Raw genomic sequence first — 72,089 nt, 5'->3', positions numbered from 1 at the left:
GGTCAAGTCGTAGCATTCTCGTTTGCTGTGTTTCTTTCAGACTCTGAAAAACTAAAAAAAAAAATAATTCATTAAGTTTTCTTGGCCCCCCCCCCTTTCACTCTACTCAGAGCGATGTTGAATGAACTGCTTACAAAGTGTGTTTTCATGGCCACAGCTGCTCCTGTGTGCGCTCGGGATCGATTTATTAACTTTGGCACGACTTCAGTGCTACAGTTTCCCTCCTCCTATTAAGAAGCATTCTGTCTGGTTTGGTGTAGGCAGACGTCTGAAGTGCTGTACGCTACCTCCTCCCCCAGCAACTGAACACACATACACACACGCAGTGTGGAATGTCCGATGCTGACTGCAGGATGTTTTCATAAATGTGGGTTCCTGTAATTAGCTTTGTGTAAAAGGGGCTCTTTTTCTGAGTAAGAGCTTTAGCTTTGAGCGACGGTGTGAATTGCTGTATTTTAATCCCCTCTCAAATGTTAACGTGGTTAATGACGTATAAAAAGCTTGATCGTGTGTGTGCCACACAAATAAAGACTATAAGCTTTTTTTTTTTCTTCTCTCAAACACTGAATTTTTTTTTTTTTTTTTTTTTTGACCAAAGTCTGTTATAGATTAGAGTGTTGAAATGGAGGGAGAAGGAAAAAGGTAAATAAACAGCATTCTAGGGACGCTCATTTTTTCAAACGCCTCCAAGAAAGGAAGAAAAAACGATTAGATGAATTGTAACCTCAGCAGGTCTTCAGTCCGGGTTTCGATAGTTTTTTCAGATGTGGTTATTCAAGGTCGGGTTGTGTCCTGATTTCTCGGCTGTCTTTTTAGAGCAAAATCACCTCGATTATTTTTAGCACAAGTTTTTCAAAGCTTTTTGTCTAAAACAAAGTCGCTTTAGTTTAAACTCTAAACTTTGGAACGTTTTCGAACACTTTTGTAACCTCTCTTTAAAAAAGTGCAAAAATTAAACTTAGTTGTGTTTAGGTATGCACATTTGGCTCTAGTTTCTGTGTGTAAACAGAAATACATTCTTTTCCACTTTTGTAAACAAGCTAATTTAGAATAATTTTTCCCCCCATAAATGTGACCTGATATAAGGATGGCCCTTCCCCTGTTTTTTTTTTTTGGAGTGGCATTGCTCAGCAGTAGCTAATTTCCATTAAAACTGAAATATGAAAGTGCACTTAAGTCTCAAAGCTTCCCTAGCTTTAATCTTTATGTTAAAGAAATGGTAAAATGTGGGACCCTTAAGTCACTGTTCTAACTGTTTAAAATGCAAGTGCAAATCGAATTAAGTTAAATGGTTTTAGTAACGTTTTGAGAAAAGGTGACGATTCTCAGACTCTGAGAAGCAACCGTTTTTCCTTTTAGGACTTTAGAACGGTGTCGCTCATGTGCATGCTGCAAGACTTAATACAGCCAACGAAGAAAAACTAAAAAGGTAAAATGGTTCATACCCTATCGCTCAAGTATCATAAGAGCACCTGTACGGTCAAAAACCTACCCAAAAAGACGTCCAAAGAGCAGTGTTTAAAAATTTTTTTAATTTTTTTTTTAATCCCCTCCCCCCAGACTTGGAGGCAACCAGGCTTGCTTGAACATATCCTCATGATTGATCTTTGCTGCTGTTTGGCCGTAACACCCATACATGTTTCTTGTCAAAATGTAACGCGGTGTACTTGACACACCACACATTAGTGATAAACAATTTTTTTTTCATCCTGTTTGCTGCGGTAGTGCCGGCAGAAAAATATGGTGAAAAAAAAACACTGATAATGGTGTTAGTCACCAGTTTAATTAATCTCTAATCTCTTCCACGTTAGCTCAAGGGGAATTCAAGGTAGTGCGGCAAGCAGATTTCGGATAAAAATCGACTAACGCAAGCAGCCGGGGCAGCACGAGGTGATTATCCTTCTGCTCAGGAAGCCGTACCTAAAAGGCGGTTTCTGTTGTCCTGGACTAGTCCACATCCTCTCTGTCTCGCACACACATTCTGCAGAAACGTCAAGGCAGCTTCCTGGTTCTAGTGTTGATTTGAAGGTAACATGTTTCTACATGTTTCCTGGTTTAGTCAGCGTATTAGGAACAAAAAGCCAGCATGAAGGACGTTTCGCTTTAAGAAGAAAAAAAGATAGTCGAGATAAATAAACGTGCTCTTGGAGTTTTTTTTTTTTTTTTTTTTTTTTGGTCCTTTTGCCTCGAATATCGTGATCCCAGGTCAGTCTTAATCACCAGCACTTTTAATAAAATTTTTTTTTCAGTTCATTGCAGTATTTGTTTCTCTTGTTCGTCACAGATGGACACGATTTATAACTTTTTTAAAATTTATTTTAAGCCCATCTGTTGCACTCCTACCTCCTTCTGTTGTCTTGCTCGATGACTAAACAGATCCCTGACATCTTGGCCGACTCGAAGTTTTACGTCCCGATGCTGTGTACTTTATTTGTTTTCTATTAAAATATCAAACTACCAGACAGTCCAAGTCAGCTGCACCTCGTTACTAAACCAGTACCAGCGTGACCGCGTGTTCCGAGTGCTTAAGAAACTGTGAGATCTGAAGAGTGTGTTGTGGCTTCTGGAAATCGTGTCTGTAGACTAATTTCAGTTATTTATTTTAGTTTTTCTGTCTTTTATCCCCCCCCCCCTTTTTTTTTACTTTATTTTACAGACCCCGTGTCTGAGTGGTCGGGTGCTTTTGATAGTAGTACTACTAATAATAATAACCATCATAGAAGCTTCTGGTGGAAAACGGCATCTCTCAGTCTCAAGGCTGTTTATTTTCAATTAGCCCTGTTGATCTTCATCACGTTGTTTGGCCCATCTCGATACTCTCATCAAGCGCTGATCGACGACGCTGACTAACCCCCAGGAATGTTTTTATTGCCACTGCCAGGATGACTCAGTGTGTGAGAGAGTGTATGTATTCGAGAGACGCAGCTGCTTGAATGCTGGGAGTTTCCCTAAGAACTCTCTCTCGCGCGCGCACACATTCACGCACAGCTTGAGGCTGTATGACTCGAGCCCCCTTCTCTCACTCACACAGACAGCTGTTGTCTGAAAGGAATGGCGTGTTGATCAGATTTCATTTCGTTTGTAAGAGCCCGTATCGCGTGTCGTCTTCCACGGGTTTGCCAAGTTACACTTCATGCCTGCCTGCGCCGAATTTCCTTCTCCATACTCACGAGCGGCTTTTTTCTTCTTCTTTGTTTTCCCCCTTTACAGATTTGGAAGTAGTTCAGACTGACGGCTCGGCATCACGATGGCTACCCAGTGTAAGTACACGTGTTTTTTTTCTTTTTTTTTTTTTTTTTTTTCTTCCCTTTCTCTTCTGCAAGTCTAATTATAGCCAGGAAGTAAATGAATGGGTTTGCGAGGTAATGAGCGACCTCAAAAGCAAGGCACCCTACCGCACTGCATACACAAGTGCACACCTTAACGATGCCACACACAGCGACCGAATTCTGGGCAGGGCATGTTTAAACATGTGAAAAAGCCTAGAAGCTTGTCGTTGTACTGAAGCAATACAGAAGCGTAGTTGATAAATTAATAGAGCTTAAAAAGAAAAGATCTATTCACCCAACCTATCCATTTGTCAGATTTTGGATAAACACCTCCCAGGATCTACAGTGTTGAGTCAAGTAGATTGTGTACACAACCACTCGGAGTCTCATCCAACAAAAACGAGCATTCTGGACAGGAAATTAGGCTTCCGGGTAGATTTATTTATTTTGCTTTTTTTGTCTCAGCCACACCTATATTGCACAAGGAAGGAATAGAGAGAGTGCACCTTTTAATACACCAGAGCCAGTACACACACAATGCATAAATACAAACTCGCGTAGTGGTTTTGAGTAAAAAAATAAATAAATAAAAAAAAGGTTATATTGGTATACAAGCTGTTGCAGTCATTTTGCTGGGAACTCTCAGTATTTTATGAAATGCTTCCCTTCTGATTAACGTCCGTTCTCGGCCGTGCAGCTGATCTAATGGAGCTGGACATGGCCATGGAGCAGGACCGGAAGGCCGCAGTGAGCCACTGGCAGCAGCAGTCCTACCTGGACTCGGGTATCCACTCCGGAGCCACCACTACAGCGCCCTCGCTTTCGGGAAAGGGCAACCCCGAGGATGAGGAACTGGACAACCAGGTGCTGTACGAGTGGGAGCAGGGATTCGGCCAGCCGTTCACACCAGAACAGGTGGCAGGTATGTGTTGCGTATGTTCTCTGTGATTCAAGACGGAGTAGTTTGTGTTTAAATATCCACGTGCTTTGATGCCCACACGCTCTTTAATTAAAGACATGGACGGGCAGTATGCCATGACCCGGGCCCAGCGCGTGCGCGCCGCCATGTTTCCTGAGACCCTGGACGAGGGCATGCAGATCCCCACGACCCAGTTCGACTCCACCAACCCGACCAATGTACAGCGGCTAGCCGAGCCGTCCCAAATGCTCAAACACGCCGTAGTGAATCTTATCAATTACCAGGACGACGCCGAGCTTGCCACCAGGGCTATTCCAGAGCTCACCAAGCTCCTCAACGATGAAGACCAGGTGAAAATTGCTTCCTTTATTAATTAAATTTTTTTTATTGTAATAAAGATTGTATCCTTTTTTTTTTTTTTTTTTTTTTTTTTTTTTTTTTAAATAAAAGTACGTTTAGTTTTGCACAAGGCGTTTCTGTTGTTGCATTTTCACTTTTAAAAAATAAAGGACACGAGGACTTCAGGGATTTATTTTTTATTTTTTCCCGCTCACAAATCTGGGGCAGCATGTTTTCACTTTGTAACCGTCTACCTTTTTTCTTTGCGGAGGTGGTGGTGAACAAGGCATCCGTCATGGTGCATCAGCTCTCGAAAAAGGAGGCGTCTCGACACGCCATCATGCGCTCCCCTCAGATGGTGTCGGCCATCGTGAGGACCATGCAGAACACAGCCGACGTGGAGACGGCGCGCTGCACCGCCGGCACCCTGCACAACCTCTCGCACCACCGGGAGGGCCTTCTCGCCATCTTCAAGTCCGGCGGCATTCCTGCTCTCGTCAAGATGCTCGGGTAAGAGTCTAGGCTCCAAGGAAAGCTTAATGTTGTTTGCAGCACTTGCATTATACCAATAAATCACTTAATTTATTTATTTTTATTGAATATTGTGTCTTTTATAAACCAGATCTCCAGTAGACAGCGTGCTGTTCTACGCCATTACCACCCTACACAACCTCCTCCTGCACCAGGAAGGAGCCAAGATGGCCGTCCGTCTGGCCGGCGGCCTGCAGAAGATGGTTGCCTTGCTGAACAAGACCAACGTTAAATTCCTGGCCATCACCACTGATTGCCTACAGATCCTCGCTTACGGCAACCAGGAGAGCAAGGTGAGTCCGGGCGGACTATGTTTATTTTTGTTGCTGTTTTTGTTTGGGTGTCTAAGCGAGCGTGGCTGTTTTAGCTGATCATCTTGGCGAGCGGTGGCCCTCAGGCTCTGGTGAACATCATGAGGACCTACACGTACGAGAAGCTGCTGTGGACCACCAGCCGTGTACTCAAAGTGCTCTCTGTTTGCTCCAGTAACAAACCTGCCATCGTGGAGGCTGGTAGGTTTATATAAGCGCACACACACACTTGGGGATCAAAGTGTTCAGGTTTTTATTGGCCTTGACTGGGTGTCTGTGTTTGTTTAAAGGTTTTTATATGTCTGGAATTTGATTATACAAATTAAATTTTAAGGCTTCAAATATAATGCCCACTTTTTCTACTTTTTTTTTATTATTATTTTTAGGAGGCATTTATTTAATAGTTTTACATAAGTTGTATTGTATGTAGCGTTAATCAGATCCTAGAGATTGGAGAGAATTTGTAACTATTTTTAATTGTTGCAAGAAATCTGTTTACAAACTTACAACACTTGGCAAGTTTGTTTTTTATAAAAATAAAAAAAAAACATTGATTTTTCAGGAGGCATGCAGGCTCTTGGCCTTCACCTGACCGACCCCAGTCAGAGACTGGTACAGAATTGCCTCTGGACCCTCAGAAACTTGTCAGATGCTGCTACCAAGCAGGTACACACACATGCACATAACACAACAGCTGGGGTGTTTTATTTTTATTTTATATATTTTTTTCCCCCAAATTTTATTTATTCATTTTTATTCACCCCCTTAGCTATGGTAACTTTGCTGTATTTTTTTATTTTTCGTGCGCTACAGGAGGGTATGGAAGGCCTGCTCGGGACCCTGGTCCAACTCCTCGGCTCAGACGACATCAACGTGGTGACGTGCGCTGCCGGGATCTTGTCTAACCTTACCTGCAACAACTACAAGAACAAAATGATGGTGTGCCAGGTCGGTGGCATAGAGTCTCTCGTGCGCACTGTGCTCCGAGCCGGGGACCGCGAAGACATCACCGAGCCGGCCGTATGCGCCCTCCGCCATCTCACCTCCAGACACCAGGATGCTGAAATGGCCCAAAATGCTGTGCGCCTTCACTACGGTCTTCCCGTGGTGGTCAAACTGCTGCACCCTCCCTCACACTGGCCTCTTATTAAGGTACAGATTTTTCACCATATATTTGCAAGTTCATTAATTATATTCTTTAGTAGCCAGCCAGTTTTGCAATTATAATTGTCTGATCGTTTGGTTTTGGTCGTGCCTCCAGGCCACAGTTGGTCTGATCCGTAACCTGGCGCTTTGTCCAGCTAATCATGCACCACTGCGCGAGCAGGGTGCCATCCCCCGATTAGTCCAGCTGCTCGTGAGGGCCCACCAGGATACCCAGAGACGCACCTCCATGGGAGGCACACAGCAACAGTTTGTGGTGAGCATTTTGGCCAGAGCCTTGAAATTAAAATGACTACTTTGTGGAAGCGAGTTCACTACCAAGCAGAGTCAAGGTTGTGATTAAGTTTTGTATGCACGCTCTACAGGAGGGAGTTCGAATGGAGGAGATTGTCGAGGGCTGCACCGGCGCACTCCACATCCTGGCTAGAGACGTGCACAACAGAATCGTCATCCGAGGCCTCAACACCATCCCTCTGTTTGTTCAGGTACGACATGTGACGCTTAAAGTTGCACATGCTGGTTATATACAGTTGATTTTGTCCTAAATATCTACTAAGATAACTAATCAGACTTGAGGTGGATGTTATAAAATGGGACAATAGTGGCTGTCAGTCCTATTTTAGTTCGGCTGAAGTATATGCATAACTATGCCCAATTTTCCAAATGAGCAATTTGTCAATGACATATATTTATATTGCACAAGACTCAAGTGAAACTGAAGGTTACTGTTCAGCACCAGTATGTAAGAGCTGTCCCTGTGCTCCCTCACCGTGCAGCTGCTGTACTCTCCAATCGAAAACATCCAGCGCGTGGCGGCCGGCGTGCTCTGCGAGCTGGCGCAGGACAAGGAAGCAGCCGAGGCCATCGAAGCGGAGGGAGCCACGGCACCTCTCACTGAACTACTGCACTCCAGGAACGAGGGAGTGGGTGAGTGTTTGAAGGGTCGTTTCAGTGGAACCTGTCAGACAAATGGTCCAGCAAGTTGTTGACATTCCGGCTTTCCTTGTTTTTTTTCCCCCTCTCCCCATTTGTTAGCAACTTGAAGGAATGAAAATTAAGCTCTTAAGAATTTAAAACTCCTGACATTTTTCTCTCCAAAGGCACAAACTGCACTACACTACTCAGGATTCATTTAGTTAATTTTCCATTTTTTTTTTTCCCCTCCACAAATTATTCAGTATGCAACAGCAAATAAGAAGCCAATCAATTCTTCATGCCCCCCCCAAAAAAAAATCAGGTACAGTCTGTTCTGTTTTTTGGAAGGCAGCATAAGGACAGCTGGCTTCTGATGTTTCCTTATTTTGGACCGATTCAATGTAGCACAGTGCGTCCCAGTTTGGCAAAGACAATCCCATAATTTGGGTCATGCGCCCATAAAAGTTTCAGGCACACAGTAATCAGAATTACTGCTCTTGACTTTTTCGGTTAAAATGCTGCATTTTCATTTAAAAACACACGGTGTTGTGGTGTTGGACCATGACGAAGAGTAGGCAGTCATTCTGAGATTAAACAAACATAAAATGTTGCTAACAAACTTCAGTTTGGTAATAACCCTTGATAATCTCTTTCTAGCTACATACGCGGCAGCTGTGCTGTTCCGCATGTCCGAGGACAAACCTCAGGACTACAAGAAGCGTCTGTCTGTGGAGCTGACCAGCTCTCTCTTCAGAACAGAGCCCATGGCCTGGAATGAGGTACGTACACTCTGCAACGGAGTACACACACACACACACACACACACACACACACACACACGTGATTCGATTACATGGCATGTAATTGATATAATTTTTTTTTCCCTGTCCATCTCTTATTAGACTGCTGATATGGGTCTGGATATGGGAGCTCAAGGCGAGCCTGTTGGATACAGAGCAGACGGTAAGAGACCTTCATCAGGTTGACACATTAAAGCGTGGCGTATTAAACAGTGTATATTGTAGAGACGTGAATCACCAGGGAGCAGCTGATGTATCTATGTGATACTTGACTGCGGGTTAGATTCTGTATCATGATTCTATAAGTGTCAGGATTTTATAAATATCCCAGTATATTTATTTAGTTACAATTCTAAAATTTAGCAAGTAGGCTTATAGACGAATTGCTACAATTTAACTACCTCAAACATAAGCTTGTATAAATTACAGAATAATCTATTACGAGTGGTTTGTGGTATCGTGAGCTGATGAACCCCTATATGTACGCATGCAATGCCGTTTGAGTCATTTTTCAGGACGGCAGAATTTTAAATTCATCAAACAAGTTTTGCCTTAATGCACGTGTGTACCTGTATTTTTTTATATATTTTTATTTATTAATTTTTTTTTGCTTTCCTCTCTCCGCCAAAGACCCAAGCTACCGTTCCTTCCACTCGGGCTACGCTCAGGACGGCCTGGGCATGGATGGCATCCTTGAACACGAGCTCGCTGGCCACCATCCTGGAGCAGACTACCCGGTGGACGGGCTCCCTGACCTCGGCCACACCCACGACCTGATGGAAGGCCTCCCTCCTACAGACTCCAATCAGCTGGCCTGGTTCGACACGGACCTCTAAACACATTCTCACACACACAGTCTGCAAGTAGAAAAGGTAAGAGACTCCAAAGGAGAGGGGAGGGGGGGGAACTTAAAGAGCCATTTATACCAGGTTTACATGATTGTTTTAACCTCCATGATTGTCTGTTGCTCGATTTGTTCCTAGAATTCTGATTTTTGTTTTTCTCCCCTTGCAGCGTGAGTGAAACTGCATTGTGATTTTTGCCTGAGGAGTCACGGAAAGGTCGCGGCGGGTGGGAGAGCATATCGGAAAGTGCCTGACACAATGCGTGCACACACACACACACACACACACACACACACACACACACACACACACATGCGTATAAACACTGCACACACATACATATGTACACACCTGATGGAGGTGAGATGGAGTTTTCTATGAGGAACAAGAGGAAGGGAAGCCAACCCCACCCCTTTTTTTTTTATTTTTTACTTTTTTTTTTTTGTCGTTATTATTCTAATTTTTTTTTTCCTCCCGCTTGGCCCTGATGGAGGAAGGAAGGTCGTGAGGGATTTTGGAAGCGGTTGCTCTTTGAAGAGTGGAGAAGAAAGGTCTAATGATGGAACTGTAAAACCTTTTTAGCTTTGTTTTTATGTCACTTTTAACTTTCCTTTTTTTAAAACCTTTTTTTTTTTCTATTATTATTTTAAAGATGATCAGTCCATGGTACTGACCTCCTAGCTTGGTTTTGACCTCTAGTATGTATTCGTTATTATATATAATTTTTTTTCCACTTTTTTTGTTGTTTCAGCAGTAATTTGTATTTCTTTGTCTTCTGTAGTGTTGAGTTGTAGTGGACTTGCCTCATTTTCGGTTTCTCGATCTTTCTCACATAAACGGTGTCGAACACTAATAATCGGTTTCTATGTATTCTGACTGAAAGTGTAACGATGTGTAGCTTTTTTATACGATCAGCTGTTTAAACCTTGGAGTATTGGGGTGGGAGAAATATATGCATTCTTATTAAAAGAAGGAAAAAAAGTATGGCTGGAGCAGCGCTTTTCAGTGTCACAATTGTTCCAAATAAGGTGTGGAGTGAAAGGGGGGGGGGGGGGTGTCACGGGGTTGACAAAGATCTTTTCTTTTCTATGCTATCTCGAGGTAGTCTCTATTGAAGCGACGTCGTTGTTTGTTTTTGTTTTTCTTTTTGTTTGCCTGTGCGGCTTCTTTCGGGAACATGGATAATGACATAGCTAAACAATAAAAGACTTTTATTCCACTCTGCATCCCAAGACTATTTGTTTATTTTTCCCTTTGATAACATTGGGTGATTACATTGGTGTTTTTTTTTTTTTTGTTTGTTTTTTCCCACCCCCTCTGTTTTAACTGGTCAAAAGGTCTTGCTGCCATTGAAGGAGTCAGTTTAAGGTCTAATATAAATGAATACAAGCAGACTGCACACAAAGAACTATTTCACAGGTATTGGCTCCTTTACAAGTAATATATTTTGTGAACCACTGCCCTGAAAGAGAATACTGTTACAAATGCTGTGTAATGTTTTTGTCCCTTGTGGTTTCTTGGTAACATGATGTGCCGGATTCTTTCGAGGGCGGAACTATAAACAGATCAAATGTGTGACGTTTCTTTAAATGAAAAATTGCGTTCAAATGCTGTTCCGGGAACCCGATCAACTTCAGCTTAGTCACAATAGCTCCTCTTTATCACACCATGCTTGGTGCGAATCTCAGTCTCATCCTCAGTCATTATTTTATTTTTTTTCCGTCTGTGTGGTTTTACTCAACGCTTGTTTGCATATTTGTACTGTAGTTCGTTACTTTGGCTCTAAATCGTTTTGTATTGTGAACATGGACGTATCAAGTCATCCTATTTAACGCGTTTAGCATATAACTGGTCCATGTTTGCTTATCTACAAATCAGTTTTTCAGGAAAATAACATGATCCTGTGTGTGTGAACGAGGGGGAGAGAGATCAAAGGGAGGAACATTTGAGTGTGTGCATGCATGTGAGCTGCTCTAACCAGCTAACCCTCTTTTTATAAATAGATACTGAATCTTGTTTATTGGCCAGAGCTTAACCATTTTGTTTGCTGTATTACTACAAATGCAGCCAGTCAGCTGTCACGCCTCTGATGTTGTGCTGCAAGAAATGCAGCAGGTTCACTATTAAACATTAACAGTTATCTTTGTCATATAGTTATGAGCTGAGAACACATTGCCCAGCCAAAAAAAAAAAAGTTACCACCTGGCTTTAACTAGGCGAATAGTCAAGAAATTTCCTTTGGGTAATTACTGCAGTGATTTCATATGGTTCAGCTGGCAGCAAAATTAACCCTAACTGACAGTGAGTAGCTTCTCATTCCGAACAAAACACGTCAGAAGAGACGTCCTGTGGTTGTGGCTATGTAAGTTTGTTTTTTTAAAATTTATAAGTGCATCAAGCAATAAACAACTAGGGATATTACTGATTTCACTAAAATTGGGTTAGGAACTGTCCAAAACATTTAAAACCTGGAAGCATAGTGGTGAACCATCATCTTCCAACTTAACCAACCGTAAGACGTCTTGAATGACGGATCACTTAAAGATCAAATTGGTTAAACTGTAGAACTCAGATAAATTTAACAGCGAAATTAAGTGCATTTCCACATACAGTGTAAAGAGAACTAAGGGTATTGGGACCAAACAGCTGTGTATCTTTAAGAAAACCACTTTCGTTTTCTAGGGATCATAACGAATGCACTGTTGAGCATTCTCTGCTCCCAAAGAAAACAATCCCACTAACTCAAAGGAAATTTGACTGATTCTATGACAGGAAAGGTGTTTAATTCTGTTTGCTCCCTAAGGAATTCAGACCTGTTTTTGAAGGAAATCTGGTCAAACACACTGCCTCAGAAAGGACAACTGTCCAATTATTTTTGTTGCCAAAGGAACGCTGACCAATCCCATGCCCTCTTGGAAGAAATGTGACCAATCCCAAAGCCCTGTAAATAAAAGCTGTCCAATCCTGTCTGGTCAGCATTCCTTTGGGAGCAATCCCATCCATTCTGAAAGGGAATCTAACAGATTCCAGCCACCCTGGGGGAAATCTGACCAGTTTTAAACACTTTTAAAGGTATCTGAACAGCCCTACACCCTTCTACACAAAATCTGATGGAGCAGACACCATTCTGAAGGAAAGGTGTTTAAACCAGTCATCTGTTCCTGAAGGAAATCTTGACCAATCCTGCCTGTCCTCAAAAGAAATCTCATATATCCTGTCTGCTTCCAAAAAAATAAGACCAATCCTGTAAGCTCCCAAAAGGAATTTAGACCAATCCTACATGTTCTTGCTGTAAATCTGAACAATCCAGCCATTCTAAGGGAAATCTAAACAGTCCCACTGCCTTTTAAAGGACAACTGTCCAATTATTGTTGTTCCCGAAGGATTACTGACGAATTCCATGCCTTCTTGAAGGAAATCTGACCATCCCCACAGCCCTGTGAAGAAAAGCTGTCCAATCCTGTCTGGTCAAAGTTCCTTTCGGAGCAATCCATCCATTCTGAAAGGAAATCTAACCTGATGTACACCCACCTAAAGGTAATCCGACACCCTCCTGAAAGAAGGCTCACCAAAGGAAAAACCAACCAGTTTCACCTGTCCTTGAAGGGAATCTGACCAATCCTGTATGCTCCTGAAGAAAATTCCGACTAATTCCAGGCACCCTGAAGGAAATCTGACCAATTGTACACCCTCCTAAAGGTAATCTGAACAATCCCACACCCTCCTGAACAAAAACCGATGAAGCGAAAAACCCTCCTAAATAAAAGCTCCCCAAAGGAAAACTAACCAGTTTCACCTGATCTTGAAGGAAATCTGACCAATCCTGTCTGCTCACAAAAGAAATCTAACTAATCACAGAGCCTCCTGAAAGAAATCTGACCAATCTCCCAGGCTGGTGAATACCTTGCTTTTCCACCCATCATGACAGGCAACCTGAACACCTCCATAACGTCCTGAAGGTAAACTGATTAACCAAACAGCTTCAGAAAGTAAAAGTTGTCCGAAGGAAAACCGACCAGTTTGCCCAGTCCTTGAAGGACATCTGACCAATCCCACCCATTATTGAAGGACAAATGCACCCTCCTGCAGCGTTCATTTGTTTCGTTGATATTTTCAAATGATTCTAGTTCTGTTTTCTAAAATATAAACACATTTGCAACCTTGAACAGGACATCACACAACAGCAATATATTGATCTCGTCATTTTTTGGCGAAAGATGAAACATTGGTGAAAGAGAAGAAAAACTGGTGAGTGAATTAGCTGGAGCTACAAATGTACCAATGCTAGTAGCTTAGTAGCAGAGCAGAATCGGAATTACTTATATGTTTTCTGCCAAGTAGCATTGCAGAAGTACTAGCTTCAGAAACAAAAGTCGTAGACCAAACCATCTCTGCTCTTTGCCTTATCTCGTTTCTCATAAGCAAATCAATCAAGTTTGTTTGATTGTTAACTTTTCCTTCTAACTCTATTCCGGTTATCCGGTGTTCTAACAATCCATGCTACCTATGTTTTTTTTTTTTGCTACTTAACGTTAACTGAAAAGCTTAAAAACTGTTTTAGTCTTTTTTTTTTTTTCAGAATATGCTACCATATTAACCATGTTGACCATAAACATGTTCTCCAACAAATGTTAAGTGTTCAAAATATGCTCCATTTACTGCTATTGTACATTTGACAATTGGGGTAGCATGAATCGATATCCATTCATGCTATGGTAGCAGTTTTTGACAAGACATCAAAAATTGGCAGAGCATCAACACCAGAAGTTTATTAAATGTTATATTATTTAAAGACATTGTCATTTATCATCGAATCATATATGAAAGGTGTGGTTTGGGATACTTTTATGTTCCCTTTGAAGTGCATGTTCATTGAAAACGTTATTGATCTTAATGCCAATGGTGGAACAGCCTGTGCTTATAACGAGGATAATAACTGCAGCGATGGCATGTGTGTAATTAAAGTAATGGCACCCCACCGAAGAACAGTAATTCGTTCAATAAGATTTACTCCATTTCATAATAGAATCTGAACATTTTCACAGTTCAGAACATAAAAAAAAAAAAAAGATATTTCAAGATCGGCCCATGTATTGGAACGAGAAGAAGAAGAAATCAAAAACACAGAGTGACTTCTTAGTTCTCATTAGCTTGTAATGTAGGTCTGTAGCACATGCTTATACTTGTGAGAGAAGAAAAAGAAAAAAGTTTCTGCCCCATAGCCCCCCCCACCCCCCCCCCCCCCCCCCCCCGCCTTTGTTGTGGCGCGAGGAATTTCACTGAGCCCTTGCCAAAGCGGCCGGCTCCAGTTTGAAGCCGTGCCCCGATGCTTTGGCTCCGCCGGCGACTTCAGAAAGATCACACGCTCGTCCCTCCATCTCCGAGCAAGGAGGAGGAAGAAGGGTTTGTCCGAGTTGGCCCCGAAAGGCAGCTTGTCTGTGTATGTAAAGAGCCTGTGATGTGCCGCATAAAAACTGGGAGGTGTGAGGGTATGAATCTTTTTCCCCCTCAGCTCTCCAGCAGCTCCGCTCTTCCCCCTTAAACACACACACACACACACAAGCCGAAACACACTGGAGTCATATATCAGTGGATCAAAGGAAAGGGGAGCGACGGGAAGGGAGATAAGGGAGATGGCAGGAGATTTTAGACGTGAGAGAAAGAAAGAGGGGGAGGAAATACAACAAGAGAACTCCATGACCTCCACTCCCATACACCCACCCACCCACACATACACACACACACACTTTGCTGGAGGCTACACACTGCACCTGTGTGTGACAGAGAAGCCCACATTAAATGATGACACATGGGTCACAATGTGGTGTTTCTGAGCTCTGTGATTGTCAAACTGACTTACAAAGCAAGAAAGACTTTGGAAACACACGCTCACACACACACACACACTTCCTGAGGCCGAAGGAAAATCAAGCAACGACTGACCAATCAGAATCCAGAATGGGTAATGGAGGAGAAGCAGCACTCCAAATGATCTGATGTGGAGACGGAGGTTCTCACACGGTCATCCGAGCTACATGCTGGGAAAAGAAAAGAAAGAAATCCTGTAGTATAAACTACTACACTAAAGATGATGGTAAAAATGCAAGAAACCAATATCACTGAGAAATTAAATTAGAGAACCAAATAAACGTAATATAAAGACAAAAAACAGCTACAGTACGCAATTTGTAAACAATATTTCTGCAGACATACACAATATATTTGCAAACTTTTTATGCAGTTTTTTTTTATTTGTCCCACACACACACACACACACACACAGTCTGCTTTCACAAGAACAAGAGGACTGTTGCCTGGCAACCGCAGAGGCTCCTGGCTTTGAGAGGTACTTGTCCCCACACACACACACACACACACACACACACGCATATGTGCAGGTGTTCGCTGGTAGCTGGAGCAGGAAGATGAAAGGCAAATGTCAACAGATCAAAGAGATCACCTTTGAGGTATATAAAAAAAAAAATCCAATAAGGATGACTCGCAGCTTGTGTCTAAGCAGGTTAGCACTAAGTGAAATCTCTTTCTCTCTCTCTCACACACACACACACACACACACACTAACTCTGGGTGCTATCCAGCGCAGGAACCAGAATGGAAAGCTCAATGTCCCATGAATTAGTCATGTGATGTGCGTTGTTGTAAATAAATGATGTCAAACCATTAAAGCAGAGACGTCCTCCAGAGAGCGAACGCTGTGTGTGTGAGGAAAAACACACGCCGAGACGTTGCTTGTTTTTTAAAGAACGTCAAATCATGCCTGTAATCAATCATTTAAAGGTAACTGGACTGTTACAAAGTGCTGGCACTGGAGACTCCTTCCAAACACTGACGAAAGCCTGAACATATCAATGATTTCCAAAGGTGGAAGATAACTGAGGGCCTGTCCACACGGAGACGCGTTTCGCTGTATACGTATACATTTTCTATCGTATTGGCGTTTCGTTCACACGGATCCGGCGTTTTAGGAGACTGAAACCGCTATTTTTTGAAACGGGGTCCCAAAGTGGATAAATCTGAAAACAACACCCTTGCGTCTTCGTGTGTACGGCCAATCCGTATATATTTTGTGAAACGATGATGTCATCACATCACGTGTCCGCTGCGTCACACGTAACAGCAACAACAATAATGGTGGACTACGTGATTGTGTTCGTGTTGCTCCAAAGCCTACTAGCTTTATTACAGCAAAATCTATTGCTTCTATGCAACTGTTATGAGCAGCAAGCGATAATGGACAACACCATCTTGGTTCGTATACAGCGCGCAAGGTTATGCGCATGCTCAAAGTCTTCTTCTCCGTGTATAGTGTATCTCTATGGCAGAATTACTGCGCCCCATACTGGTCTGGCATATATGCTACACCGTTTTCAGTGGTTTCGTGTGTACGCAGATATTTCTTGTTCACGAAAAGAAATGATCGGATAGGGAACGCACCGGCTTTGTGTGGACGGAGTCTGAGTATATTTACTGTGTTATTGTACTTAAGTACATCTTTCATATCATCATATCTGTACTTTACTTTAGTAGATTTATTAGAGGACACTTTTTACATTTACTCCACTACATCCTCTATGAAATATCTGTACTTCTACTTAACTACATTTCTGCAATTCAGAAATTGTGCACATTCACAATCGGGAAGCGCGAGGAGTGGGGTTAATAATAATAATAATAATAATAATAATACTTAAGTGTATTTATATTTAAATTTGAAGGTGACTACTTGAAAACAAATCGCGCACTTCTACTTTTACTTGATTAATATGTAATCTGCGCGGGTTACAGAAGCGGTATGTGTTAGCGTGCTGTGACGCAAAAATGAATCGATATTTCCACAACCAATCAGAATCAAGAGGGTATGACAGGGGACACAGGTTCAAGCGAAGCTGGAGTGGTGGTCACATGACCAATCAATATTTCACACATACCGCGTAGTACTACAAAGACTAGAACATACTGTAGTATAGATTGAATTTGCAACATTTTAGTCTTTTTTTTTTCTTATAACCCTGTTTGCCAAGTCATACATCACAAGAGTTGAACATACAGTCTGTGTATTCGCACAAAGCTGTACAACTGTATAGCTCTGACATCCATAATACACTCCATGCACACAGCCATCCTGCGAACCTAATCCACTCGACCCTCGAGCAGCCATAAGGAATCGAGGATCTGTCAATCACGCACCGCCCCTGGGCCGTTGTTCCAGCTCAGCACCAGAAGCGGGTTGAGCCGTAGCTCCTCCCCTTTGACCCCAGACCTCTCCGTGGGAAATGAGACACAATGACCTTGTAACACGATGACCTCTTTAGATCCTGTGGAGGGTTCTAAACATGATATAAATATAGTCCTCACTTCTGGGTAAAGATTAGATACGCTCACATGGTTATGTGTTCGTCTCATTGTTTCCCAAGAAACTGCGAAAAAAACGTGCAACAGAGATGAATAATATTTTTATTATTAAAAAATGACATTTTCTGAAGCATCAAAGTAATTTTAGTGACATGGAGAAGATCAAAGCATACGCATCCCTTATTGTTTTCCGTACACAGGTACATGGTAAAAAAAAAAATCCCGCAGTCTTGTTTTTTTTTTTTTTTTTTTACTTCAATAACGATGATTGTGATGACCCCGTGACTCATTTCAGCCCGTGAGGCAGTCTCACCCTTTCCAACTCAAAACAAGCAAGAAACTGAACAATGTAACCCAAAAGTTGATACAGACGTAGGCACAGCTTCTGGGAGGAAGACTTCAGATCTAAGTATCACATGATTTATTTCAACTACAAAAACTTGCTTGCAATCCTGAAACATCGTCGATCATTTTTATTTATTTTTTTTACTTTAGATTAATGAATTATTGAAAAATAAATAAATAAATAAATAAACAAACCAGTAGAAGTGTGTAACATGTTGATGTATATACACAACTCACCATTCAAGGTTGTCTCTTATTGTCTGTTTGAATTTTTTTTTTATTTTTTTTATTCAAATTCAAATTTTGTTTGTCACATACACACACAGTACGATATGCAGTGAAATGCTTAGACGACTGCCAGTGACTTTAAAATAAAAGTTCATGAATAGTAAATAAATATGTAAAGGAAAATAGAGGGCAAATTTAACGAAGAAATAATAAAATAAAATATAAAATAAAATAACTGTACAGTACAAAATATACAATATCAGAGAAATATATGAAAAAATATGGAAAAATAAGACAAACAGCTGTACAATATAGAAATACTTATTACTAAAATTATTTATGTATTACTTATATATTAAGTATATATATATCACTATATTATTTAATATATTACTAACTATTAAAAACTTGTGAGCAAGGTAAATTTTTTATGCCATGTATGCTATTTAAAAATATTAAAGGCGACATAATTCCTATAATTACTTATAGGCGGCACGGTGGCATAGTTAGCCTTCACCACCACCGCCTCACACCTCCAGGGTCGAGGGTTCGATTTCTGCTTCGAGTCTTGGCCATGCTTGGTGGATTTCCTCTGGCGGCTCCGGTTTCCTCCCACAGTCCAAAGACATACGGATTAGGCTAATTGACCTTGAGTGCGATGGATTGGCAGGCTGGACCCCGCCTTGTGCCCTGGGAGTTATTGCCACATCCCCCGCACAGTCCTGACCTCGCTCCGAGCCATTTCAACATGTTTGTGCCATTGAAAGGGTTCCTGGGAGGCCAGCGTTTCAGATGTGAAAAAGACAGGTGGTCCGATCATGGCTCCAGCGTAATGAGAAAACTTTCTACCTTGATGGTATCCAAGCACTAGTGAAACAAGTACATTAGTGTGGCAGGAGATTATATAGAGAAATAAAGGGTCGTTCTGTTATCCTGCATAATCAAAGTCCCGGTTTGACTTGAACACCCTGTGTAATTTTACCATACACAGCCTTAAGAATATTTTAATGTTAAAATGTCTCATAATAAGGAGTGTGCCATGGTGCCTCGGCAAGAGTCTCAATCCGTGTTGCAAATTTAATACTAGGCATTTTAGAAAACATTTTTCAGGCAAAAAACAGTGTAAGTGAAACCACATGCTCCCATATACATAAGCTCATCCACTGAGGGCAAGCATGATTCATTCCTGCCCGTTCCCCTGACTGTACACATACGCCCACACACACACACACACACACACACACACACACACACATAGAACCAGGGTTACTCAGTCAGCGGTACATCCCTAAATATTCATGGTTGGCCACAGCAAGGCCCAATAGGGGGATAATGAGGACCACTGGGACCTCTCCTGGATTCCCTTGAGACTTTAATCTGTCCCTTTCTCATTCACACACACACACACACACACACACACACACACACACACACACACACATACACACACACTCATTGGACAGTCAATAATAATGAATGTTAGGAGGACTGGGACTGCACACACACACACACTCATGTCAACTTTAAGGAGGGTCAAAGTGCACTGCAGTCTGTAAGTAATTGGACAAGGACTCGGTTCTCATTATTCAGGAGTACCTCTAATTCAAGATTAATTTTAATCTTTATATTTAGTGACCCGCTGCCAGTTTTCTTACACTGTTGGTACATTTTAGCCCAAAACATACGAACTACATTCGAGAAAATTAACACACTTCCTTGCGTGAAAAACAAAAGTTTATTAAGTTACCTTCCAAAAGGTCTAAAGGCAAAATTTTTGCAGTCCATCTGAAAATGTTTAGAAAAGTTTCTAAAGACACAACAATGTTTCTTTCCATAGTAATGAAGTTTTTCTGGTGTCCATGCATGATCAAACCAAACCCGAATACACAAATCCCTAAAGATCTTACCTTTGGAAAAGTCCTGTTTCTCAACGACCTTGTTCTCTCAAGCAGAAGGTTTTCTGAGCTACAAAAACGCTGCAAGAACAGCCAGACAATTAGACTTTCCTTTTGGTCCCCGCAAACCAGCCTACAGCAAAACGTGAAACCAATGTCCGTGGGAATTGCTAGAGATGAACGATCAATGAAAAGCGATGATTCAGATATCGGATGTCAAATTCTGTAAGAAATACAGACAGTTGGAATTAGATTCGGAAAAGAAAACCTTTCTAAAACCTGAAATGTTTACTTACATTTTAAGATGAGATTATTTTATTTGGTTGGGATAAAAAAACGTTGTTATTCCATTCCACAATGTCGAATATTATTATTATTTTTTTTGTTGTGTTTGTTAAGAATTTAAATGTAATTGTTCAGTAAAAAAAAAACTGTTAAAATTTTTTTTAATGAAAACTTAAGTTTCCAGTATCAACATTGATTAAGAACATTATTATTATTATTATTATTATTATTATTATTATTAAGAACATAAATTCCTAGGGTGAGGCTAGTGAAACTGCTTCTCATCCACACTCTTTTCTAAATGTGCGCAATCTATAGCAATCAATTATCTAATTATATACTGTACATAGGTGAAAAATAAAATTACAAAAATCTTTACATAACTTTCAGAATTTTATAGCGTTAGGTTTTGACATAGCTTAATGACATGCACACAACTGTGTGTAAAACCTAACAATCCGTCAGAGTGTCATCTAAATAGATGTTTTAATGAAAAGAATAAAAACGCAGGGAAAACTTGACCTTTTGGACAAACTATTTTACAAAGTTAACCTGAACAATATTTAAATTTAGGCAAAGTAAAGCAGAGAATCTTGTACAACTGGTACCACTGAGTCCTAATGATGAGTAAAAAAGATTTTTTTCTTTTAAAAACAAACATGCAGGTATTTCTGTAACAAGTAACATGCCAAAAAACTAACAAATCATGCATTTTAATAGTTAGAGATGTTCCATAAAAAAATTAAATGGCATTGTCATTTATGCATCTATATCTTTCTTGTACGATAAAAATCATAGTTTAAAAATCAACTATAACTATATATAACATAAAATAATGAAATTGTTTCAAAAGTTAAACCAAATTCCAGATAAATATAACAACAAATAAAACAGAATGATCAATTTATCGTACAGTATAAACCATAAAATCTATTAGTGTGTGTAAGTGTTTTTTTTTGGGGGGGGGGGGGGGATTTTTCCAATTTTCTTCCCTAATTTAGTCGTAGCCAATTCCTTCCCGGCACTAGAGAAGTGGTTTCTTTGTGGGGACCAAATTCAAACTATAGGTATCTTTTATCTGGTCCTTACAATAATTTTTTTAAACATTATAAAAAATAAAAAAAAACGCAATAAAAAACGATTTTATTTAATATATAAATTTTAGATACTGTATGCTAAGGCTTATTTTTGGTTAAATAGTCTAAATTCTAGTGTGACAGCATTAATTAACTGCATTTATACCTGTTTACATGAAAGTCCTCACAACAACTGTACACATGAATTGTGTGTTTCTTTTTTACTGTCAGTGAATGAAGGGCATCTACAAACGGAATGAGCAAAGTGAGTGATGTCATTACACTCACACACACACACACACACACACACACACACACACACACACACCACTGGCACTAGGGAATAAACCCTACAATGGCCAACCAAAGCATTTTTCCTGCTTTTAATCTTGCCTGCCTGCAATGTGTACACACACACACACACACACACACACAGATTTAATATGGATTAAGCTGATTTGCATATAAATCGGTTTGTGGAATATTCATCTGGAGTAATGATGCAGTATTTGCGTGGCTCAGCGACATTATGGTGACTTGGGAAAAAGAAACACCTATTAGTCTAAAGACGTCTATCAGTCACTGAGAACAGGATGGGAGGATGACTGTGTAAAAGTTTGTGCACTCCTCAAAGCTAATATTTATGATTTGTACAGCATTAGGATGTAGTTTGCTATTATCGGTTTTTAACCTTTATTAAATCGTCCTAATAAATGTAGGTCATGTGATTACGTGTATGCATGGAAAACCAGGCCGTGTCCTAGAACCATTCAAGTCTACGCCGTGTGATTTTTAAGTTAAAATGGTGTTAAAATGATACCACCAGGGGAAAGGAGAAAAAAGGCCACAAGTGGAAAATGTAAAGTGGAACATGTGTGTAGAAGGATTAGTTCGCCTGACTAATGATAAAACACTGATGATTGATTAACCGGGACAGGTGTACTCGATGAGGGTTAGACCTAAACACATGTCCTATACACCCACACCAGTTGTGTGTTTTCTTTTCTTCTTCTTTTTTTTTAGATAATGGTGTGTTGTTTGGGCAAGAGATTGACGGATTATATTGTCTTTTATCTCACCGATACCTACAGAACAGTCCGAGCCTAAAAAGTGGTGAGACTGCGATTGAAGGAAAAGGTCTTTTATTTGAAAAGAAGTAGGAGGAGGAGGGATGTGATCAGTCTGGACATGTTGTCTCTTTCTTCGTCTCTTATTTGCTTTGACAGCAAACTCATTCAGTCTCTAAATCATGCTCCCCCCCTCCCCCCCTGTCCTTACATCCTTTTACAGCCGCACAAGTGGGATGAAGACCTGCAGGGACCTGAGTCTCTTTTATGTCAGACAACACCCCCACCTTCCCCCGGCACACGCACTGAGACACGGATATACAGCACGACTGCGAGATAAGAGATGAACTTTCTTGTATATACATGTCAGTAAATCATAATGGTGTTATGGCAGATCAGTTTTGTCAGCGCTTCAGAACAGAAATCTCAGCACCAACACTACTCTTAATACACATTACATATATATATATAAAATATGCATGCAGTAATGAGCTCGTCTAATTATCTGAAGATAGCAGTGGTAATGCTGTAGCCTCCCGCAGCTGGAGAGCCTAGAGCGAGCTGATTGGCCAAGTACTAAGAGTCGATTGATGGGTGTCATTCTAGCGATCTCAAATCAATCGTGATGCTAATCAATCGTGGCTTTAACCAATCATGGGCATCTGTGAGGTCACACAAGCAGAAGGAGTGGATACCACGTCATTTATACCACTCCCTACAGTTCAAGAACATGCTATTGGATGACATCACATTTTTTGGAGAAAACCTGTGATAGCCTTCGCCCTCTCTAATTGGTGGTTATAGACTTGATGTGAAAGTGAATTAATGATGAGTGGGACTTTTTTTGGAAAAATCCAGAGAAACACTAAAAACTAAAATTGCTGATCATTGATTATGTAACTCATCTGCCATAGTGAAGTTGTTAATATGCAAACTCTTGCATGTTAAAACTAGCATGTTAATATAATCCTGCAGTTTAAAGTACAGAACAAAAGTGCTGTTATAGTCTTATATAGGTTAAACAACCGCTATAGTGATGCGAACGGCAATACGTGGTCGTCTTAATCTGGCATTGATTTTTGAAGATCATTAAAAGTCTAAATTAGGACATTAGTGACTTAGACTCCGTCCACACGAAGCCGGTGCGTTCCCTATCCGATCATTTCTTTTCGTGAACACGGCGTCGTCTCAAGAAATATCTGCGTACACACGAAACCACTGAAAACGGTGTAGTATATATGCCAGACCAGTATGGGGCGCTGTAATTCTGCCATAGAGATACACTATACACGGAAAAGAAGACTTTGAGCATGCCCTTACCTGCGCATAACCTTCGCGCTGTATACGAACCAAGATGGTGTTGTCAATTATCGCTTGTTGCTCATAACAGTTGCATAGAAGCAATAGATTTTGCTGTAATAAAGCTAGTAGGTTTTGTAGCAACACGAACACAATCATGTAGTCCGCCATTATTGTTGTTGCTGTTACGTGTGACGCAGCAGATGACATCATCGTTTCACAAAATATACGGATTGGCCGTACACACAAAGACGCATGAGTGTCGTTTTCAGATTTATCCACTTTGGGACCCGGTTTCAAAAAATAGCGGTTTCAGTCTCCTAAAACGCCAGATCTGTGTGAACGAAACGCCAATACGATAAAAAATGTATACGTATACAGCGAAACGCGTCTCCGTGTGGACAGGCCCTTAGTGGTAGGTTTATTATCTTCCATGCAAAAGGGCCCAGATTTGAGTCCCAGCTCATGTCCCACACCCAACCGCTGGGGTCGCCGGACAAGCTAAGTGTCGATCCCAGGGCCAACAACATTTTAAGATGCCTGGGTTTAATTTCCATCCAATCCCCAAACCTCAGCCAGTGGATACAGTGCCAATCGCAAGCATGAATAAAAATAACGGTAGGGGTGAATCGGGAAGGGAAGAGTTGTGAATGGATCGGATGGTACACTGTGGACAACGCCTTGACGAGAGCAGCGGAAAGAGCAACGTTGTATAAATATGTTTATTTGGTGATAATGTAAATCGACACCTTTACCCACCCAGAGTTTGAATCTTACCATTTCAGATTATACAAAACTGGTGCTACAATCCAGTTCCAACTGCCCTCATTAATCTTCCTTCAAGGTTCTGATTTAAGCAGCAAAAATGAAGAATATCTGGGAAATATCCTTATCATTAATCTAGTAGCTCAGATTTAAACACGGTGGTGTTGCAGCATAACCACACACCATGATATGAGGAGGTTAAAGGAGTCATTGCGGAGCAGAAGAAAAGAGCTACTTCACACTATAGACAGATCTATAGATGGACGTCTTTCTTTGTAATAGTAAAGGTAGATTTCAAAAGGAAAAAAAACATTCAGATTGAAACGGAGCTGTATCCAGGTGAGTAAGTATTACGCTGAACAGGAAGGTTGCCAGAACTCTGTGAATCACACTGTTCGTGCGAATAGGACATTCCCTGAGAGTGATGTCACTGAAGCCTGACCTGGAAGGTAATGATGAAGTCATCATAAAGCACATAGTACAGAGCTGAGCAAGAAGAGTCTCAAAAAGGCCATTATTAAAGAAATGAAAAAACAATAAAAATCACAGTGCTGTGAAGGATTTTGTAACTTATATCTTTAATAAATGGTGCAAGTGAGAGGTTCGGTACAATCTCAAGCTGCCTCTTTCGTTTCGTAATTTGATTTTCTTGCAAATGACTTAAACTAATCAGCCATAAAATGATGCGGCAGTATCGTGTAGGATCTTGTGCCATCGGGGCAGTTCTAGTCCCTTATGGTCTAGTCTTTGCCTGCCGAGTCCTGTGCATGGTGGGCTTTTGATCCCCATGGGCATGGTTGAGCTCTAGGCCCGTCTCCAGTTTTCTGGTATATAATTGATAAGTTAGTGGTAAATGTTGTGGCTGATCGGTGTAGATGTTTTTTTATTTCTTTCTCATCATTCAATTTGAAGAGCATGGAAAATTAAAACTTTGCCTTCGGTTATAAAACGAATTGGGAAAGAAATGAGCATACTGACCGTGTCGCAGTGAATACTGACATCTCCATGAATCAGAGAATAAGTTTCATTTTATGTTGTGCATATTTTACTGAAATGCGTGTTCAGACTACTCGCTACAGACGAATGACTAATGCAAACAATAAAAAGCTTCTCAAGGGTTAATTTTCTCCCTCTTTATTTTTCCTCCTTTTGTTTTTTAAAGTGGATTGATGGACAACAGAAATGTGCGTATGGCACAAGTGTCAAGCTTCATTTCTAACCAAACTATCTGAATTACCTTAACGTCACAGAAGGTTTTTTAGGTATGTAGTAATCATTAAGATGCAATGCAGCAGGACGCATATCCACCTCAAAGCTCCTCAAAGCTCAGATTATATTTTACTATAACAAATAATACAATATATACTGTATCTATACAGTAGATGCCAATACATAAGTCTGACCAGATTATTACCAAAAGACCTTTCATTTTCAAGGTGACTGATCATTTCCTCTGGAGCCGTCTCCCATTTTGATTCGTCTTTTTTCAAGAGTCAGAAATCAGATTTTGTCAATTACTCAAAGCATATCCAAATTAGGCATAGAAAATATCCACTTCCCATAATGCATTGCTAAATATTAGCGTCCTAATGGAGATAAAATTACATATAATGCATGAGAATGGAGCAGCATTTCCGACACTGGTTTTCTATGCAGTTCTGCCATCTGGTGGTGATTAGTTTGAGACATGAGCACCTCTTGCACTAATGTAAATCATCATCATTAATACTGTATAATTCTATCTAAATCTAAATGACTTCAGAGATATGTTAGATGTATTGTGTAGGTTCATACAGGAAGTGTTTTAATTACTAAACACCGGTCCAAAGTGCAGAGATCGTCTATACTGCCTGGAGCCGCTCTCGGAAACTTAAGGCACAGGACAAGGCACACCTCGGACAGGGTCACCACATACTCATTCACACACTATGTGCAATTTGGAAACACCAATTAGCCTAATGGACTGTGGGAGGAAACCCACCATGCATTGTAACCTCAACTTAAAATTTCCTCACTAAGGTAAAACCTTATAATTCTAATGTTATGATCAGTGGTGGATTAAGGTGGTTGTGGGCCCCCAGGCTGCTCTATGCGTGGGGCTTTCCTTACTTATAATTTTTTTTACCATAACATAAGTAATTTATTGCCATGTGTACTAGCATGCTACAAATATATCACAGCCTGTTGCTGAAAATATGTGACATATTGCACAACAATACAGTCAATATGTTTCTCACGTTCTGCCCAATAGTGATCAAGGTTTTTTTTTCTTTAAAGCAAATTTAAATACTGGTTGTCTCTGTTCCGTTTCAGGAGCACATTAGTAAGTTTGATTTGTTCTTAAGTCTGACAAAGTGAGTGTTATACAATGTAATATTCGATATAAAGCATAACAATCCATCCATTCATCCATCAATCTTTAACCGCTTATCCAAAGTCAGGTCGTGGGGGTAGCAGTTCCAGCAGGGAAACCCAACTTTCCTTTCCCCAGCCTCCTCAGCTAACACTGACTGGGGAATCCCGAGGCGTTCCCAGGACAGTGTGGAGATATAATCTCTCCATCTAGTCCTTGTTCTGCCCCATGGTCTCCTTCCAGCTGGACGTGCCAAGAACACCTCCCTAGAGGGGCGTCCTGGTGACATACTTACTAGATGCCCCTACCACCTCAACTGACTCCTTTCCACGCAAAGTAGTAGTGGCTCTACTCTGAGTTTCACACGGATGAGTGAGCTTCTTATCTTATCTCTAAGCAAAAAGCCAGCTACCCTTCTGAGAAAACCCATTTCAGCAAGCACTGCAGGTCATAGACTGATGATGATATCAGGACCACATCATCTGAAGCAGCGATGCAATCCTTAGCCCACCAAACTGAATACACACAGCCCCGGCGGAGGCCAACACCCACTGGAAACAAGTCTGACTTACTGCAGAGAATCCGAACACAGCTCTCACTTTGGGCGTTAAGAGGTTTGGATGGCCCTAAAAAATGACCTTCTCACCCCATACTCCCGCAGTACCTCCCACAGAAAATCCAGAGGGAGCTGATCATATGCCTTCTCCAAATCTACAAAACACTCGTAGACTGGACGGGCATATTCCCAAGTCCCCTTCAGGATTCCTGCAAGAGTAAGAAGCAAAAAGAAACTGTTCCTCTTCAGTGGTTCGACAATCGGCCGAACCCTCCTTTCCAGCACCTTAGAGTACACTTTCCCAGGGAGGCTGAGTAGTGTAATGCCCCTATAGTTGGCACACCCCCTCTGGTTCCCCTTTTTGAAAAGGGGAACTTTCACCCCAGTCTGCCACTTCTTAGGCACTGTCCCAATGTTGGAGAGGCATGTCAACCAAGGCAGTCCCTCAACACCCAGATTCCAATTTCACCAATTCCCAGGGCTTTGCCACTGTGGAGATGTTTGACTACCTCAGTGACCTCGTCCAGGGAGATCAAAGCCGCCCCCCCCCCATCATCCTTCAGCTCTGTCTCTGCAACAGTTTGGGGAAGGCTCTTTTCTAATCCAACATTACTGTGTCCCAGTATACAAAGCATCGACTATAAAGACATGGTGTGATGAGTTCAGTGTGGAAGAACTTGACTCGCTCGCACACAGAGTCCAGACCTCAACCCCATCGAGCACCTTTGGGATGACCTTGAATCCTCAACCCTGGAGGTCCAGGACGACAGCGCTAACCACTAAGCCTTGAAATTTTATTCCTTACTCATCAACACAGCGTATAGGAGATAATTAGATAAGTAGAACCCGAAATTTACAAATAAAATAGTCATTTTTAACCATCCAAAATACTTCTGAGAAACACTTTAATAAAGCATGTACACTATATTTTTGAATAATGAAAGAAAAAAAATAACTATACAACTTAATTATACAAATGTTAATTTGTTCTCAGAGAATGAAAGTAAAGAAATTTATTTTATGCTTTTTCATTTTTTGGTTATCTGAGCTATTATACAGATCCACATTTAAAACATGGCTATATTTCGAGATGTAAAGGTCAGTTTGCGGCAACAGTGGGACAAATTGTTTATAAGGCATTCGAAAACTGGATTTAAATGAACAAAACAAATCAGCACCACTATCTGATACCACTAATATATTAAATATTATATGCTATGAAAAATATTGTGACCTCAGCATTAGCGTCTAGGTGAAACTTTCCACACCAGGGTAAAATCTTAGAATTGTTGTGTTACATCATAACTCAATGATCCCAAAAAACTTTTAACTTTACATTAACAAACAAACAAACAAACAACAGACAGGTTAATGAATTTCATGTAAAAAGGGATGGGTTGAAAAAACTGTATATATATATATATAAAACTAATATAATTTATCAAGTCACTCTGGAAGAACACCTCTGCTGCAGCATGACGCAATCTGGGGTGTGACGTCACGGCCGGTGCAGCGGCGGCGGCTGTGGATGTTGCTCTGTCCTTCAGCGTAGAAAGAGGAGAAAGAGAGGGAGATAGAAAGAGAGGGAGAGAGAGAGAGAGGGGGGATGGATGGAAGACGGGACAGGACGAGTGTGTAGAGTGTGTGTGTGTATTGGGAATACCGGAAACGTCGCATTGTCTTTGTGTGGACACGAGTGTGGAATAGTAACACGGCACGCGCTCAGCATCAGCAACATCCATCATCTACTCAGCTGTCAATCATCCATCATCCAGCCCGGGCCCGGGGTCAGGCTTATCTGAGTTTATTTTATCTCGCACCTTAAGGGCTTAAAACACAGCTTTTGTTTTTGTTTCCTAAAAGGAAGCCGTACATCACTGGGACACAGAACTACACGGTGCCGTAAGTGTTTAAAATTAGTCTCTAAAATTAAAATAAGGACATATTACTAATAACAACAACAATAATAATGAACAATTTATTATTATTATTATTATTTTGCTTAGAATGTATGCGTTATTGCTTGAATCGGTTTGTTTACGCAAGGTGAGCCGCATCCTCCCTGCCACGACGTCATGACGTCACAGACACGCGTGTGGTTCCGACGTGGTGACGTCGCGCTGATACCGGAAATGAACTTTCATACACAGTGTACAATTTTTAGCCTAAATAATTCTTAAAATATAGTTTTGGCTAAATTAAGGAAAATATTACGTGATTATAAAAATTAAATGCATTATTTATTTTAGGATTATACATATATACGTAACTATATTTACACAACCCTTTTAAATAAAATTTGTAGTAACCATGGCAACCATTTTTTAATTTCATTCCAATATTATTGAAATATATAGACAAATAAAAGCTTCCATATACTACCTTAAAGGATTTTTAGGTCTGGCATTATAATTTAGGATTATACATTATGATATTATCATATATATGCCCTGACTACACACACACACACACACACACACACACACACACACACACAGTGATTATATATATATATATATATATATATATATATAATCACTGCAGTTTTGGACCACAGTTTGGCCCTTCTTACATAGATTTACATTTTCAATATCTCATTACAATGGTGGGTGGGATATATTAGGTAGCAACTGAACCTTTTTTACTGAGGTTGATGTGTTGGAAGCAGAAAAATGGGCAAGGATTTAAGTGACTTTGACAATAAGGCCCTATCGTGATGGCTAGAGGACAGGGCAACTCCAAAAATGCTGCTCTTGTGGCATGTTCCTAGTCCGCAGTGGTCAGGACATACCAACAGTGATCCAAGGAGGGGAAACTGATGAACTGGCAACAGGGTCTTGGGTGGATAAGGTGCGCATGGGGATTGAATGCTGGCCCGTGTATTCCCAACTAATCGAAGTGCTAGTGTAGGTCAAACTGAGGCAAAAGATTAATGCATCACTGTCGTTGTGGCAAAAGCAGGGACCTACTCAATATTAGGCAGGTGGTCATAATGTTATGGCTGATCAGTGCAATATATAATACATCACAGTGGTGGTGGACGCACATTACGAGTCATCCCACAAGGGTAAGTCAAAAATGATCTGCAGTCCGGTTCTGTCGGCTGCCCTGTCCTATCAGCGCTTGCTATTCAAAGCGACTGTCTCCCCAGTCGCTGCTGTGCAGGTGTGAATGTGTTACATGAGTTCATTTGTAACTGTGGTGTGAGCGAAAATGGATGCTCCACTAGTCATTTTGCAGGAAAGACGTAAGGTGCCGTGTTTCTTTTTTTTTTTGTGGTCTGATGATCCACCTGGTGCAGAAACAAATCACGGAAGAGCAATAACAGAAACTGAAGATGTCCAGACACTCTGCTAAATCTTCATTTTGATAATAAATGTGATAATACATCCTCCCTATAGCCCTGATCTTGCTCTATTAGACGTTCACCTGTTTGGTCCCCAGCAGTGCATTTGTGGCTCACAGCTCAGACTGAAACATTTTTTAAATGAGGGAATATAAAAGCTAGAAAGTGTATTGAAAAGCTGATGTCTTTTCTAAAAGATAATTAAAATACATCTGATGCTGATCATTTTCGACTCACCCTTGTATATATATTTAGCTGGAAGTTGTATCCTTATATTGGGGTGGCTATACTGGAATGCTCAAAACAAGACTTTAAACACGTTTGACCTTCCAAAATGTCCTTTTTTTTTCCACAACAGCGAAGGTGCACTTTTCATACCAATGCTGGACCAAACACACACTTTTTCATAAAAACCCTGCTGACTTTGGACCAAAATACATTTAAAAGAGGAAGAAAAATGCTCAGTCGAGGTCACCAAACAGACTAAATGACAGGGCGCCAACACTTGCGCTCAGTACCGGCCCACTAAAATAGCTGACATTGGTCCGACATTGGCCCAGTTTCAGTTTGCCACTTGGGAGTGATCTCAATGTGAAGCACTGTTTATTTGATCTTAAATTTCCGTAGCCACCAAACATTTTTTCAGATTCGTACCTATATTAAAAATCATAGCTTCAACATGTTTAAGAAGAGTGATTAAATTGTTAGTTTTTAAGAAGAATTAAACGCAGAAGAATTATTGCTTGATGTGTCCGGCACAACTCTATATGCTTAATGTCCATCCCTGAACTGGGAGAGAGAGAGAGAGAGAGAGAGAGACAGGCACACGTACACATAATATGTCTGAAGCTCTCAGTTTATCATCACCAAAGAGAGCATATTTAATTTAGTGGCCAGGTGGTGTGTGCCATGTACATCAAAAAGACAAAGGTCATTAACATCATAGCCATAGAGAGACCCAGAGATGGACAGACGATGGGAAACATATTAGCTTTTCCGGTTAGATCAAAGGGTTCCAGCAGGCACAAGCTATTTGTTTATTGTGTATAATTATTATTATTATTATTATAGGAAGTGGCTTATACTGGCTTGGTGGTTAGCACCTCCAGGTTCTGGGTTCGATTCCCACCTCGGGTCTGTGTGCATGGAGTTTGCATGTTCTCCACATGCTTGGTGGGTTTCCTCTGGGTACTCTGCTTTCCTCCCACTGTTCAAAGACATGTAGATTGGGCTAATTGGTGTTCCCAAATTGCCTGTAGTGTGTAAATGAGCATGCAAGTGGGTGAGTGTGTGTCCTCAATGAATTGGCATGCCGTACCTCGCCTCTCAACTTACAGTACATGTCATTTTTATTATACATTAAAGCAGTTGATGGTTGATGTTAGTGCCTCGCTCAAGGGCCCAACATGCCAACTTGGTGGTAGGGTTTGAACCCGGGACTTTCCGATCAGTATCTCAATGCTTTAACCAGTAAACCACTCCTAGCCCTCTTACTTTTCTTTTTACCTTCTAGCACAGTTGTCCAAAACCACCCCAAATCAAGCAATTTTCAAGCTTAATTTGAAATTAAATCTGAATATTTTCCTCTCTCTGCTTAAGGTCTCTGTCAGAAGGTCCAGTGTCCCATGGCAGACATTCTTGGTCCTCTGTGAGAAGTTGCCAAGCTGGACGAGTTGGGATCTGACCGCTCGGGACCAAGCTCTGACACCCCGCTCCCCCTTGGGTCCGAGCAGGAGGAGCAGTATGTAGGCGACGGAACCGAGGAACCTGCGCCTCTGCTGTCGTACACCGCCTATCGGGACGCGGAGACCATCACAGGTCAGTGTGGGTTAACCCCCGAGAGCACGCTCTTTTAATAAAACCGTAGAGCCACTATCAGAGGGACGCATTATATAATGACTTCACTGGTGTTTGATTTACTTCCCATGAAATGCTTTTTACACTTGGAAGATAAAAAAAAAAAAAAACTTTAGACGGAGAGTTAAATCTTATACTGTAACCCTTCCCGCTACACACTGAGCTCAATCGAACTCCGGTGCTGCCTCAGCTATTTTTTGCATCGCTGTGTGTACAGTCATTTATTTTATTCAATTTGGCTAAAATGCTTTTAGCCAAATCAAAATTCAAATTCAAATTTTATTTGTCACATACACAAACATACACAGTACGAAATGTAGTGAAATGTATTATACGACTGCCATTGACCCTAAAAGAGAGTTAAATTTTACAAATAAGAAATAAATATGAATAAAAGAAATACGATAGAAATTAAATTACAAAATTAAATTAAACTAGGAAAAATAGAACTAAAAATAAAAATAGAAATGTGCTATGAAAAAATAGAACTAAAAATAAAAATAGAAATAGGATGTACAAAATAGAAATATACAGTGCAAATTGAAATATACTTTACGGTGTGTGCAAATATGCATGGAACAAAGTGTCTTAGTGCAGAGGTTATTAAAGTGTCTTTGTGCACTGGTCCAGGATGTAAACGTAAAACTGTAAAATGTAGTGTAGTTGTGAAGGTAGGTGTGCAAAGTTATTAAAGTGTCTTTGTGCAATGGTCCAGGATGTAACGTACGACATGTAGTGTATATATGAAGGATGGTGAGCGTGTAATTGTCCATAGTGTTCATGGATGTAAGATGATTGATGGATTTGACCAATTATGAAAATATTGTGTAGTTCTGCATAGTGGTGTGGTTGTGGTTGAGAGACCTTATCGCCTGCGGGAAGAAGCTCCTCCTCAGTCTCTCTGTGTTGGCCTTCAAGGAGCGGAATCGCTTCCCAGACCGCAACAGAGTAAACAGTCCGTTATTGGGGTGGCTGAGGTCCTTCACGATCTTCCTGGCCTTGGTCAAGCACCGCTTGTTGTAGATCGAGTGCAGGTCAGGGAGCTCGATGCGGATGATGCGCTCAGCTGATCGCACCACCCTCTGTAGAGCTCGTCTGTCCTGCATGGTGCTGTTCCCGAACCAGGTCGTGATATTTCCCGTCAGGATGCTCTCGATGGTGCAGGAGTAGAAATTCCTGAGCACCTTGGAGGGCAGTCTAAAGTCTCTCAAGCGTCTGAGGTGGTAGAGACGCTGCCGGGCCTTTTTTACCACGGTGTTGATGTGACAGGACCATGCCAGGTCCTGCGTGATGTGAACACCGAGGTATCTGAAGCTGTCCACTCTCTCCACTGGGCTCCTGTTGATGACGGGGGTCTGGTAGTTCCTCACCTGCTTTGTACTAAAGTCCACTATCAGCTCCTTTGTCTTACTGACGTTCAGGAGGAGATTGTTCCTCTGGCACCAGTTCTCCAGATTTCCAACCTCCTCCAGGTAGGCCGTCTCATCATTGTTCGTGATCAGGCCCACCACAACAGTGTCGTCAGCAAACTTGATGATGGTGGTGGAGCTGGTAGTGGCCACGCAGTCGTGGGTGTACAGAGAGTACAGCAGGGGGCTCAGAACACAACCCTGGGGGGCTCCAGTGCTGAGAGTGAGAGGGGCTGAGACATGTCCGCCCATCCTTACTGCCTGTGGTCTGCCAGTTAGGAAGTTGGAGATCCACTGACACATAGATGAGCTGAGTCCCAGGTGCTCCAGCTTGGTGGTAAGTGTGGAGGGAATTATGGTATTAAATGCAGAACTGTAGTCGATGAAGAGCATTTTCACATAATTCCCCCTCCGAGTGTCCAGGTGAGTGAGAGATGTATGGAGGAGATGAGAGATTGCATCGTCCGTGGAACGGTTTGGACGATAAGCAAACTGTAGTGGGTCGAGTGTGTCTGGTAGTGAAGAGATGATGAAGTCTCTGACCAGGCGTTCAAAGCACTTCATCACTACTGAAGTGAGGGCTACAGGGCGATAGTCATTGAGGGAAGCAGGATGAGGTTTCTTTGGGACAGGAACAATGATGGACTCTTTGAAGCATGTGGGGATCACCGACTGAGATAAAGAGATGTTGAATATCTCAGTGAACACAGGTGCTAGCTGGTCTGCGCAGGCTCTGAGGAGACGGCCTGAGATGCCGTCTGGTCCTGCTGCTTTCCTGGTGTTCACTCTCTTGAAGGCTCTCCTCACGTCATGCTCGGTGATGATGAACGCGCTTCCGGTGCTGGCAGTGACTTCCTGTCTGCAGCCGTTAGCGCCGCTAGCATTAGCATCGCTAGCGTCCTTAGCTGCAGCCTCGAAGCGAGCATAGAAAGTGTTCAGCTCATCTGCCAGAGACACGTCTGCGTTTATCATACCGGATGTTGGTGCTTTATAATCCGTTATTGTTCTCAATCCCTGCCACAGGCTCCTAGAGTCACTCTGTTGGAGTTGTGACTCTAGTTTTCTCCCGTAGCGCTGCTTCGCCTCTTTCACCGCCTTCCGGACGCTGTATGACGCAGCCTTGTATGGTTCCATGTCCCCCGACGCGAGTCCCGTGTTGTAGGCAGCGGTGCGAGATCTCAGAGCGTCGCGGATGGTTTTATCCACCCACGGCTTCTGGTTGGGAAACGTTTTAATAGTCTTTTTTTCTACGGTATCGTCCGCTAATTTCCCGATGAATCCCACAACCGCTTCCGTAAACACGCTGACGTCACCATCGGAGCTGTTTCTGAACATGTCCCAGTCTGCGTCATCGAGTGCGTCCTGTAACGCGGCCACCGATTGGTCCGTCCAGCGCGCGACCTCCCTCTGAACCGGAACTTCCTGTTTCAGCCTTTGTTTGTATTTTGGCATGAGGAAGATGGCGGCGTGGTCGGATTTACCAAACGGTGGACAAGATTGTGCCTTGTAGCCGTCCTTGACCGTTGTATAGCAGTGGTCCAGTGTCCTTTCGCCCCTGGTGGGGCAAGTGATGTGCTGATAAAAGTTTGGCGCTGCACGTTTGAGGTTGGCACTATTAAAGTCCCCCGCCACAATAAGCGCAGCGTCCCGGTGTTGTGTTTGTTGCTGTGTGAGTGCCTCATGCAGCTCGCATAAGGCAGTGTCCGTGTCCGCTTGTGGTGGAATATAAACGGCGCTGATTATGACCGATGTAAACTCCCGAGGAAGGTAAAAAGGACGACACATGATGGACAGTAGTTCCAGGTTTGGTGTGCAGGAGCGTGTGAGAGGAACAACGCTCGCGCTGTTGCACCAGCTGCTGTTCACCATTAAACACACGCCGCCTCCCCTTGACTTCCCCGAGTCCCGCGTCCTGTCCATGCGGTGAACCGAGAAGAACTCGGCCGGCTGGATGGCGTGGTCCGGCACCGCTGGGTTCAGCCATGTCTCGGTGAAGCAGAGGAGATTGCAGTCCCGTATGTCTCTCTGGAACTTTACCCTGGCCCTGAGGTCATCGAGCTTGTTTTCCAGTGACTGGACGTTGGCGAGCAGGATGCTAGGCAGAGGTGTGCGGTGTGCACGGGCTCTCAGCCTGTTCCTGACACCGGCTCGTTTCCCTCGAGGCCGCCGCTTCGCGTCGCGTCCTTTGTTGTCCCTCAGGATCTCACTCGGCCAGCTCGGATCCGGAGTTAAAAACGTCGAATTGTGAGTACATTGTATACCAATAGAAACAAGAGTGTCTCTATCATAACTAATGTACCCCATGGTGGTGATTTTGCCGGTTTTAAAACGCTGTAAACTAACTTAAAGAACAAAAACAAAGAAAAGGTGGTCGGAGCAGTCGTGACGGCAGCCGACCTCACCGGCGCCATCTTGAATAGTAATTCAAAGTAAATCTACTTACAAAGGATTTACAACCACCTAGACTGAGCCGCTGAGGCTGAAAGTGTATTTCAAATGTTTTGAAAGCCATGATTTCATTCTGTAATCTTCATTCATTTATTTATTTATTTACTTATTTTCACACACAGAGCTTTAAAGCCTGCATGGTGGTTATGCAGTGGATAATGTCTGGGGTCATTCTTCAAAAAAAAAAAAAAAAAAACAACAACAACAACAAATCTTCTTTATTAAATATGGACACATAAATTCTCAGCTTTTAAGTATCCTTTATTACTTCCACATTTTTTTTTCACCATCACTTGGTCTTGGGTTCTTGGTTCTTTTTCTTTTTTTCTGGCCATGTCCTAAATCAGATTAAGGGCCTGTCGTAATTCCTCTCATATTTTCTTCTTTTCTATCTTTTCAGCGACACCTCTACATGGGTGTGACGAGGTGCCATGTCCAATGCTGGCCTTAAATCTCCTGCCAGATGCAGGCAAACCGGGTTAATCACCCAGAGAATTCTGGGTAGCTGAGCTTCCCTGCACAGTCACTCTCATTGTGTTGCTTCCCTCTGCTGCTTGCTGGCGGTGTAGCGCAGCCTCTTACAGTGTCCGTCTAGTTCTGTGACTTTTGTGCATTTTTTTTTTTTTTTTTTAGACCTAGTCCTCTTTCATATGTGTCTTTTTTTATACTTATTTGATTGATTTATTATTCGAACCCACTGTTGGATTTGTACTTCTTGTACAAGAAATAATTATACAGTAGGCTTACATCATGCTCTAAAACAAAACAAGACAAATAAATAAATAAATAAATAAATAAATAAAAAACCCTGATGCACACACACACACATACGTAGGTGTATATATATGTGTGCACATTATGGAAGTATAACAGTGCCAAAACTCCCCAAAGCAAAAAAGCATGTTGAATTACATAAAATGAAAAAATCTTGTTGCAATAATTATTTTTTTCATTTTTCTGCATTGCAATTTGATCTGAATTGAAAAAAATCCTTACAGCATTTACAATATACATATATTAATTTATTGTGTGTGTGTGTAATTTTTTACATTTATTTTTTTTACGAAATAGAGACACATCTGAATGTATACTAATGACAAAAAAAATGATCCCCCTCTAACAAGACAGCTCTATTTAAACCTGACACAGAGCACCACCTGGTGGCCAGTCATGGAGCAACAGCACTGCAAACAGGAGGATTTCAATGTACAGTACTTTAAAACATCAGTACTATACTATACTGTAGATCTATATGTCCATTTAAGAAATTGACATCACCTTAAAATCTTTTTTTTAAACTTTTGCTGTAAGGATGTAAACTCAGGCATCCAGTGTGTGCCAGTATATGTTTTACAGTGCTATCTTTATACGAAATCATCTTATGTTTGTAAGTTGGACTGTTGTTGCTCCATGATTGACCACCAGGTGGTGCTCTGTGTCAGGGTTAAATAGAGCTATAGTCTCAATTAAAGGGGGAACTATCATGCAAAATCACTTTTTAGTTATCATTATACATTCAGATGAGTCTCTAGTGTGAATGTACAGAAAAAAAATATTCCATGTTTTTTTTTTTCTTTTCATTTTTGTACTGCTGGGGCTTAAACAAGCCAGTCCAATTTTTCCCTATTGTGACCTCATACAAGAAAGCCTCTTCTTTTCTTTAGAGGTTTGTGGCTCTGAGATGTATAACAGCTTTAGAATTAACACACACACTTTGGGAAATGTTTGTGACTTGTGTTAACTTGTGTAAAGAAATAGTCAAATATGGGACCTTAAAAAAAGAGCAGTTTGTTCAGTATCTTGCCCTCTTTCTCTCCCGTATCCGTGTGCAGATGTGTGTAACAGCACCGAGCTCCCTGAAGTGGAGATCATCAGCCTGTTGGAGGAGAAGCTCCCGGTGTACAAGCTGAGGGCCGACAGCGTGTACGGCTATGAGCACGACGACTGGCTGCACACTCCTCTCATCTCTCCGGACACACACATCGACCTGACCGCCGAGCAGATCGGGGAGACCCTCAACTACTTCTGTAAGTACAGATGTGTCGATCTATAGGACGACGAGCGCAGCGGCACTGAGGGTGGATTTATTTAAACTTTTAAATGAAAATGTGGACCTTTGGAAGATGCTCTTGTTTGAGCGGAGCGTACAGACTGGAGGACTAAAGTGCTGCTGCATCACCACTCTGTTTGGTCAGGGATGATCTGAGTGCTTTTCCTTTCTTTACTGGTGAGATTGTGCGATGCTGAAATGAGAGCATGTTGATATTTTTGGTGCGAAATCAGGACAGAGGACGGGAAGTACAGATATAGCCAGACTGGTGGATCATACTTTCTCTCTCTCCCTCTCCCTCTCTCTCTCTCCCTCTCTTTCTCTCTCTCTCTGTCTCGGCTCCTTGCGTCACACGGTGCTGTGTGTATCTTGCGTGTTGGGCTTGCAGTACAAACATGACTGTGTTGCTGGAGGAGCTTTAGAGCTGTTTTATAAGAGAAACTGGGAACATTTCTGTTTCAACAGTGTGTGTGTGTGTGTGAGAGAGAGAGAGAGAGAGAGAGAGAGTGGGAGGATGCACAGGAGCATCAGGGATGAGTGCACAGAGCTGGAGTGCTTCAGCAAGGACTGCACCATTGGTAAAGTCGGTGCGTGTGTGTGTGTGTGTGTGTGTGTGTGTGTTTAGACATTTCCTTTGCATGTTATGATGGTACTGTAGGTTTTTCTTGAGTTTCTCCCTTGATCTTGCTATAATCTTTCCTACATCTATCTATCTATCTATCTATCTATCTATCTATCTATCTATCTATCTATCTATCTATCTATCTATCTATCAACCTTCCTTGCTCTCTCATCTTTTGACTCACTGTCTCTGTCATCTTTCTTTCCTCATTGTTATTCTTTTTACTTTCTTTCTTTCTTTCTTTCTTTCTTTCTTTCTTTCTTTCTTTCTTAATTTATTATCTTTTTTTCAGTTTGACTGCTCTTTCTCTCTCTCTCCCTCTCTCTTTCTCATCATCTATTTTCTGTCTTGCTGTCGCTATTATCTCTAATTGTTTTGATGCCTCTTTCTCTCTCTCTTGTTCCTTCTACTGTATTTGTTTTCGTCTTGTTTCCTCTTTCATTCTCTCCCTTCTGTCTTGCCATCTCCCTCTCTCTCTTTCTGTCTCTCTCTCTTTCTCTTTCATGCTACCCATCCTCTCTCTTGCTGTCTCTTTCTCTCTCTGGTTTAAATGGTCCTGAAATGCTGCCTCACTGAACACGAACACACGAACACAGAAGTTTATGTAATGTGACTGAAGGACAGGTATAAAAAATTCCAGAAACCTGTTTCTGATGTTAGAAGACAGAGTAGACAGTTTGCCAAATATGGCGTTGCAAAAGTATAAGCACCCGTTAAGTACTTGACGCAACTGAGCCTGGAGAGGGATTTTGTTCAGATAATATCTTGTACAGTATAACAGCTAACTGGTCAGTTGAAAGGCATCTAAATGATAGGACACGATTTACACATATTTCTCTTTCACTAACTAACTAACTATATTCCATAAATATTATTGTGATGACAGAAACTGCTTTTGCATTATGTGTTTAAAGCTGGGAGGCCATGCCTTCTGGATATGTATTTGTGTGCGTGTGTGTGTGCACGCATGTAGGTGTATGAGAGAGAGAGAAAGAGAGAAGAAGGGAGAGACTGAAACAGAAGAGTTATCCGAGCTAATGCAGAGTACTGTCGGCATGGCAGCGGTTGCCGGGGTAATCATGCTGCGAGGATCACGTCAGGACACACAGGGAATATCGTGCATATGTTCGCAGCCATTTTTATCATAACAACACTGGAAGTTCAGCACTGCTGTTTACACTGCTGATTAATAACCAGTTTTATTTATCGCATGGATAAGCGTAAGAGAAGAACGTCTGCTTTCTGTGAGAGTCTCTCTGTCCTACCCATAGTGCTATGCGCTGAACGAGTGGGCCAGATGACTAAGACCTACAATGACATCGACGCTGTCACCAGGCTTCTGGAGGAGGTGAGCTGAAAGCTTCCTTATTAAAAGATTCACCAATGTTAAATAACAAGACATTTTTATTATTGGTTTATAATTAGTGTCTTAAATTGCTTGTATGCAATCTAATGAATGAGCCGACACAAGGCACACATCCCAAAATGTCATCAGTTTTGGTTCGGATCTACATCACTACAATTATTTTACAAAACTCTACAAATGCACCACCAACAGTTGTGTCAAAATTGGGAAAATCAGCCTGCAGTTGTGTTTGTGACCATGTACATGTACAATTTAGAAACATAAGTAGAAGCCTATCATATACAGTAATTTTTTGAGAGCCAATCAAAATTGAAATTACTTTGAACTTATCTTATATGAGAAGTCTGTGATAAAGTATGCTAAAGCTGTGGCCACTCTTGTTTACAGTAAATACTGTTTAATATACATGTTCTGCAAAAATGCTTGAGTGAATGAAACCCCTGTCTGGCGGTACAGAAAGAACGGGACCTGGAACTGGCTGCTCGGATTGGCCAGTCCCTGTTGAAGAAGAACCAGACGTTATCCGAGCAGAACGAGTACTTAGAGGAACAAGTGGGGAACATCAGGGAAGAGGTGAGATGGGCTGACCAATCAGAATTTGCCACTCTGTCAGACTCTTTTACTTCCAATTCTGTATTATGTTGTTTCTATCTTATTACCTGCCTCGTATATATAGTGTTAATCAGAAGGTACGTTCGTAAAAGTTTTTACATTTTTTAAAATTAAATTAGAATGACTGAGAAAATGTCATGACGTGGCACTTACTGTTGGATACTAGATACTGTTAACACCATGTTAGCTAACTGGCAAATTAGGGGTTTACACAAATAAACAGTATCCTAACTAAATGATCATTTAGTGGTAAGTTGGAAATTCACGGGTTACAAATTACACTGTTTTTGAGCTAACTTGACAAATTAGCAGTGCACACAAACAGTATCCTAGCTAACCTATCCTAGATAGCTGTAAAATTAGCAATGCACACAAAAGGAAAGCATGATAGCTAAATGACAAATTGCCAGTTTACACAAATAGTCGCATAGCTAACTGGAAAATTAGCGGTTTATACAAATAACAAGCATCATAGCTAACTGGAGAATTAGCAGTTCACACAACTACACAGTTGCCTAGCAAGTTAGAAAATTTGTGATTTGCATGAATAGACAGTATCATAACAAACTGGAAAATTGAGATTTACACAAATACACAATATGCTAGCTAACTGGAAAATTAGCAGTTTACACAAATACACAGTATCCTAGCTAACTGGAAAATTAGCAGTTTACACAAATACACAGTATCCTAGCTAACTGGAAAATTAGCAGTTTAAACAAATACACAGTATGCTAGCTAACTGGAAAATTAGCAGTTTAAACAAATACACAGTATGCTAGCTAACTGGAAAATTAGCAGTTTACACAAATACACAATGTGTTAGCTAACTGAAAAATTAGCAGTTTACACAAATACATAGTATGCTAGCTAACTGGAAAATTAGCAGTTTACACAAATACACAGTATCCTAGCTAACTGGAAAATTAGCAGTTTACACAAATACACAATATGCTAGTTAACTGAAAAATTAGCAGTTTACACAAATACACAGTATCCTAGCTAACTGGAAAATTAGCAGTTTACACAAATACACAGTATCCTAGCTAACTGGAAAAGTAGCAGTTTAAAAAAATACACAGTATGCTAGCTAACTGAAAAATTAGCAGTTTACACAAATACACAGTATGCTAGCTAACTGGAAAATTAGCAGTTTACACAAATACACAGTATCCTAGCTAACTGGAAAATTAGCAGTTTAAAAAAATACACAGTATGCTAGCTAACTGGAAAATTAGCAGTTTACACAAATACACAGTATCTTAGCTAACTGGAAAATTAGCAGTTTAAACAAATACACAGTATGCTAGCTAACTGGAAAATTAGCAGTTTAAACAAATACACAGTATGCTAGCTAACTGGAAAATTAGCAGTTTACACAAATACACAGTATCCTAGCTAACTGGAAAATTAGCAGTTTAAACAAATACACAGTATGCTAGCTAACTGAAAAATTAGCAGTTTACACAAATACACAGTATCCTAGCTAACTGGAAAATTAGCAGTTTAAACAAATACACAGTATGCTAGCTAACTAAAAAAATTAGCAGTTTACACATATACACTGGATATATATAAACTGGATATATATATAACAAGCATAGCTAAGTGGCAAATTGCCAGTTTACACAAACAAACAGCATCCTAGCTAACTCATGTATTGGTAGTTTACACAACAAGCATCATAGCTAACTGCAAAATTAGCAGTTTACACAAATACACAGTAGCCTAGCTAACTTAAAAATTAGTGTTTTACTCAAATAAACAGTATGCTAGCAAAATGGTTAGAGGTTTACACAAATAGTGCTAAATATAAAAATACAAGTACTGTAATACTATGGTTTCTGCTCAGCTCTATCCATCTACATCTACAAGATGAATGAATTGATAATAAAAGTAGCATGCTAGGTAACTAGCAAATAGTCACTCTCTGCTACACCAGACAAAACGCCAGTGCTAATACAAAACAAATGCACCATTTAGCTATATGCTTTAAGAAATTTAAGAACTTAATTATGTCATCGAATTAGAGCCATTTCCTGGTGATAAACCTGACGTTTGCTTAGAGCAGAGCGCTTCATTAGTGAAGGAAATTCTAACTATTCTCTGTTTTTAGCTAATGTTTGAGCAAGAACATCTCAGCATTGGTTAATGGATTTGGGGTCTCTCTGTCTCGTTCTCTTTCTGTCTCTCTCTCTCTCTTTCTCTCTCTTTCTCAGGTGGCCCAGCTCCATCATGAGCTAAATCTGAAAGATGAGCTTTTACATTTCTACACCAACGCAGCCGAGGAGAGCGAGGAGGATGCCACGTCTCCATCGTTAGTCTGTTAACTAAAACATTAAAACAACTAACAATTAAAATATCAACTGAAATACATATTCCCTTCAAAATGTCTAGTATCAAGAATAGACCTGGCAATGTAAATAATAAGTGCATCCCTGCCTTTAATGTGCACTGTAGTGCCATAATACAGTAAATGCAAACGAGTTATAGAGGCGTCATGGTAACGAGCTGCTCTGTGTTGTGTTTGTGGGGTCAGAGGTCGGCGTGTCAGGACGCTGTCGCCTTTCCACAGTGGTTCCAGTGTGGATTTGCTTGAGATGAAACTCAGAGACCTCGAAGTGGAGAACCTGTCTCTCCGTTCAGAGGTTTGTACAAATATAGCTTTACCGCTGTCTGTTAGTAAGCATTGAGATCGGAGACTAAGTAATTGCCAAACACTGTAGTTATATACAACTATAATGTATTTTTACATTGGACAATCAAACACCGTTAAGTATAAAATAGTGTGTATGTATGTACGTGTGTGCGTGCGTGCGTGTGTGTATTTGTGTGTGTTCCTCTTTTTAGGCGAGTCATCTAAAGTCAGAGACAGAGACGTATGAGGAGAAAGAGCAGCAGCTGGTGAACGACTGTGTAAAGGAACTCAGTACGTTTAGCCACAATTTGGTGAATTAAGTCCAAGAATTTGGTCAATAATAATTTGCAGAAGAAAGGAGAAACGCATCTGTCTGTGGGAACTGTACACGAAATCATTCACCAACACCACTTGCACATTACAAAAACTCTGAATATCCCCTGCACAGTCCTGACCTTGCTCTAGGCCATTTCCACAGATATGGGTCATTAAAGTGTTCCTGGGAGGCCAGCGTTTCAGACGTAAGGCAGGTAGTCCTATCATGGCTCCGGCATAGTGAGAAAACTTTCTACCTTGATGGTATCCAAGCACTGGTGAAACACTAGGATAAGTGCATTAGTGTAGCAGGAGATTAAATCTACAGTAGAACACCACCGTTAAACACAAGCCCCCAACCCCCACCCCCCGCCACCCCCAAATAATTGGCATAGAGAAGAAAGCCTAAAGAAGAAAAGGGCATTTTTAATTTTTTTTATTCTATATCATATAACATTGCATAACATAAAATGAATCTAAAAATAATAAGAAAAACATAAACATAAATATGGCTAATATGATGATATGTGAATGAGATGATAGTGAGCTTGAAATAAATCGAACTTTTAAAATAGCCCTTGATCCAGAACATCAAATCATTTAGCTGTCAGACAGTGGTGCGTCACGAAGTCCCATTTCTACCTTGGACCAGAAAAATGTGCATTACTCTGACAGAACTTCAATTGAACACCCACATTGAACATTTTGGTATTAAATCCTCTCTTCTGTTTCTGAATCTGATCTTCAGGACAGTCCAGTCTTCAGATCTCCACCATAGCCGAGGAGCTGAGCAGGAAGACGGAGGATGCGGCTCGCCAACAAGAGGAAATCACACACTTGCTCTCGCAGGTCGTCGACTTGCAGAAAAAGGCCAAAACGGTGAGCGTCTGGGTTTACAGAGGAAATATTCTCTCTGATTAAAAAAGTAACTTACTTTTGTTTATTTGTGTGTTGACAGTATGCCCTGGAAAATGAGGAGCTCACTCAGCATCTAGTAGCAGCCAAAGATGCCCAGAGGCAACTCACAGTCGAGGTCTGATCTTATAGCATTTTATTTTATTGAATTTCATTTTTATAATTAAATAACTTTTTTTTTTTTTTGACTAAAACACAGCTTCAGGAGCTGGGCGAAAAGTATTTGGAGTGTATTGAGATGCTGCATGAGGCTCAGGAAGAGCTGAAGTACCTGCGTAACAGGAGTGTGTCTGCTGGAACACCGCGGCGTTGCCATCCTCTTGGACTGTACCCCATGGTGCACAAACACACACACACACACACACACACACACACACACACACACACACACACACACACACACACACACAATAATATATAACATAACAATATTAGAAATTTGCAATTATTAACTGATTTATGCTCATTAGCTGGTCCTAGGGACCATCTTGGAAATACCAGGCGGGAATACAGCTAGATTTATTTCTATTAGTCAATCAGATTAAACCTGAAGGCAAAAATAATTATGATTGGTAAAGCCCATGTGTATAAAGGTTTTATGTCCTTCTGAGGACCAAATGTCCCAACAGGGATTTGAAATACAGTGGAACCTCAGATTACGAGCATAATTCGTTCTGGAAGCGAGCTCGTATTCAAAAACACTTTTCCAAATAAAATTTTCCCATAAGATATAATGGAAACTCAAATTATTCATTCTACAGCCCAAAAAAATAAATACATAAAAATAATTATAAAGAATAAAATATAAAGTAAAAATAAAACAAATAAACCTGCACTTTACCTTTAAAAAAAGGCAAAAATAAATCCTGACAGATAAGTCTCCCCTGCTGTGTCTTAGTGCTTGCAGAGTTTCTGTGTAAGGCGGAGAGTGTGTGTGTGTGTGTGTGTGTGTGTATTCACCCAGCAGGGAAGACAATTACCTACAATTCCGCAGCGCAAGAGAGAAAAAAACCGTTGGCTCAGTTTTGATCACGTGACGCTCTGTGTCACAACAAGAAGCGTACTGTATGGGTGATACATGATACTCGGTACTCGTAAACCAAGACAATGCTAATTTTTCAAGTCAAAATGTATTAAAAATCTTTGCTCGTCTTGCAGAACACTCGTAAACCACGTTACTTGTAATCTGAGGTTCCACTGTATCCGCCAGTTTTGACAATGCGGTGACTGGCCTATTGAGGAAGGCTGCTTTTTGTTTTACTTTACAAAAGGTCTTCTTTTGGTTATTAGTTATTTAGCTAATGATAACTATGATGGTGCTAGTTAGCAGCATGAAAATGATTTCAATTAAGAAAATTGTGTGTGTGTTTGTGTCAGGACTCTCTGGCTGCTGAAATTGAGGGCACTATGAGGACGGAGTTGAGTCAAGAGCACCCTGAACTTGAGGAGCAGAAGTATGATGCTTTTATTTTTCAAAATAACATTTTTACTATACATTTTTCTAACAATCTAACGTCTGGCGCTAAACGTTCCATAAAGTTTATTTGGGAAATCCTTCTTTGTACATCACTTCCTGCTACCCATGGCTCCTTTTTGGCTGCAAGCAGCCAGACGTGTGGTGTAGGAGTTAAAAGTTTTACACTTCTTGGACTCAACATTTAAAAAAATGTAGTACTGAAATTCCTTTTGTTTCTTACCTCTCATTACTGAAGAATTTGAAAAGTTACACTTACTGTACCTATTTGCGTTTGCAGGGTGCGTCATAAGCGTGTGTTTGAGACGGTTAAAAACATCAACCAATCAGTCAGGCAACGCTCACCGGCTCCGCCTTCTGCTAACATCCCAGGATCCAATCAGACGCTCTCGTGCCTACGTCCCACCCTCTCTGACATCAACACTGACGACACGGCTGCCCTTGACAACCGTGAACAAAGCTTGCTCCTGGAAGCGGAGTCCACAGATGCCAGGTGGGAGAAGCTTAATACTAAACGCTAGAAGCATCAAAATGTAAACAAACATATTAAGTAAACAACCAGGAATGTTTTCCGCACTTTTTTTCTTTGGCTCCAGTTCTGGTGGATCTGAGAAGCGTTCCAGTTCAGAAGACCTAAAGCTGGCATTGCGCCGTCTCTCACTGCGCCGGCAGAACAACCTGAGCGAGCGGCGTTTCTTTGAGGAGGCGCGTGAGAGGAAGCACCATGACACTCCACTTCATGGCATCGTGTCTGGAGAGAGCATCATGTCACTGGGCATATGGCCGAGCCGACCGTACCTTCCAGACAAGCTGCAGATTGTCAAACCATTGGAAGGTGAGAAACTTCAAGCACTGTGGCCAACGTAAATAGACCAGGCCAATCCTGTAAAGGACTTTAAAAAAATGTTGTCTCTCTCTCTCTCTTTTGCTCGGACAGGCTCTGCCACCTTGCAACAATGGCAGCAGTTAGCTCAGCCTAACCTAGGTGGGATTTTGGACACCCGTCCCGGTGTCGTCCCTAAGGGTTTCCGTCCCCTGGAACTCGATCTAGAAGAGGTCTATCACTACAGTGACTACGAGGAGGACGAGCCGGGAGAGCAGTACTTTCAGAACCTTCCCACCACCACCAGTACGGCCAGTTCTGGACTTGGCCACGCCATCTCTGCCTCTCCGTCCCCTTGCCTCAGCACTGGCCATGCTTTTGCAGAGTTCTCAGGTGCGGGGGTCATATATATATATATATATATTTTTTTTTTTATATATATTTTTTGTTATACATATAATGCACAAAAGAAGCTACTTCTGAAGTTTATGAAAATGGAAGTGACCGATGTTGCTTCCCTAAATATTTCAAGTTGCTAACATTGGAGAAGACAAAGAGATAATTTTATATGTGCCACCAAAATGACCATTTTTAGCGTTATAAAAAAAAAGCGTAAGTTACACTACATTAAAGTATATGAAATTATATTTAGCAAAGGTGCTTCTTTTTATCTGATAAAAATATAAATGTGTATGCATATTTGCAAAAAACAAAGCATAGATCAGGAGATGAGAAGTATTATGAAAAATGCTGTTATATGATCCTACTGTATATTAAAATTCACTTTAGCACCAATACCATGTTTTGGCCATATATACCGCATTTTAGTAATAAAACATGTTGTACAGTTACAGTTTTGCATTTAGTAAATGTAAACATCTCACATGTTTTGCAGTGCACTACCCGGGTAAGTGCATGGCCCACACCAGTTCCACCTACACCTTCACCACCTGCAAGATCCTCCACCCATCCGACGAGGTCACCAGAGTCACTCCCAGGTCAGACAGCTTGCCCTTAAATCACAAAATCAAAACATCTGTAACACACTGCCAGTACTCATGTTCTTCTTCTCTTTCCAGTCTAAACCCTGCCCCCACCTCCTCATTTGCGATGTCGTCCAGCCTTCGTTCCACCCCTGCAGCCACGCCCTGCACGCCACGCCGCTTAAGCCTCTCCCAGTCCCAGTCTTTTACCAATTTACGTGACTCCACTAAGACCTTCAGCACATCACTGGGGTTAGTGCGCCTCCTACAGGAGCGTGGGATCTCTGCAGCCGTCTATCAGCCGCGTACCTGGGACAGGGCCAGTGGTGGGGTCCTGTTATCCACCTCCGTGCTCCCTCAACTGTCTCCTCCGGGCTCTCAGAAACCTTCCACTCCACCAAACTCCCCTGCTCGACTCACTCCGAGCCCTCACTCTGTTGCCCCGGGCAACGCTGCTGACTTTTCATTCAAAAGCCCATCCTATGAGAACTTTTTAGCCTCTAAGCCGGCGCGGTCCATTCTGAAAGAGGTGGCCGAGGGAACCCAGGCGAGGGATTGTGAGAGCCAGACGGATGTCAGCGTGTACAACCTTAACCTGGTGGATAAGCTAAAGAGGCTGGGGCTCGCAAGTCCAGGAGCCAGTGGGGTCTCAGGGCCACGCCCCATGCTGAGCACTCTCGGTGGCCTGAGGAGGACGGGCTCTCCCTTCACACCCCTAAACGAAGGGTTGAGGCGGAATCGGAGCTACCCAGCTGTTGTTGGAGCAAGCATGGCTATGAAGGGCCCTGGACCTCAAGGGGATGACCCGATCCTAGGTCCGAAACTTCCCAAGCAGTCTAGTCTCAAATAGACGATACATAAACATTAAAAATACTACATTCTATGTATAGTATTTTAGTTTTTCCATTTTTGACCTTCACAAGCAAAACTCACCTTATTTGCACTATGTCACTCTTACACTTAGAGACAGGATCCTCTCTTATGTGGCCAAAACCTTATGTACATATTTCACACCTTTGTGTGTAAAACCCAGAGCAGAGCTTGAACACCTCCTCTCATAGACACTTAGGGGGAAATGTCGTAAAAGAAAGAACCAACAAGCATTAAACCAAGCAGAATCTTTATCATGTGGTGCAAAAACAGCAAGTTTACCAACGATACAGCAATTATTTACTTACACGTCATGACCAAAAGTATGTGGACACACGACCATCACATCCATATACAGAATGTTTGTTGGACATCCCATTCAAAAAGCATTAATATTAATTTTCCTCGCTTTTTGCTGCCGTAACGACCTCCGACCTCCGGGAAGGCTTTCCAACAGATTTTGGAGTGTGGCTCTGGGAATTTGTGTTCATTCAAAGAAAAGACTTTAGTGAGAATCAGGCACTGAGCGTCAGTGTTCTAATTTAAGACATTCTATACAATATACAACTGTGTGCCTGTTGGCTTTGGGAATGGACCAAATATGGGCGTGACAGTCAGGTGTCCACAAACTTTTGGCTATATCGTGTACAGCAATATAGCAATATTTTAAGAGATTTTCACAATATTTGATAAGCAGGGATAGATTACATGTTCATTGATTTAACTGACTGGCCATTATGGTACGTCTCACTGTCACACACACACACACACACACACTACACATATAATCATCAACGAGTTATTAGAATATGATCTAATAAACAGAATGTAAGCCACTAATTCTGAAATAAATCTGGAAAAGGGTTTTTGGTGTGTATGTCTGAATTGAACTGGATATTAGAACTTGAGTTAATAAACGGATTAAAGAAGAGAAACACGGATATTCGTGAACCCACACTAAGTCAGCCAATGGAAAGAACTTTACATGACCATCGAGTCAGAGTTCGAAAAGGTAAAGATTAGGAATAGCAGTGATTTTAGAAAGAACGAGTCACCTAAAAAATAATAAATATCACAAATGCTGATCCAAAATAGTATGTTTAATGTGGTAATTGTGTTTTGGAGGTCATTGTTCTTGTGTAGCCGGTAGGGGTGAGTGTCTAGGTTTGAGTCTAAGGTTCTAGATTTAAGTAATGCATCTCACATGACTTGATGTAATGTAATGCCTGGCCAAAAAAAAAAAAAAAAAAGCCTCTCTCTGCATTTCTCATGTTGGCCAGCAGAGAGCGTTATTTCAGTGCTTAAGACTCACCCACTCATTTATTGTCTAGCCTATCCCAGGAGACTTAGAGCAGGAGGCAGGAGGCCATTGCAGGGCTCACACTCATACAGTACACACACACACATACACATACACACATACACACTCAATCATGTCCCTGTGGACAATTCAGGAGCACCAATTAGCCTAATCTGCATGTTTTTGGACTGTGGGAGGAAACCGGATTCCCCGGAGGAAACCCACCAAGCACAGGGAGAACATGCAAACTCCAGAATGAATAAAATACTAGTTCAGGTTTCTCCAGCTTTGTTTTCGTACCAATTCCATTAGGGGTTTTGTGGCGAATGACCCCGTATAACTGTAAAAGAAAACAACAACAACAACAACAACAAATCCAGTTCCAGTTAAATCAATTCGATTCTAATGATCAGTTAAAGAGGCTAAAACTTCGAACTTTTGTGTTGGTTAAATCGAGGAAACAATGTGTTTTAAAAGGTGATTATACAACACTACATGCAAGTAACAAGTGAGTATATCGGTGAATGTATCCAATATTTTCTAATAGTTTTATTAGAAAATCAGGGAAACAGATTTTAGGAATATTTAAAAGGTTAAAGCTAAAAATAAAATTAAAGCTTTAGTATAATCAGTATTATTATTATTATTTTAGGTCGAAGCCCACGTACATGTCTGTCTGTCTTTCTGTACGGCAGAATGTATGTCTCTCTGTATAACTTAATAATACAAAGAAATCACATTGAGTATCTCTTTTAGTATTATCTTTTACGGAGAAAGAGAGAAATTTCTCGGAGACTGGTTTCTGATCCTTTAATCTATGGAACGTAAAGATATCATTTAAAGAGTGAGTTCTGACCAATGTACAGACAAAAACTTATTTATGTTTACTGTAATACTATTAATAAAATATAAGAGGCCTTTTTTTGGATGCTTTAACTCATTTCAAGTTTTAAATTTTTGTATTCTACTGGCAGATATTTTACTTCTTTCTACAAACGAATGCCAAGTGTTAGGAGAATGATCTGCCAAACCAGAAATAGCAATCAGAAATAAGTTCTATGTAAAAATCTGTAATGAAGATGGAAGACATTTTCGTATAGAATAATAATAATAATAATAATAAGGATACTATGAACAGTATAAGGCCTATATAGTAATAACTTTGATATGTATAGGTTATGATTTCCATGATGTGTTCGGCTTACTCCAAATGACGACGATACATGTCTAATCATTTTAACGTCTGAATGTTTGAACAATGTTTTAATTTAAACAATTTGCATATTATTACGTATTCCCCTGAAAAATTCATTAATGTGCAAATTTCGGATGAACATTTCTTAAAAAGACTGTTTAGTTTTGTTGATTGGGGATCATTATAATATTTAAGGAAGAAAAAGTTGAAAAGAAGGCAAACAGTAACAGATTAACAGAAGAAAAAAAAATACATAAAGCGGCGCTAAAACTTTTTCACCAGAGTTGGACATATGACAGCAGTTTGAAGTATGGCCGTCATGTGTTTTTTTAATCTACTTTGCACAAATTTGCATGAACTAATCTTCAGAGAATACGTCCTTTCGATTTCATGCACTTTTACAAGTCATAAACATACGGTATTGAAACATGGATTTAACTTCCATGTGCATGCATCATGTTTTACAGTTTTGAAAATTATCATTTTACTGTCATTTTTTTTCTTTCAGCCTGTGTATGGTTGGAAAAAGATTCTGCAGAAAAAAAAACTGGTTTTAGAAAAAGAAGCACACGTATAGATATAAAGCATGGTTTATAATTATTGCTTGATCTGATCTTGAACTCATATGAGTCATATGTTGAATGATGTCCACAAGGTGGAGTAAGTGTATCAGCAAAGAATACAAGTGTGTTTATTTTTACATAAATCAAAAGATGTACACTGAGCGCTGGCTCACCAAAATGTAACAGATGAAAATTGTTAAGAATTGTTGAGTTTTTTTTCCTTCAACTATTACATTTCAAGGCGGCACAGTGGCATAGTGGTTAGCACTGTGGCCTTGCGCCTCCAGGTTACCGGTTTGATTCCCACCTTGGGTCTAGTGCATCTAGTTTTCATGTTCGCCCTGTGCTTAGTGGGTTTCCTTCAGGTACTCCGGTTTCACTAGAACCTTAGTGTCTAATAAGTATGTGAGCTTGTGTGCCCTGTGATAGCATGGCACCCCATCCAGGGTGTACCCGGCCTCGTGCCCTGAGTTCCCTGGCATAGACTGCCTGTACACAATAAGTGGTATAAAGAAGGAGCGAGTGAGTGTCCAGATTAAATGAGCCACATGGTTCAACATATTTGCCCTGCCTGCCATGGTTGTAAAAATTGGTTATTTGAGTCGCAGCAGGCTTCCAGTCTCTCAGGCGCCTGAGGTGGTACAGACTCTGTTGGGCCTTTTTCACCACAGTGTTGATGTGACAGGACCATGTCAGGTCCTGCGTGATGTGAACACCGAGGTATCGGAAGCTGTCCACTCTCTCCACTGGGCTCTTGTTGATGGCGGGGGTCTGGTAGTTCCTCTCCTGCTTAGTACTTAAGCCTACTATCAACTCCTTTGTCTTGCTGACGTTCAGGTGAAGATTGGCCCTCTGGCACCAGTTCTTCAGATTTCCAACCTTCTCCAGGTAGGCTGTTTCATCGTTATCAGAGATCAGGCCGACCACAACAGTGTCATCAGCAAACCTAATGATGGTGGTGGAGTTTGTAGTGGCTACGCAGTCATAGGTGTAAAAAGAGCAGGGGGCTCAGAACACAACCCTGGGGGGCTCCAGTGCTGAATATAAGGATAAGTGGGCATTGTCACAATTGATGATTCCACATCTTGGGCTAAACATTAATAAGAAAACAGGACTTTAAAAAAAAATTCAGGATTTTTGTATCCACGGCAGGATATGATTCATATGAAAACACGGCAGATCTTCCAAAGCCAAATTCTTCATTTTCTGTGCAGAATCCCAGATGTTTGTTAAGCCGTTTGCGTCACTGAGTTGGATATTAAATACCAGAAGTAATTGCTTGTAGATGACATCAATTGTTGTACAGGACTACGAGTGTAGTGGCATGTACTCATGAAATGTTGCCCATCACTGCAGTGGGGTCCATACGTATTTGCACAAGGACGCAAGTTTTATTATTATTATTTGTATTTTTTTGCCTCACTACACCACCAGAATGGATTTGAAAAAACTAATCAAGATGTGATGGACGTGTACACTTTTAGCTATAATTTAATGGGATTTAACGAAAGAATTTCAGCATGTTTAAGGAATTACAGCCATTTTTTTCAAGGTCTCTCCATTTATTGGGTTCAGAAGTACTTGGACAATCACAAAATTATGGTGGCACAGTGTCTTAGTGGTTAGCACTGTTGCCTTCCAGGTTTCTCCCTGTGCTTGGTGGGTTTTCTTCGGGTGCTCCAGTTTCCTTGCACAGTCCAAAGACATGCAGATTAGGCTGATTGGCGTTCCCAAATAGCCTGTAGTGTTTGAATAAGTGTGTATGTGTTTGTGCTCTGTGATGGATTGGCACCCTGTCCAAGGTGTACCCCGCCTCGTGTCCTAAGTCTCCTGGGACAGGCTCCAGGCCCCCTGCGACCCTGAATACAGGATAAACCTGTATAGATGATGCGTAAGTGAGTAACACAATTGTAAATATAAGGATTCATTCTTGTGTAGTCAATGACTGCCAAAAGTCTAGAACAAATTGGACATTACCAAATTCTGAGTTTGTTTGTAAGTCTTTTTGGTTTCAGTTTTGTCTTCAGTTAAAGAAAAGCAGGTCAGTTGGGCTGAGAAGTCAAATTGTTGCTTTGGCCACTCTTAAAGTTAATGCTATAACTCTGATAGGAACTCTGATTCTTTTTTACGGAGCCCAATATCGGCACCTCTGTTTGAGAATCCCCTTGAGTACAGCTACTAATGCAACTACTAATGCAAATTCAACACTTTCTAATCAACTTCAGTCCTTTTATCTCCTTAATTTGTCATGATATAATGAGGAAACAGGACACACCAGACACACAATCACCAGAGCCCGAGGCTCATGACTTGCCTGATTTGCAAGTCAGTCCATACTGGGACTTTATTTGTCCAGCACTTTAATAGAGTTTGTTTTTGCTCAAGTCCTTGATTGAGATCTGATAATGTAATTTGATGCTCGTTGTTGTAACGATCCATCCATCCATCCATCCATCCATCCATCCATCCATCCATCCAATCCTCATTTAATCCCATCTTGGCATAAAAAATAACCCAACCTCTTATGTACCTTATCATTTAGTTCACTGCTTTACTTCATGTCTAAACATAGGAGAACCTCAGAAGGCATATTCTTCCTTTCATTTGTTGAGAATCTTGGACGTAATTTAGGTTCCTTATTTGACAGCACAAAAGTTATAGAGTGCATTTTAACTCTTCTTCAGGACTTTCTGTTCTACTCCCTGCTATTGTGGTTCTCATGGTTACTGGGCAATGTGTCTGTACTACCTGTTGAGGCATTAGCTGACTGATTAATGCATTCCGTTTGTCCTTTTATAATTAATGGAGAGTTTGTGCTCTTATATCAAGAACGTTTCCAAGCCTTCTAAAACTGCCTGGCCGTTATCGGACCCTGTCTTGCTTTTATCTTTAGACAGTATTTCTACTAGTTAGGACATACTGTCTTGATGATGTTTTGTGCTTATAGATTTGACAACTTACAAAGAAATCTCAATAGTTGTTTGTAATCTTATGGTGCCACTTTTGTGCAAAAAGAGAAAGTTGTCTCGCCTCTGTTTATCACCTAGAGTAGCAAGTTGACCTACTGGTATGTTTTTTGGGGTGGGAGAAAACTGAAGAACTTGGAGTAAACCCAGATGCAGGGAAAACATGAAACTCCCTTGTACGCACTGTAATGCATGTGCATATTATAATATGTATAATAGTGCTGGTATGAACTAATGCATTTCATACTTCAGTGCTGTTCAGTTCAGATTGCTCAGTAATTTCAGTTGCAAGGATTATTGTACAGGGCGTTCAAGTCTAACTGGAACTTGTAATAAAATTTCTCATAAATAAAGCCATAAAAGTGATTGACATTTACAAAACGCTTCAAGCACAGACTTTTGAATGGTGCAAATGTTTTTAAAAAATGCTGTGTATCCGTAAATGAGGATTCCACTGCAGACATTCCAGTGAACATCAGGGAAATGCCTAATTAAAAAAAATGGATAGTTAACCTGTCCCCAAATTTATGGAAGAGACACATCTGTCTGTGTGAACTGTACACACAATCATTCACCAACACCACTTGCACATTACAGGAACTCGGCTGGGAGTTACTGACACATCACCTGTATAGTCCCGACCTCACATCAAGACATTTCCACATGTTTGGACCATAAAAGGAGTTCCTGGGAGGCCAGCATTCCAGACATGAAGCAAACAGTCTGATCATGGCTCCAGCATACTGAGAAAGCTTTCTACCCTGATGGTATCCAAGCACTAGTGAAACACTGGGATTAGTGCTGGGGATTATGTAGAGAAATAAAGAGAGTTTCACAATCAAAAGTCACGCTATGACTTAAAACCAGCAGTTAATATGGACTACATTATATATATATATATATATATATACATTTAAATTCTTAGTAGTAGAATCTTGAATATTAAGTAAACAAAAGTCAAACATTAACAATTCCAGATTTTTAATGTGGTCTGAGAATTTTAGACCTTTAGACCTTTTCCCATATTTTATATTTTATATTCTGTTCCTCCTATTTGCAGTTTTTCTATAATTTAGAAAAAAGGTCTCTATGTTTTATTCCTAATTTCCATTCCCTAATTTATTTCTATTTCTATTGATAATTTAGATTATAAAGGTCACGAGCGGTCGTGTAAGCATTTCACTGCATATCGTAGTGTGTATGACTGTGTATGTGACAAATAAAATTGAAATTTAAATAACTAAAACGTATAAACCAGTGCCTTACAATGTTCTTTTGAAGACTGGAGTATGACAGGCATGGTAGACAAAAAAAAAAAAAAAACTTCTTCAAAAGTAAAACACATTATACAGTAAGTCCTTTACCCTAGTATACTTTGCTGATCAGCAGTTGTATTATCTAAGCAACACATTCCTATAAACGATTCACAGCCTGCGGGTGATTGCACAATTAACGGTAATTGCGATGCCAATCATATGTCAAGCTAACCCCAATCTAATAAGAAAGTAATTTGGTGCAATACTTGGTCACGGCTTTTTGTGTAACGCATGTGCTGATCTGTTAAAGGGGACAGTGATGAGATTAACATTTGTTCATATTGCATTACACCATTGTATGATCTTCATTTTATTAAAGGTCGACAGAGGTTAGAGGTAGTGCAGTTCAGCACTGGAAATATCTTCAATATCATTTTAGTGTAGTGTGTGTGTGTGTGTGGTGGTAGGGGGTTAGAGAGTCAGCTATAGAATGCTTGTCATGTGATTCATGGCTATAATAACTGCACCAATAGCACTCTCTCCCTCTCTTTCTTTCTCTCCCTCTCTCACTATTTCTCACTTTCTGAGACCGAGTCTGCTCCTCATTTTCACCAATTTATTGTCTGCGAGGGATATATTATTATTATTATTATTATTATTATTATTATTACTATTATTATTATTATTACTATTATTATTATTATTATTATTATTACTATTATTATTATTAATATTATTATTATTATTATTATATATGTACAGAAATATACTTTTTTCTGCTTTTTCTTTCTTTTCCCTTTGGATGGTGTCCGTTTTCTCAGTATAACACATTACAATACGTCTGACACTTATTCACAGCTCACTGCTGAGGTCAGATGAACAAATTGTTCAATCGAGGAGTATGATAAAAGAGCACATTTTGTACATGTGAATATGTACATTTAAATCTGGTGAAGTCTGAGCTTTGATTTGAAATTTGAAAAAGGCTCTTCAGTGTCATCGCTTTTAAAAGTCAAATAATAAACGTTTTCAAATATACCATATATGTTTTGTCTTATTAAAGAACCTGACCGGGAGCTAACTGAAATGGAAAAAGACTCATGTTGCATGCAACAACAAACTGTTAAATATGATGAATTGTTCTTTAATAAATCCCTTAAAACCCAGGTGGCACAATTATATATAATTGAATTCTATGTACAGTATATTTATATATGCACAATCCTGAGTCCTATATATATTTCCTAAAAGAATGGATAGGACATATTCTGTGCCAGGCTGATTTTGAAAAAAATCAAAAAACCTTTTTTGGTTTACTCTTCAGTATACACCTTACACAAAACTCTTTTAACCTTTTTGTTTCAATCCACTGACTGTTTCTTATTTAAAAAAAAAAAAAAAAAAATTCACTGTGTCACCACGTTCAAAAGTTTGCGTTCCAGCTAGAAGACTTCGATGAGGAGAACCGGTCAGATTATCTTCTTTGAATTTAAAAGCTCGTAATGTGAAAAGTGTGCTCTGTCTCTTGTGGGCGGAGCATCTGCGGTCGAGACCAAGGCCTAGTCCACACATACACGAGTATTTTCATTTTTGTTCGCATGCAAACTCTTTTTGTTTTAGGTGGCTAAAAAACAAACATATTGCAAAATGTAAAATTCAGGGGGAAAGATATCTTAAAACTCATTTTTAAATATACCTGTAACATGGCTATTTAATCCAGATTAATTAATAAATATAATATTAATTAATATTATATTGTTTATATCTATTTTTATTTTTAGTTCTATTTTTCCTAGCACATTTCTATTTTTATTTTTAGTTCTATTTTTTCCTAGTTTAATTTAATTTTTTAATTTAATTTCTATCGTATTCTTTTATTTATATTTATTTCTTATTTGTAAACTTTAATTCTCTTTTAGGGTCAATGGCAGTCGTATAATGCATTTCACTACATTTCGTACTGTGTATGTTTGTGTATGTGAAAAATAAAATTTGAATTTAAATTTTGAATTTGAATGGGAGGGGGAGGGGTAGCTCAGTGGTTAAGGTGTTGCACTGCTGACTAGAAGGTCTCCGGTTTAAGCCCCGACGCTGCCACTGTTGGACCCTTGAAGGAGGTCCTTCACCCCCAAGTGCTAAGATACATTCAGGCTTTGAGCTGGCACATGGATGGATCCTTTCACCCCTGTCTAAATGGAGATTATCTGTGCTTGAACTGATACTAAAATACTGTCAAATAAAATGCTAGAAATCATTAGGTATTATTATGCCATTTTTGGTTTATGTAACAAAAACACAAAACACCTTTCATCAGAGCGATCTGCCAAGCAGTACCACCCTCTCCATTATCCGTGACATCCTAAGTGTTGTTTTTAATGCGGTAAACCTTGTTTCCACTTCCACCAACCACAACCACTTATCACGTTCTAGCATTTTCCTTCAGATCCTACTGATCCTTTGTGGTCACCTGCCCCCATTAGTACGAGGATTTGGGAGTAAAGTAGTGTCGTACAAAATGATTTTGAAGGACAGAATTAGTACGGTTTGTGGCCAAAGACCAATTCTAACCTGGTTTATTGGAAACACATCAACAGCACTGTGTCTGCCAGACAAGCCTTCTTTTCCCCAATCACTCACAAGAACACAAAAGCGAACAACAACAACAAAAAAAAACCTTTCTGAAAAAATTTGGCATAAGTGTATATTGCATTATCAATTTACAAACATGTACATCAAATACATCATCAGCATCATTATAAGAAGAATGGGAATAGTAGTAATAAATATATTCTTTATTTGGGAAAGTGTAGAGCGAGGCGTGGTCCCTCATGAGGAGTAATCGTATTCCTCGGCACTCCGGCGACCGAAGTCCATCCAGCCCAGGTAGTCCCGGTCCTTTATCCTGTGGCTGGCACTCAAAGCACTCGCCTTGCTGTTCGCCATCGAGTTCCGACGAACAGAACCTGAGAGAGACCAGAGGGAGATAAGTTAGAAGACTACATATACTGAAATGTGCGGTGCAGTGTTAAGTTAAACCTAGAGTGTGTAAGTCAATAGCAATGCCAGTATCGGTATCAGACTCAGAATTAAGACTTAAACCAAAAGTGGGTGTGGCCTGAATCAGACTTTTTGTCCGTTCTTCCTTTGAAATGGAAATATTCTACAGGATTGTTTTTCTTATTCTGATCATGCTAATAATATATTTTTTTATTTCCACTTGCCAGTGATATATTCTTATAAAACTTTGTTATTTTGATTTTGTAAAATGCAAATAAATTAGTAGCTTTATTTAAACCACTGGTGGCTTGACAAGGCAGTTAATAAAGATAAATGAACTAATGCTGAAAATGCAAGGGTCACATAAACAAGCTTTTTATCTGATCACTCACTCATAAAAGAAAAAAAGTAATTTCCTGATGACTTGCACATGTTTTATTGTATATATATAATTTGTTGCTACTTAAAACACATTTCCTGTTCTTTTCATATAATGTATAATATTCATGTTTGTTTTTTTCCTTATTAGAGTGAAAATAGTAAAATTTTGACACATTTAGAACAGAAATCAGATTTTTAAAGCATGTTGGGATACCAATACTATTCCCTTATTATCATATGATATATGTCAAACTATCGAATAAAAAGAGAAATACTGATATTGACGCATGTTTGTTTTTTCCCTTTTAATAGTATTTGTTTTCTATATTTGTTTTGGTATCTGTTTCTACTTGCCTGGTCTAAATTCAAATGGTTTTATTTGGTTTTATAAAAAAAAATATAAACCAATCATTTGCTGATCTAGACATTATAGACCTCCTACTTCAAATTAGATCTGGTGATTTCTTATAAACTTTTTATGATTTCACTTTTTGTTTAATGTTACTTCTTTCAGTTTGAAATATTATACAATATTTGTAATGTTGAGGTACGTTTTCATTTATGGATTCTTGTGAAAACTTTTGCACTCCACTCTATTGAAGAGTCTTTTGCTTTGATAAAGAGGCTCTCGCTTTGTAGTAGAAAGATTCCGTCTGTCAGTAGTTCTGTCTTGACAGAAGGAGTGACAGACTCAGAAGCGAGAAGCGTCGGCTTTCTTCTTTGCCGGAACTGGTATGACAGATGCATATCTGCTCCAGATGTTCTCTCTCTGATTCAGTTCGCCCACATCCAAGAGCTTCTTTAGCATCTCTGGCTGGGTTCCATGCTTGGATGCATCGTTAGAGATGTCTCAGGGGGTAGCTCAAACTTTTGAAGAAAATATGCATAAACTGTCTTACTTTATTTTCCCTACATGCAGTCTTTATTAGATTTACTGATATACTGTATTCATTATTTACGACTATTTTATTTACTATTGTACCACATTAAGTTTTGAAAATATATTAATATATGACATAATTACCCTTATATATAATTTGCTAATTTGGCTACAAATAAGAATTGTTTAAAGAATAAATGGGTAAATAATAAACTATAAAAATGATTCCTATTGAGGCTTAACTGTCTCCATTTAAATGCCATCATGTTTACTGTGATTCTTATTAACATTTCAAATGCTTTAAAGTTGAAAACAAGGCAGGACACAATGCTAGCTTTATTAAAAATGGCGGAACCCAGCTTGATTTAAAGCTAACGCTTATACACTGTGATTTTAGTTTATTTTAGTATGAAGTATTTTTGTAGTAGGGTTTTAACAAATCTGAGAAAAATATTCATATTCCAGACATTTTTCACAACTCTTCAGCGTTGCTTTGCCTTTCCCTTGTGTATAAACTGTTATGCTATCAATTTCATTCATTAGCTAGCATAGGCTAGGCATGTTCTCACTTTTTTTTTATTTTTATTTTGAATGATGAATGTGGTGTGAATTTAGCACATCATGTTAAAGCAGGAATATTAGTGCATTGTTTCACCATGTTACATACACTAACCATCTCAGAGTCAAATTTCTTTGTTGTTTGTGTTTACTACGTAGCATCTGATCTAATTCTTTAACTGATAATTGGAATGAATTGGACTTGAATATAAACTAGAATTATGTAAAACCGAGATTAAAACGATCCTATATTGACTATGCAGCATTAAGCGTTGAGCAATAGCTTTCATGTTTGCATATTTTATTAGAACATATATTTTATATTTTCTTAAATTACCAAAAAAAAAATTATAATTTCATTAATTTACTATTATTATTAAAAGTTTGTATGAGCAAACTTTTTTTCTCCTGATTATTGAAAATAGTGCAGTAATGTACCTAATTAATAATTAATTGACTTAGATATGATATATTTAATTCCATTTCAAGATATAATTCATATATTTTAGATATAATAATAATAATTATTATTATAATAATAAAATTATTATATATTAATGAAAGCATTAATATTGTATATATAATGTATAATGTATTTTTACCATTTTGGATAAAACTACTTAACTTTTTTTTTTTTTTTTTTTTTACAAAATGCGGCAAAGTGATATATAAACATACAAATTTAGTTTAGTCTCATGACATGGTGTGTGTGCGCGTGCACGGTGAAAGTTGCTGAAAATGTTTAGGTGTGATACTAATGCAACAGATGGGAGACTTCTTACCACGTGCAACACACACATTCCTAGTCCGCTTCAGTGCAAATTATAGATGTGTGTGAAATTCACACTTCCCACACTTGCACAGTAATGTGCTCAGATACACTCTCCTTCGGTGTGTGTGTGGACGACGTGCGGTTTGGCCTATTAGGAGATTAATGCTAACTGCTTTCTTTTAAATGCTGCCTGGCTGTTGTGTCTCAGCCCACTCTTCAGTTCTAAGTGCACTGCACCCACATGCACATTACCGCTCAGTGCACTGCTCCTTGCTCCTTGTTGTGCGATTCCTCATAACCACAGCATGAAGCACTTTACCCAGAAGCCCCAGGCCACGTCGCTGCATGTGATGCAACTCAATGTTTACTGTTGTTGACCGTTGCGATGGCATTTATCTGAAGCGTCTCATAGTTCGTGCTCAGCCACGATTAGGCTAGCACGCTCAAAAGGCATGGAACAAAAGGAATTACGCCCTGGGAGGATTCTCAATTAGACGGCACCGAAGCCGTAAGCTACTATCCAGCTCTCAGGAGCGCACCCAGCTGTTTGAGGTTCCTGTATAGGCCTGTCCGTGTTACCGTGTTTTCACGGAAAAACAGCCAGGAGGCTTAACACGTGACGCTGAAATGTTGGAACACCTTTCAATTACTCTGAAGCTCGGCAAACTATTAGTCAATGTAATGAAAGCCTTTAAATCCTCTGCTGACAAAAACAAATAAAATGATTTAATAAAACTGATGTGGGATATGATTAAATGTCTAATCATTTGCCAGGACACAGATGGATAACTGAGATAGTGTGAGATAGATAGTATTGTATGCTGGATTTCGGTAACCGGGGAAGAAAAAAAAATATCTTGGACTTTTGTTAATTTTAATATTTTATATATATATATATATATATATATATATATATATATATATATATTTTTTTTTTTTTTTTTGAGTTTCATGTTAAATAATGTTTTGTTATTAATAATTATTTTTTTTATGCTGTTGGAAACAATGACGTGTTTAAGTAATTTAATTGACTTAATTTTTTATTTCAATTTATTTAATTGTCTTTTAATGTTTAAAACTTGATGATTTGGCACTGCTTTAGCAAAATTAAACCACTATATATATATATATATATATATATATATATATATATATATATATATATATAATGTGCTTTGGTTATTCTTTAAATACATTTTTTGGAACCCCTGTGATCATATGAACACATGCACACACACACACACACACACACACACACACACACACACACACACACACATATGCAAACTACTCCAGCTTAAATCATACTATCAGACCTTATGATGTGTGTGTGTGTGTGTGTGTGTGTGTGTGTGTTGGTGAGAACCAGTACATGAGCAGAATTACAGGATTGCTTTCTCATGAGATGCTACATGACCACAAAATGCCCAAAAAGTTGTCTCCCTTTAAAAAACACAGCTGTGTGTGTGTGTGTGTGTGTTGCGGTGTTAGGATGTATGGTATAGCACATTCTCAGTCTATCAGTTGTTGAACCACTAATTCGAGCTCATTTTTCAGTGAGTTATGGCGCTGGACGTTTTTACCGCCGTGCTTAAATCTAAATTGAGGCGTTGCCGTGGGATACGACTGTTCTGGACTTTGAAAATAAAATAAATGAGATGAGGAACTTCATCATGCAGAGGAAGAAGATAATGAAGAAAAGCACTGCACTAATTCTTCTTTTAAAAGCAGTTTTAGGACTACACCCAACCCCCCCCCCCCATCCCTCCCTGTCGCTCTTGTCTTTTTGTCTCTCTCCTCTTCTTTAGATTCAGTTTAAACCCTCACATTTTGGTAGACAATCAAATAAATAAAATCCCTTACAAGATTACTAGACAAAAAAGGTGAGAATTTATCATTTATGTTTAATTAAAATTGTTGAAAATTGTTGGATTTTTTGCAAAAATCATAAAATTCAATTCTTAAAAAAAAATAATTGTCCTAAACATCAATTAAACATCAATATAATTCTCTCTCTCTCTCTCTCTCTCTCTCTTGCTTTTTCTCTCTTTTTTTTCCAGTGATCTCTCTCTCTGATCCCTGCCTGTGTCTGTGTTTGTCTCTTGATTTATCTGTCGCTCTTTCTGTCCACTTACTCTTTATTTATTTCTGTCTTTCTCTTGGTGTACTTTATCCCTCTCTCTCTCTCTCTCTCTCTCTCTCTCTCTCTCTGATCTTTCTCTGTCTGTGTCTGTTTTCCTCCTGGTTTCTCTCTCCGTCTCTGTCCGTCTGCTTGTCTGTCTCTTACTCACTCTCTCTCCTTCCTTCCCCTCTTTCTCAAAACTATTTGAATTACAGGTAGTAGTACATACTTGTTAGTTTACAGTAGCAATGTGATGTGATGTGATGTGGTTTATGTGTGTAAGTGTGTGTGTGTGTGTGTGTGTGTGGGAGGGGGGGGGGGTATGTATGTTCTCACCTTTCCTGGAGATAAGTCTGGCCAGCAGCTCATTAAGGTTGGCACGGGGGTTGGCATCGTGTCCTGCATTCACACTGGAGTCCATCTGCGAGGGCAGAGCGCTGTTCTCCTCCTGCACCGGTGAGGAGCGGGTGCGAGCCGCAAGGGTGACCGAGAGAGCGGCCAGAAGCACGCACACACAAACGCCACAGTTCATCCTGTGTGTGTCAGTGCGTGTGTGTTTGCGGCAGATGGAGTTAGAGAGAAAAAAACAAGAGAACAAGTGTAAGTACAAGCTCTCACTGCATGTTATCTCCTATCAAAGTGTTGTAGTGTTTGGAAATAAACCTGAACAAATGAGATAGATAGATAGATAGATAGATAGATAGATAGATAGATATTGTTATACAATACAATTTACTGTATGGCAGAAGTAAAAAAAATTAATCTAATAAAAATAGAAAGATGGTAAAATGGTGAATAAAATACGGAAAAGTGCAAATCAATAATTTTAATTTAAATAAATGAGCAAAAGTTCTCTAAAATAATTAGAAAATGTTAAAATAAAGCAAAATAAGTGCAAAATACAAGATAAGAGAAAGTGATTGCAAAGGAGAATTAATAATAGTAAATAACTGTATGAAATGTAACGTATAAATAAAAAGTACTTAATAGAACAATTCACGTAAAAACATTCTGCTGTATCTTTTGCTTGTTTAATGTCATAATATTGCTATAAGTTGTTTTCCGAGAAAGTTTGACCTACATTTCATCCAAAATCATGGCTTTTAAGCAAACTGGCTCATTACAAATCTTACATACTGTATGCAGCACAAATTGTATGTATTTTTTAAATATATATATATAAGAGATGAACAGATAGAGAGAAATGCAGACGCATGAAGGGTTTTACCTTGCCTTGTTCAGAAGACTGTGCAGCTTGTCTGAGAGTGAAAGCAGTTGTTCTCATGAAGAAAAGCGAGAGGCATTTATAAAGCCTGGCCAGCTGTGACGTAATCACGCACACACACACACACGCAATCTGTGCTGCTGCTCTACCTCTGTACGTCAGCACATGGAAATAACTGAGTGAATAAAAAAGAACGTTCAACTCTATAAAAAAAAATGACAAACTTTAACTCCTCCAATCATTCTCCGTGTATTCACTGATATATGCTTTATGAGTGCAGTGTAACACGGTGGGAGGACAGACGGACGTCTTCTGGTCACTGAGTCAATCCATGCATGTCTATAAACAAACCACGTTAACCTCTCTCTCTCTCTCTCTCTCTCTCAGGAACTTACAAATGTGCATTATTACATCAACTCATGTGTAACGGTTGATATGGCATATAATGACTTCCTCTATTATTTAACACTTATGGACGAAGTCTTCAGTGTCAGCGCTGAGGTGAAGCCGTGACACAGGAGAACCTCAGGATGGAACAGTTTCTGCTCAGTGACAAGCTGCATTTTTTAAATGAGCTTCAAACATGGTAGTGCTTTCACGGATAGTTTCATGGATGTTCGACGGCATTAAACTTTATTATATACGCTGCCTGTCTGGACCAAAAAAAAAAAAGTGCACATTCTAAGATTTTGTTAAAGCGCCTTTAGCTTTGATTCTGATGCACAATGTGTTGTCCAGTTCATGTGTGAAAATCTCTTTAATAATCAGGGTCCTGGATTAAGGCTGTGCCATGAGGGAAGAAAAATATCAACCAAACTGAAACTTCATAGATGTGAAAACCTGGTCATTCAGTACATTCAGGTTGTCAGATTGACTTCATTTTATTGCCATATAACGTTGCTGAGTCTAGACCTGAGCGACTCCAGATCATACCACTGTCTCCAGAGGCTTGTAGAGTGGACACTATGCATGATGGGAGCATCGCTTCATGCTCTTCCCTACTTTGACTTGTCCATCGCTCTGGAATAGGCTCAATCTAGACTCACCAGAACTAAAAGTCTCATTTTTATTCTAATTTTTTTATTCTCCCTATCCCTATCAAACTGGGGCCGTTTTCCTGAAAAGTCTTCGTTTTTTTATGGAAACACAGCGGTTTATTTGTTTTATTAAACTTATCTTACATTTCTTCTTTTAATATTTTTAATATCCATTTATTGACCAAAGATTTTTAACCCAATTACAGTATTTTCGAATCCGCTCTATGCTTTAGTTGTTTTCTTTGCTTGATGCCGGGCAATAATTTTACCCTTCTGAAACTGCCTTTTTTTTTGCACAGACTCATCCATAAGGACAGCACCCCCCCTTATACAAGCTGTTCAACAAATATACTGTAAATCTTAATAACATTTTTTATTCTACTGAAATGCTAATTATTTTTTTTAATGACCAAATGTCACAAATTAACACTGCTCCATGCCTGGGTTGAAGTACAACAGACAGGACAGTTAAGGACAGGGTTGATAGATTAAAAGGCTAGTTTAAAATATTTCATGCTTTCCAGGATATATATATATATATATATATATATATATATATATATATATATATATATCCTGGAAATATATATATACAGTGTATATATTTATATGTTTTTATATATATATATATATATATAATTTTTTTTGCATGAAATCAGAAAGTATTCTCATGCATCATACGTACAGTATATGGTTAAATTGATGTTTACACTGTATTGCCAAAAGTATTCGCTCGCCTGCCTTTACATGCATATGAATTTGAGTAACATCCAACTCTTAATTCATAGGGATTAATATGATGTACGTTCACACTTTGCAGCTATAACAGCTTCAACTCTTTGTGCACTGGTGTTCCCACAAAGTTGGGAGCATGAAATTGTCCAATATACCTCGGTATGCTGAAGCATTAAGAGTTAATTTTGCCTGGTCCATAACTGGTGCCCAGGTCCATAAAGACATTAATGATCAAATTTGGTGTGAAAGAACTTGACTGGCCCACACAGAGTCCTGACCTCAACCTGATAGAACATCCTTGGGATGGATTGGAGCGGAGACTGCGAGTCAGAACTTCTCGTCCTACATCAGTGTCTGGCTCACAGGCTTTCTTGCGCATCTGGAAGTTTCTGGAAGAATGGAAAAAAAAAAATTCCCATAAACACACTCCTAAACCTTGTGTGCCTTCCCAGAAGACTTGAAGCTGTTATAGCTGCAAAGGGGACAGCTGATTCACTCAGGCATGTTCATTATGAATTATACATTAAAAATCCATGTCACATCCGCTGGTGTGTTCATGATGTCTGCACCGGAATTTGCGCACTAGTTCACATTCGTGATGGAGGGTGAGACTTTAGACAGGAAATGAGGTCAAGGGCCTCCTCCTTCTCCCCCAGTGACATTTCTTTTTTTTTGAAATGATGGACAAACCACTCCATGGCTAGATGTCCTCTTGTGAATGTGTTAGGACACTCACTAATGACACTGAGTAATATAGCGTCATCAGACATGGAGATCAAAGAAAGGGTCTTTTATGACAGTTTTTTGTGCAGTAAAGTTTAAATGTTTGTTAGTATAAGTATTAATAATGCTTCAGATTAAGCTTGCCTTGTTTAACATTATTTAACATAAGTAACATTAACGATAAAGTAGCTAATGTTAATTAGTAGTGATGGGGAAAAATGATGCAGTTACATTTTGTGGTTCTTTTGTTTGCCAATTCATGCCAAACTGACCCCAGAATTATTTTTTAAATAGATTTAAATTTTTTATATGTTTGCCTTTGAGTTGGAAAAATTTTCGATTTAACGCTATAATCCTACAGGTGGCGCACTCTAAACTACAGTATTCACACATTGGCAGACAGCACTGCACCCTGTGTGGTGGGGTGAATTATTTGCTACAGTTGTTGTTAAATTGTAACAAAATTTTATAATAATAATAATAATAATAATAATAATAATAATAATAATAAATCCGATATATAAAAACAATGTAATACTAACAGTTTTGCAATAAAGTGTATATCATATTAGGTGGTCCCTGGTGATTCCAATCCTTATTACTTAGCAATAATCACTTTTTACAAACAATAAAGATACATAAAATTGATTAACTAATTATGGATTTCTTCTGGGTTCTTTCTGTTCTTTTCTTTCTGCTGGGTTCTGGGTTCTTCTGGGTTTTCTCCCACAATCCAAAGACAAACATAGTAGCTTGGTTAGTGATTCCACTTTGTGCCTAGTATTTGATTGTTCAGTTGTGTGTGTGTGTGTGTGTGTTTTCCCCGTGCTTGATGGGTTTCCTCTGGGTACTCCAGTTTCCTCCCACAGTTCATGGGAGGCATGCAGATCAGGCTAAGTTGCCTGTAGAGTGTGTGTGTGAGTGTGTGATTGCGTGTGCCTTGCGATCCCATCCAGGGTATCCCAGAGTCCCCTTGGTTAGAGTATTAGTGTAGAGAATGAGTGAGTGAAACAGTAATTAATGCTTGCAACGGTATTAGTTAGGGAACCCCAATCTAAGACACCAATTAAATTATTATTTAGTGAATAATAATGGGACCTTAAATGAACTTGAACTTTTTTTTCCCATCAAGGGGTCACCACAGTGGAATAGTGTCTTAAAATCAGACCTATTAATAATGGAAAATTCTTGGAAAAATAAAAAAATCTTGTAGATGTTAGAGATATCACTATATACTGAAATCAGCTTTTTTTTTTCTTCTTTTTTTGAGGGTAAAGTTTTCTGTAAGGAGACTTAAAAGTCTGTGTAAGGAGTCTCCAGTCCCACACGTTGTAACAATCAGTGCTAAAATTGTTTTATTTTTATTTTTATTATTTTTAGACTTGAGAAAGTTTTGAAATTGTGTTTCTCTATAACTTGTCGAGTTCTGCATTTCTGAAGTTTCTGTAACCAAGGTGAAAACACTGCTTTGCGTTGGAGCGCACCTCATCTCTGATTATTTCAGCACATTATAACATTATACTCAATATAGCAGAACCTGTTGTGTTTTATTCCTTACATAAGCATTATTCCGTGTAGGTGTATTAAGTTATTCAGACAAATATTAATTCATGCAATGTGCTTTGGTAATGTGGTAACATTTTATATTTAAGTTTAATAATGATGCGTAACCACTTAATATTTGCTTGTGTTACTGTATATAGTATTATTATTTATAGAACTGACTTATTGATGATGCAATAATGCAAGAACAACAGCAGCAGCAGCAACAACAACAACAACAACAACAACAACAACACCAAAAGTATTGAAATCAGATGTTTGTAAAGTACCATAAGTCATTTGAAACTGGAAAGAAACAGACAAGCCTCTCTCTTGCAGTCTCTCTTGGATATCAGGGGGTAGCATTTGCTTGGCCAGTGTGAGAACACTCGCGTGGGAGGTTCAGTGGGGCGTGAGAATTGATTGGCTGGCGCGTGGGAGGTGTTGGTGTGATTGCACTCCCTTTTTTTTTTTTCCAGGTACATGTTTGAACCTCCTGTTGCATGTTTTTTCGGTTCCAAGTTCAGAAGCCTTGCCTTTCAATGCGCTGTCAGGTCAAAGCACTGGCACGGAAATGCCACAAATGCATGATTGACATCCCTGATCTTACGGACGCGGTTTTCTTAAGGCTCGGTTTCCATTAAGCCGATTTGCTTGGATGCGATGGGGCCGTCGGTTTGAGAGCGATCTCGCTGATGTTTTACACCTGAGAAGACTTGAAAAGCCAATGAAGAAGGAGTTATGGGTCGTTCAGCTTAGTGTCAGCTTAACGCGCGGTGGTGATAAGACAGGACCGAGAGCGTGCACTACAATTTTCCCTGTGGGTAGTAATTTCCTTTGCGTGCTCACTTTTGAAGTAGTGGCCTGAGGTTACAGGTTTGAGTTGAAGGAATATCTCGCCTCAGTGGTGCCCAGGAGCCACAGGTCCTGGTGGGTGACAAACACGGGATGTAAGCATTAAGAGTGAAAGAAAAAGACGTATACCGCTACAGGCAGCTAAAGACATGGGAGGCGGAGATTATTCTCAAAAGTTCAGGAGTTTCTTAGGTTTTATTAGAGTTTAGTGACAACTCATTTACATTGAATCCCACGATAGATGCTTCACCTGAATTACATTTAAGAATGAAAAATAAAGAAAAACTTGCCGTCAAATTTTCTCCAAGGAGATGTTAAACAGAGTCACGGTTTGTCACGGTTTCTTTGAATGTGAGAAGTAGAGGCAAGGCTGAGTCTTGTTTTCATTTCTAGTTTCTTTTCTTGTTGAGTCATGCCTGTTTATCTTCACTTACAGTCAGAATGTCTGCCTGTGGTTTGACCCCTGCTACGGACATTAATGATGCATCACAACACATACGACCTTGCTACTAGGACAGATCTAGAGCTTGATAGTGAGGTTTTTCATTCCTGGAAGTAAAATGAGTATTTCATATAAATCCTAGCAGGTGAGAGTCCCTGGGCCTTAGGATACATTGTGCGGGAGTTTTGGTCCTAAGGAAATTATACACATTGTAGAGAATTTTGACTTGGTTGTGTAATTGGAATATAACCTAACAAGAATAAATCTCACAGTGCCTTGCAAAAGTATTCATACTACTTTTGAACTTTGTTGCAACCACAAATCTGCATGTATTTTATTGGGATTTTATTGCATACAGTGGCACATAATTGTGAAGCGAAAGGAAAATAATGAACGGTTTTCAACATTTTTTTACAAATAGAAATCTAAAAGGCGTGGCGTGCATTTGTATTCAGCATCTTTTACTGAAATACAGTGGAACCAATTGCCATCAGAAGCCAATTAATTAGTAAATAGAGTCCACCTGTGTGTAATCTAATCTCAGTATCAATATATGGAATATTAGTGAACAAACAGCATCATGAAGCCAAAGAAACACCAGACAGGTCAGGGATAAAGTTGTTTAATATTTAAAGCAAAAAATGTCTCAAGCTTTGAACATCTCATGGAGCGCTGTGCAATCCATCATTCTTAAATGGAAAAATTATGGAACAACTGCAAACCTACAGTACCAAGACATGGCCGTCCACCTAACCTGACAGGAGAACATCAAAGAATCAGCCAAGAGGCCCATGGTAACTCTGGAAGAGCTGCAGACATCTACAGCTCAGGTGGGAGAAACTGTCCACAGGACAACTATTAGTCGTGCTCTTCACAAATATTGCCTTTTTGGAAGAGTGGCAAGAAGAAACCAATTGTTAAAAGAAAGCAATAAGAATTTGCAGTTTCCGACAAGGCATTTGATGGACACAGCAAACATGTGGAAGAAGGTGCTCTGGTCAGATGGAACTGACTATTGAACCTTCCGGCTCAGATGCAAAAAACTATGTGTAGTGGAAAACTAGAACTGTGCATGGTGGTGGCAGCATCATGTTGTGGAACATGTCTTTTCTTCAGCAGGGACAGAGAAGCTGGTCAAAGTTGATGGAAGGGTTTAGATAAATGCTTAACAACCTGTTAGAACGACCCAGTCAAAGTCCAGACCTAAATCCAATTGAGGATCTGTGACAAGACTACACAATCTGCCTGAGCTTGAAGTTTTTATCAAATTAGAATGGAGGAAAATTTCACTCCCTAGATGTGCAAAGCTGGTAGAGACACACCGCAAAAGACTTGCATCTGTAATTGTGACGAAAGTTGGTTCTACAACGTATTAACTCAGGGGGGCAGAAAACAAATATCATTTTCTTTCCACTTCACAACTATGTGCCACTTTGTGTTGATCTTACAGTACATAAATCCCGTTAAAATAAAATAC

General features: G+C 39.9%; 3 protein-coding genes across 5 annotated transcripts in view; 2 read left to right on the top strand and 1 right to left on the bottom strand.

The window, feature by feature from the left end:
- Positions 1-9,384, top strand: part of LOC128544436 (catenin beta-1-like) — an 11,545-nt gene extending 2,161 nt beyond the window's left edge. Inside the window, exons 2-16 of the mRNA XM_053514547.1 lie at positions 3,211-3,260; positions 3,967-4,191; positions 4,285-4,538; positions 4,799-5,037; positions 5,150-5,351; positions 5,426-5,570; positions 5,932-6,035; positions 6,183-6,521; positions 6,631-6,789; positions 6,899-7,018; positions 7,310-7,460; positions 8,106-8,227; positions 8,351-8,411; positions 8,879-9,120; positions 9,263-9,384. Coding sequence (XP_053370522.1) covers positions 3,248-3,260; positions 3,967-4,191; positions 4,285-4,538; positions 4,799-5,037; positions 5,150-5,351; positions 5,426-5,570; positions 5,932-6,035; positions 6,183-6,521; positions 6,631-6,789; positions 6,899-7,018; positions 7,310-7,460; positions 8,106-8,227; positions 8,351-8,411; positions 8,879-9,084 — 2,340 coding nt within the window. The 5' untranslated portion in view covers positions 3,211-3,247 and the 3' untranslated portion in view covers positions 9,085-9,120; positions 9,263-9,384. The remainder of the gene's footprint in view (positions 1-3,210; positions 3,261-3,966; positions 4,192-4,284; positions 4,539-4,798; positions 5,038-5,149; positions 5,352-5,425; positions 5,571-5,931; positions 6,036-6,182; positions 6,522-6,630; positions 6,790-6,898; positions 7,019-7,309; positions 7,461-8,105; positions 8,228-8,350; positions 8,412-8,878; positions 9,121-9,262) is intronic.
- Positions 9,385-32,335: 22,951 nt separating this feature from the next.
- On the top strand, positions 32,336-49,076 carry trak1b (trafficking protein, kinesin binding 1b). Of its 2 annotated transcripts, XM_053515250.1 has the most exons (16): positions 32,336-32,499; positions 38,228-38,422; positions 40,339-40,415; positions 40,890-41,006; positions 43,265-43,362; positions 43,585-43,693; positions 43,896-43,974; positions 44,747-44,877; positions 44,957-45,031; positions 45,113-45,250; positions 46,291-46,367; positions 46,668-46,880; positions 46,984-47,222; positions 47,325-47,603; positions 48,106-48,208; positions 48,290-49,076. In XM_053515250.1, exons 3-16 carry the CDS (start codon positions 40,365-40,367, stop codon positions 49,041-49,043), a joined length of 2,463 nt encoding a protein of 820 aa, XP_053371225.1. In that variant the 5' UTR covers positions 32,336-32,499; positions 38,228-38,422; positions 40,339-40,364; the 3' UTR covers positions 49,044-49,076. The 2 variants fall into 2 exon arrangements, with proteins under 2 accessions (XP_053371225.1, XP_053371226.1); XM_053515251.1 differs by lacking the exons at positions 32,336-32,499; positions 38,228-38,422; positions 40,339-40,415; positions 40,890-41,006 and having other exon boundaries at positions 43,291-43,366.
- Positions 49,077-58,881: 9,805 nt separating this feature from the next.
- cckb (cholecystokinin b) lies at positions 58,882-65,318 on the bottom strand. Of its 2 annotated transcripts, none has more exons than XM_053515016.1 (3): positions 65,282-65,318; positions 64,390-64,586; positions 58,882-59,306 (listed from the first exon to the last, which is right to left on the bottom strand). In XM_053515016.1, the coding sequence occupies exons 2-3, from the start codon at positions 64,583-64,585 to the stop codon at positions 59,170-59,172; spliced, it is 333 nt and encodes a 110-aa protein (XP_053370991.1). In that variant the 5' UTR covers position 64,586; positions 65,282-65,318; the 3' UTR covers positions 58,882-59,169. The 2 variants fall into 2 exon arrangements, with proteins under 2 accessions (XP_053370991.1, XP_053370992.1); XM_053515017.1 differs by having other exon boundaries at positions 65,287-65,318.
- Between the last annotated feature and the right edge of the window lie 6,771 nt (positions 65,319-72,089).

Source organism: Clarias gariepinus, chromosome 16 (genome assembly GCF_024256425.1).
Source record: "Clarias gariepinus isolate MV-2021 ecotype Netherlands chromosome 16, CGAR_prim_01v2, whole genome shotgun sequence".
NCBI lineage: Eukaryota > Metazoa > Chordata > Actinopteri > Siluriformes > Clariidae > Clarias > Clarias gariepinus.
The sequence above is the reverse complement of the archived record's forward strand: the minus strand, read 5'-3'. Positions and strand labels throughout refer to the sequence as shown.

Excerpts from the sequence above, each read along its gene's own strand:
- trak1b (XM_053515250.1), top strand. The coding sequence starts at position 40,365 with ATGACTAAGACCTACAATGACATCGACGCTGTCACCAGGCTTCTGGAG. Across the intron at positions 41,007-43,264 it reads TGGGGAACATCAGGGAAGAG|GTGGCCCAGCTCCATCATGA; the intron begins GTGAGATGGGCT and ends TCTCTTTCTCAG. Across the intron at positions 46,881-46,983 it reads GCGGAGTCCACAGATGCCAG|TTCTGGTGGATCTGAGAAGC; the intron begins GTGGGAGAAGCT and ends CTTTGGCTCCAG.
- cckb (XM_053515016.1), bottom strand. The coding sequence starts at position 64,585 with ATGAACTGTGGCGTTTGTGTGTGCGTGCTTCTGGCCGCTCTCTCGGTC. Across the intron at positions 59,307-64,389 it reads CAGACTTATCTCCAGGAAAG|GTTCTGTTCGTCGGAACTCG; the intron begins GTGAGAACATAC and ends GGTCTCTCTCAG.